At 39.5% G+C, this 72,089-nt stretch overlaps 1 protein-coding gene across 1 annotated transcript; it reads left to right on the forward strand.

Moving 5' to 3' along the window:
- Window positions 1-18,126: 18,126 nt before the first annotated feature.
- LOC131706799 (secreted frizzled-related protein 1-like) lies at window positions 18,127-53,833 on the forward strand. Its single transcript, XM_059008574.1, has 3 exons — window positions 18,127-19,007; window positions 29,820-29,897; window positions 50,684-53,833. The coding sequence occupies exons 1-3, from the start codon at window positions 18,467-18,469 to the stop codon at window positions 51,007-51,009; spliced, it is 945 nt and encodes a 314-aa protein (XP_058864557.1). The 5' UTR covers window positions 18,127-18,466; the 3' UTR covers window positions 51,010-53,833.
- Window positions 53,834-72,089: the final 18,256 nt, after the last annotated feature.

A 72,089-nucleotide genomic window follows, 5' to 3' on the forward strand; every position in this document is an offset into this window, starting at 1 on the left:
AATAAGAATACACTTGCTTTGCAGGAAGGTGCAGTTATATGTTATGTTTACAGTTTAATTTATTTAAAATGTTGCCTTTCTGCCTTTTAAAAATAATTTCAGCTGTAACGTACAGCCCAGAGGTAGAATTTATACGAATGTACAATCTTTAACATAGTAAACTTTCTTCAAAGATTTGTTCAACACTGCTTTTGGTTTCTTGCAATCTGCCTCGTGTTCTACTTTCTGAGTTACCTTGTGCATCGATGCACTTGAATAAACATAACGATGGCTCACACACAGGCTTCAGATGGTGCAAAAGCAAGCGCAATACAAACTTGTTTTCTGAATCATTTGATCAGACCACAACACAGAGGCATGCAAAGAAATGGAAACCCATTCTACAGCATAGACAACCCCCTTGTTATCCAAGCAACATTAACACGAGCATTCATGTGAAGTTTGAAAGGGTCTTTGCTTATACTGCTAGACATAAACTAAATAAAACACCACAGGCAGGGAATACCCACACATTCCTTTATACCGCGTATTGCCCCACAGCTTGAGTATAAGGGAGTTGGTTTCTAAAGGGATGGGGGAAGGTATGGTTAAACTCAAGGCAACATGCCTTAATCATTAACTGCAATGTGCTCCTGATGAAACCACATTTGGTACTACACAAAGCCACAGCCCTGGAGTTTTGCTTAAAGCCTATTGTGCTGCAGGGCTGCGCTTTGCTGTTCACTCATTAAGGCATTTGTTAAACGGTTTATTGCATGGCTATAAACGTGCTGCAAGATATGGCAGCCACAAGCTAAAAAAATAAATGAATACTAATAATTAAAATAAAGAAAGGTTTTCAGCTGAAATGTATCTTGGTGGCTGCATGGGGATCTGATTTCTATAAAGACACTTTGGTTGGCCTAGCCTGGGTTACATATATCTATGGTAGACAATTCAAACTGAAGAGCAGCTAACACCTTCACACAAACTGAAGACAAAATGTAAATAAAAACCCACAGTATCTGAGTAAATGTAAAAAAGAACTTCTCGGAATAATTGCAAACATCTCCCTGTGTCAGGAAATCGGGAGATGGTATAAAATTGTGTTTGAAATATTAAAGAAGGATTTTAACTTTGTGCGCAAGTATACACATATAATTTGGATTTTTCTTAAGCATCTTTGTGAGTTATTCTGGCTAGTAATGTCCCATTGCACTACAGTGTATCCCTACAGGTCAGATATATAGATGGCCCGATCGGACAATTGCTTCAGTATGGAGTTAAACCAGCATGATAGAGCTATTTAAACAGTAACCCTTCCACTCCCTCTAAATGAAAAGAAAGAAACAAGCTAATCATTTGAGAGGAGTGACTATGTGTTAGCGGCGAGCAGGCAGATTACTCACTCAACGAGAATCAGCTGTACTCCAGCGTGCCACCAACAGCCTACAATGAACTCACTATACTCCTTCCCCTCGGGGCTTTGTGGATGGAGCGCCGGAGAAGTCTGTTTAAAGCATGTCTAAACTTTGAAGCCGCCATTCAAGGGAGAGCCACGGACATTGTAAATGTACAGACAGGGGGCCACGTGCGGTTTTTTGGGCACCTCTGTTATGATGGACAACAGATGCAGACACAAACCAGACGCTCACTGACACAAACCTGGTGTTCTGGGACTTATTCTCAAAGCTTGGTTAACTTGCGTTGATCCAGCTCTGTACCTAAAAGCCGTAAAGCACATTTTGTGTATATTTACTTAAACAGCATTACTTAGCTGAGAAAAACAGAACATAGGGTTTTTTTTTATGGGAAATACAAAAATAAATATGATTTATAGTTTTGAAAACTGGAAAGTTGAACAAATGTACTCCAAATGTACTAGCTGTGGGTTTAACCTGAGCTTTATAACTTATATGTAGGTGTATGCTGGTACAAGTTTGGCAATGTACACTGTGCTTTTTATTCTATACCATGTTCATATTACATAGAAGGCTGTGTGGTCCAGTGGTTAAAGAAAGGGGCTTGTAATCAGGAGGTCCCCGGTTCAAATCCCACCTCAGCCACTGACTCATTGTGTGACCCTGAGCAAGTGCATAGCTCACACACCCTAGTCTTGTATCTTGTAAAGCGCTTTGTGATGGTGGTCCACTATGAAAGGTGCTATATAATGATTATTATTACATTAACTGTGCTGAAGTATTATTCATCTATGCCTCATAATAAAGGTAAGAAAGTGGACTGTAAAGCCTTGCTTAGCAGGTGTTTAAACAGCAGCTTGGTAGAGGGATACAATCCTCACCACCTGAGGACTTTTTAACCCTGTCAAAAACACATCAGTGGCCCAAAGAGCTCTCTGAATGATGTCTGTGCAGCTGGCACACCAGAGTGCAACCAGTCCACCTATCCCATCTGCTGATAAGAAATGCATCAGTCAGAAAAACACATCCAACAAATCTGGTATCTATTACATTCTCTAGAGGCAGAGGTTTGCACTGTGGCAGAGGTGTTCAATCCTGGTCCTGGAGGGCCATTCCACTCCAGGTTTAATGAGATAATGAACTTCTTCAGGGTCTGGATGGAGGTTTCATTGGGTGAATTAAACAATTTAGAACAGGGTTGGAATAAAGACTAGTAATGGAAGGCTGAACTTTGACCACCCCTGCCTGCACTGCGGTGTAACACATATACAGCTGGACAAAGAATTTTAGGAGACATTCATTTAAAAAACAAAACAAAAAAAACCCCTAAACTTTACAAACATGATTTGGATATTTCATTTCACATCCTGTAATCAAAGAAACTACAAAATGATATAGCAAAAGTCTACCAGAAGCCATAATAGTACTACAATATTTCATGTTAGATTTTAAAATGTCACATTTTTCAATTTGTGTCAGTTTTTCGTTAAGTAAATGGAAAACTACAAAGCGGTATTATTATTATTATTATTATTTATTTCTTAGCAGATGCCTTATCCAGGGCAACTTACAATTGTTACTAGATATCACATTATTTTTACATACAATTACCCATTTATACAGTTGGGTTTTTACTGGAGCAATCTAGGTAAAGTACCTTGTTCAAGGGTACAGCAGCAGTGTCCCCCACCTGGGATTGAACCCACAACCCTGTGGTCAAGAGTCCAGAGCCCTAACCACTACTCCACGCTGCTGTTATTCAATATGTTAACGTAACATTATTCAGCAGGTTTGACACAAAACCATTGGCCATAGCTGTACTTGGGGGGGGGGGGGGGGGGGGGGGGTTAGCCATGATATTTAGAGCTCTACTCAGGCCACTGTGGTGTTTTAAACCAGGATGTGATGACTGAAACTAAGTGAAGAAGAAAAATACATATAGAGAAATGTTTTGATGAGAAACAAGCGATATCTCTTTTTGATATAAATTGAGGCATCTTGGGCATATTGCAGTTAAAGATTGGAATGATTTTTTTTTAAGTTGAACTGCAATTCCTGACGACTTTCTGGGTTTTGGAATTCTACAGTGATTCCATGTAAAGGTGTTAACGTCACTTTGATGTGGTTAAAATCAGAAGTAATTTTAAAGTGCAGAGGAGTAGCATTTATATTAAACGCCACGTTGCAACCACTGATGCTTTTTATCACACATAGACTTGATAGATAAAGCTTGGCTGTGATTGAACAGACACCTGTGGCAAGTGGTCTACAGCATTGTCTTCCTTGCCACATGAAAAGTCAAATCTTTGCTGTTTCCTCTGGGCATTGGGAACTCAACCAAACCCACATAATTACTGGTATCTGACCCAACATGCTGTTTTCAGATTATACAAAAAGCCATGCTTGAAAGAACAATATGTTTGCAGCCAAAAGAAGAAGAAAAAATAACCAAACTTTCCATATCAACAAAGGCCTGACATGTTTTCCTTTCTCTGAACTGAACTTTTTTTTTCTGTTTTGTATTTTGAAGCGACAGAAAATTGACATTTCTTTTGTTTTTGATTTGGAGCCCTTAGCGGTTGGAGCTAAGAAAATAATTGCATAAATCTTACCAGTTGTGCCTTTCCATTCTCTATATTGGTCTCAAATGTGAAATTTTGAAAGAAACATGATATAGCAAACCACAGATTTTCATTTTAAAACTTGATTCTTATGCTGTACAGACTTAGAGAGATCTTTTTTTTCCTCCAAGAAATCCCTGTATGCATGCAAACATGTAGGGCAGGCTTTTCAAAAAACAGTGTTATTGTATCAAACTTCTGGTGTAGTAACAAGAGCTTAAGTAGTAAGTGATTTTCAAATGAAATGTGTTAATTAAATCAATCCGTTAATGCTTTGAAATTGAGTCGGTTGTTAATGAACGCCTTTCTCATTAAAAAGCTTAATTGTCGTAGGTCACCTACATCACTTCCTGTCTCAATGATTAGATACGGGGAACTCATTAATGAAAATGCATGTTAACGAGATCAAGAAAAATGAATGGAAGCATAATTCGCTGTTCTGGAAACCACTAGCGTACACTCTCCCACCAGTTAGCAGCAGCCAAATGGAAATAAAAATAATGGGAATATCTATGTTGTGTATTTGTAATTTGTGAATTTCATTTAAAATTGTGCATTCTGAATTGTGCATTTTGTAATTCAGAATGTACATTTACAGAATTACAAACTTATTCTGAAACCATCTTCTACTATTACCTGCCAATATAACCACTCTGTAACGGAGTGATGGTCTGAGCTTACCCCCACCCACAATCACATTGTTCAACTCAGGGGGCTTTTAGAATGCAGAAAACAGCAACTTGGTTGGTGCCTATTAACTGTTTTATAACTTATTATTGCATTTTCTCTCTAAGGTCAAATGTAAAACTAGCTTATAACTCCTTACAATGCACATAGGGCTTTGGTTACTATACAGCACATTTAGGAACTATTCAAAAATTACCTTTGACCTCTCCTTAAGGTTAAATGTAAAATGTGCTTATAACTCCTTACAGTGTGTAGATAGGGTCATGGTTACTATGGCGTTTAAAGTTATAAAGCATCGTGAGATAATGAACTAATGCAGTATTTTGAATTGAAACTGCTCCATAAAACTGATCTGTTGATGACACTTGGGCTGCAATGCTACAGCTTGCCAAAATTTCCAACTGGTACTGAGCTTGGAAGCCGTAAAACTGCCTGGCAGTTCTAGTTCTTATTGTTATTGATGTTTTATTTTTTTAAATGCCTGTTTTGTCACGTGTAACTTTAAAAGTTTATACGCCATCCTTAGGGGATGTGTAATGCTTAGTTGTAGTGATTGTGTGAGTAAAATGATTAGAAATGGAACCAGCATAACAGATTTGTGAGCTGGTTTTATCCCCTAGTTTAACTCTGTATTTCAAAAAGGTTTATTTGTACCATTTATTGTTGTTGTGGACTATTTGGCTGCTGTCACTGTAGTTGCTGTTCTGTCTCGATGGCAGCGCGCTGTGTTTGTTCATTTTTAGAAAGGGAAACAGTGATGCTAGTTGATTGCAGTTTTCTAATGGAAAGAACAAAAATGCAGCACTCTGATTGGCTGAAACACTTCACAGCACGGCGACGCAGAGTCGTTATCGGCATGAGAAGGGATGTTGGTGTGGTTCAGTTGTGCGTACCATGTGAAAGATTTCTGGTGCTGCTCCTGTGTGACGGTATATTGCTTTATTTATGGGGTGCTTACCTTAATGAAGCTGCCGTAGCTTTACATGTGGGACAAGTGTTTTGTTCTAGCCATATGTTGGGTAATCTTCCAAGAGAAGGGGTAATACTAATGTTCAGTTTTTACTGGTAAGAGTTAGGGACTAGAAAATAATAATGATAATAATAAGCAGTCAACACAGGATAATGGAACAGTTTATCGATCGCCTGTTTGTAAGCAAAAACGGTATTCATGCAGGTTAAACAAAAATGTGTAAAGGAGACGAAGCATGTTTAATGTAAAATACATGCATGTTTATTATAAAAAGTATGAATGGAATGAATAATAAAGATTATTTGCGTGTAAAATCATTCCAGGTGTAAATGTTTATTCAATAATTCATCGTTTGGAGTAGACAGGGCTGGGGTTTATTTAATGATGTGTCTTTGGTTCATTCGTCATTTTTGTGTTCAATGTTAGCCTGTGAGCATCAGTTGTAATTTGTGTGAAGTATTCTTCCAGTGCCAAAATAAATATTTATACCTGAGAACACTAACAAGTGGCTGTTTCCTGTGTTCCCAAAAACCTCTGTGTCCCTGAGTTCCAAAATGTGATTGTGGGTGGGGGTAAGCTCGGACCATCACTCTGTTACAGAGAAACAACTGTTTTGCAGAACAAGACAAAAAAAAGATAACAAGTGATATAACGAGCGGACCGTTGCCTTGGGAACAGCTTTTTAGTGAAGCTTGGTTGAGTTTATTTGTTTATTTGGTTGATGGGTACTTTGAATCAAGGTGTATGGAAAGGTTAGGAAGCTTCACCGTGAATGTTCTAAATATTTTTCTTGGCTGCCATTTTGTACTGTTCTGTACTATGAGCGCATGGCAGTTTATTTCAAAATGGTGGCCACAAAAACTGTATGTGTTATGGACAGGGTTTTTATTATTAAAATGTACAAGTATCCACCACAGTATGCTTTGTTTTTCAATGCAAGTGTTTGTTACACAAACCATGTTCACACTACTGTCCTCTGGGAGGCCAGTTGGAGACCATCTCTCAATCCATGCTCTCTGGGAATCTCAATTAAAACCAGGCTTCGATTTTGGCGCAGACATTGAATGCCTACATTGCAGGCTGTGGGGTGTGTTTGACAGATTCCTCACAACTAAATCCTGTCGGGCAAGTCTTAAGTGGCTCAGGGCTGTTTTCCATGTATGTAGTGGGTTTGGAGTTTGGCTAATCCACTATATGCTCTGTTGTGTCCATGGGCCATATATTGTAGTCATTAGCATGCTGGTAAATGGAGAGGCAATGCTTTTACAGGACAACTAACATTTTATGAGCATGACCTCCTGATACTCAAAGCTGGAGCCCCAAAACTTATTGAGGGTTGAAAAACAGTGCAGATGATGGTACAACACATTCCAGTTTTCAGGCTACAACCACATTTGTTGCATCTTCCTGATGTTATCTGCTGCCGATATTACGGTGTGTACTATGATCATGAACATTTATGATCTGCTCAATAATTAGGGGAAGGATTCCTTGTTTCTTATTAGAATTATTACATTATATTTTCTGTATCCAGAAAAAAAAATCGATCCAACCTTTTACTACTAAGATCCAATCAGCAAGAAGTTTCAGTCCTAAAACTCCTCCCAAACACCAGGGGAATATGGACGCATTCACCCATAACTACAAAACACTCATTGGTAGAATATGAAATAAAACCACAAACGTCTGACAAACCAGAAGTCTTCAATAGAAGTATTTCGGCTAGAAGTCTTTCTCAATGCTGTCAGTTGATCAAGTCAACTGAAGATCGACGGTTAACCTCAATTCTCACTGCCAATTCAACTGCCTATTTCCCCCCCACTGATCCCAAACAGCATATCTCATGAAGCTACTGACCCTTGTAGACAAGGGTCCGATCTGAGACGTTGCTGCCTCGACACAGAGTGGAACCTGGCCAGTAGGGGTCACTGTAGCATGACGAGCTTAACTAACCCAACTAACCCAAATATATTGCCGGCTAAATCTGTACCTAAACGCCTATGGACACCGGAGGCGAATAAAGTAGCACACCGGGAGCGACACGAATACAGCACAAGTGCATGCAAACAAAACTAAAACTAAAACCTATAGCTAGTCATGAAAACAAAAGACTGTCTCCTTTTGCGCCTATAACCACTGGCACTGGTATCATAAAGAGCATTGTATTTTTTGGCTTTAATAATTAAATTCTCTTTTATTTTTTATTTCTGTGGTAATATTCTGCGTGAGCAGCCACTAGCTTTGACCGTATTACATTTAGGTCCATTGTGCCGCGAACAGCGGGTAGCGCTAATTGAAATAAAACACATTTGTTACTGTATTTGCTCGCTTCATTGGCGCAGCTCGCTTCGCTTGCGGTGTGCATTACTCAATTTGAATCAATAGTTTTAATTATTTGTTTTATTTGCTCGCGTCGTTTGCGTCCGGTGTGCATAATCCTTTACAAGCCCACGCACATTCACACGTTTGATTTGGCATTGTGTGCTGCAGAGCTGCGCTTACACCGACTTTTAAGAATGTGTTTGTTAACATTTATGTATTTAGCAAAATCTGGACTTTTCTTTTGGTAAAATCTAGGAAAGAATATTTACATTAAATCCGGAAATAAAACCACCTGTTTTAATCAGTGCTTCTTTTTTGCCCCATACCTGGAAGCCGCCATTTCGGCTCTATTCGCTGCAGTTTCGCTGACACGCCCGCCACTTCAAACATAATTTATCCGGTTCTACAAGTCCTAGAGTGATCGTTAACGGCTAATTTGAAAGGTAAGAACTTTGACGAACTAGCTGGCATTTATGTATTTATTTAAAATGTTCTATCCTTTAAAAAAAAATACCCCTTTAGTCAATCGTGCCCCCCCCTTACTGACTCCCCCGACCCCCCACTGTGCGCACCACTACACAACTCGGGAGCAAAACCAAATCCGAACCCGAGCGGCTATGTGAAGTCTCATCTCAAGCATAAACAGGCAGCTCAAAAAAACTGTTCATGCACAGCATTCTTGTAAGGCTACAGATTTCTTTTTTTTCTTAGTAACGCATCTATGAGTTATGTGAAAAACATTTCTGTTATATCTCCAGATTAATCTGTAGTCTCCATTATTGTATTAGTTCCTATCACCTTCTCGCTCATAAAATCGAAATCTGCCAGCGTTAGTCACGATGTGTTGCAATGACTGAGGCAAGTTATTACAGGAGTCTATCTCCTACAAACTACACGTCCTTGAGCGCTGAGGAATGCATTGCAGTAATCTGTTTTGCATGTAATCTAGTTAAAAGGAGCTGGTTTTAATAGTGGGATAAAGGGGTAACTTCTGTCCTCCATAAATAGAAACGTGTGTGTCTCTTAGAACTGGACAAGCTGACAAAAAGTCTTATACAGTAAATTGAGGACATCTTCAAAAATCAGCCCAATGTTGTTGTTTTTTTCCCAAAGCCAGGTTGCCCTTTTCAGGCAAGATAATTTTTTTTATATAATTGAAAAAGAATGCATGCAGGTTAAACCAGGATACTTGATCTTTAAAACGTAATATTCAGATTAAGTTTACCCTAACCAGTTTTCTTTCACAGAACTGTAATACATCATAAAATCTAGCTCATCATGCAAAACTATGTCAAACACAAAATTAGAGCATTCTGTTATCAGCCTCTTCTCTGTTTGTTTTGTGCTGTTTGAAAAGCCCTTGTGTATCTGAACTGTGTGAACTGCTGTCCTCCTAGTGTGAATTTGGCTTCTTGATTGTGATCGGTCATATCTTCATTAAAACAATAGCTTAGCTGATCAAGATACTGCGGTTGAAATATTTTGTATATTGGGAGCTGCATTCAGAAGTGACAACATTGTAAGTCAATTCTATCACCTGCCACAACCAGGTTGTGATTCCTTTAATCTCTTCACCCAATTAAACTGTCTAATGGGCACTGTGGTGGCGTGGGGTGTCAGATCTGACCCCCGTAATATACTTTGAACTCACAGCATCATTTTTCTAATCAGATAAGTTTTGAGTCAAGAGTTTCCCAGGCTTTTAATTTAGTTTTTAATCCAATCGTAATATATAAAATAAAAGCCAATTAGAGCTACAATAATTATATAATAATATATTCGACTTCATATAGGGCAGAATCCATTCTAGGTATTTTTATTAATTGCTTCTTTTAATTGCAATTTTTGACTACTAGTCATTATAAATGTGATTTCACATAGAAATTAATAAAGACTATGGGCTATATTTTCAAAGCGTTTACTCCAGCTTCTATTTTTTGGATGGTGAAAAACACGTGTTAACATGACAAAACTAGAAACAAGCAACGAGGCAATATACTACAGTCTCCCAAACACCCTCAGGTTGTTTGCTTCTCATTTGGTAACTTTAAGGTGAATTTTTCTCTGTTAAAAAAAAAAAATAGGAGTTAATTAAAGGTTAGAGTAAACGCTTTGAAAATAAAGCCCTATGTGTCAAAACTTCTCAAATTGATTTAGCAAATTAGTTCCATGAATAGCAAACTAATAAAAAAAAGGATATTTACAGAACCGCTTTTGTCCAAATCAGTACCTGGAGGGGATCAGTTGTCATAGACTTAAATAAACTAAACTAATCTCGAGTATACATACCGTACGATAATGACTACATTGAGAAGGCAGATGAAGTCTGAATTGCATGTTTTGACTAGAAAAAGAAAGGTTTTAACAGAGTTTGTATATACGTACATACATATATATATTTACATGTCAGCGGAGACAAATGGAACTTGGTAAAGCCCTTCATTTTTAAAATGCCCCTGGTTATAAATATTTAATCTTTGTCCATTGTTAAAGTAGAACATTATCTTCTACTGAACTGAACCCCGGCCTTTAAAAGGCTATGTTCTGAATGGCCAGCATAAGCTAGATAGACATATGCTATTGTTATGGTTGTATGTGTTCCTGAGATTTATAAACATTTAAACACAGAACGTCATATGTTAGGGATCTGTGCGCACAGACTGGGATTTCCTTGCTGTGTTCCCTTGGCTTTGGAATATCACAATTGCATACAATTTGCAGAAGACTATTTCAAACACACTTCATTCTGTCCTGCTATTAGTTTGAATTCATCTGCAAAATGTTCGCTTGGCGCCTGCACTGTGGAATTAAAACATTTCTGGGCGCTCGATCTAGCACCAAATATTTGCAAACTTTGTTTTAGTAACCATATTTGACATCCTATCCATGGCACTTGATAACGATCTTGTGAGTGTGTGGGATGAGTTTTCTCATTCTTTTTTCTTTTTTTTTTAACTACCTAACAATGGGAATATAATAATTCTCAATGTGGTTAGATGTTTTTGCCTTCATTATGCAGTTTCTGGAACGTCCATACCAAGTGTCACCCAAAGTGACAGAATCCAATCGTTGAATTGTTTAAATTCTGCCACACTAACTCAGTGGCCTGGTTTGCAACTGGACTCACATACTTGTTAGCAGATTAGAATTTCCACCCAGTAAAGTATACAGACAAGCCTTGGTTTGGTGTCTTTACTGCACTGAAGTATCGCTCACTCAGCTTCAATGCGTCTTAGCATTTAAATTCAGGTTGATTTTCTGCAATCCATGGTACAGAAAACACTGCCCATATTTAGTTCTTTATTCATATACATACAGGACGGCACAATGATTTTATACATTAGACACATTTAAATTATAAACCCTGATCACACTACATGAATCATGCACGGTCGATGCACATTGAAACCACATGATTGCCATTTAGTTAATTGGAAATCACATTTTTAGCATGATATGGTTGTGTAAATATGTACAGGCATACATGTATCCATACATACATACATACATTCCTAAAGGACACTAGCAATGGCAACACAATGGGTTTCAACAAATATTGTAGCAATGCCATTTAAATACCATGTCCTGCTAAGCTTCGAAGGATGGAAATAAGACTCCCATTGCACAGCAGTTTGAGCCATTCCTGGTTTTATTAAGAGTTTAATAAGACACACCCCTGAGCGTGTTACCTATACACTGTGGCTAATAAAGCTGGTAGCAACATCTGGAATGGGTGAAACTGCTTTCCAATAGGAGTCTCATTTCCATCCCTGACTGCATTTGTTTTTCAACCATGGGATTTAAAATACAAAATGCTGTAGGTAAGCCAAGTAACACGTAAAGTGAATAGAAGAGGCCGGAAGTGACAAGCTTTGGCACCCCTTTGGCACTTGCGGATGGGAATGGTCCCTCATAGTGTGAAAACTCAAGCCCATTGGGTGTTAGCTGCCCAAATGGGTGCAGAGCATGCATGCTTGATGGTGAAAGGAGCTTTTGCATTCTGCTACAAACACATCAGAGCTCCTGTGCTAAACTCAGCTTAGAACATAAGAAACGTTTGGGAATGGGAAAAGGCGTTAAGCTATTCCATGCATTTATAATTCTGTGTAAAAAGGTGCTTCTTACTGTACTTTGTGCTCTAAATTTACTTTTACTCAGCCCTTCCCTGTACCTTCTCTAGTGCAATAATGTCTTTTTTGGCAGTGCAGTGTCCACAACAGCACACAGTATTCTAGGTGGGGTCTACCTGGGGTATTGATTTGAATATTTTTTAACAGTGAAGTCCACTTCCAGCTCAGTTGAATGGCACTGACTAGTACTGCTAGTCACATGTGTCACTTCATATATTCCTATTTATACAGTGTCGACATTTAACCTTTAACCCCTGAAGGTACACAAGGAATTGAGCAGGAGTTTTCAAACGGTTTCTTCTTAAAATACATTTGACAGTGACTCAAGCATCACGAGGAGGAAACTGGCGATTTGGATGACCAGATCCAACCTGTCAGTATGTTTTAAACCCTGTTTCGTGCCCCTTGTTGCAAAAATAAGAAAGTTAGCATCATTTTATTTGTGGGACACAGATGTCCCTTCTACCTTAAAGGGTTAAGGCTGCTTTTCGCTAATCTTTCAAATATGTTGCAGCTTTTGAAAGAATCCTACAATTACCCTCTAAAGAACCTAGGAATGCGGTGGGGTGTTTGGTTTGCTAAAGAATTTTGTTGCAGTCAGATTTAGGAGTCTGTTGCCCCAGTGGTGCAAAGCTAACATATATTTTTTATTTCCTGAGAGGAACACTGCTAGGGATTCCAAGCTAGTTAACACTGCAGACGGCATTAGAAGTACATGCTGGCTTGTTTATTTCTAGTTCTGAAACTTTTGTGCTTTAGAAATGTGCATGGGAGACAATAATTCTGTAGTGGCTTCAAATAAACAGGATTTTAAGTGGTGCAAGAAAACTGCTTAATAGATTTAATGGAAGTGCATTTCCTTTGCCATTCAACCAAGAAAAAACCTACTGCTTTACAGAATATAGCAATGGTGAGATATGATCACAGTATTACTGTATTCTAGTTAAGAAAGTCCTGAAAAAAAATGACTATTACACTTGTAGTCTTTCCTCCACGCTTCAGTAGTCTTTCACATTGCTTGAATGTGGTTTTTTATACTTAAAACCACAATACGCTGTCAACTTTTACAACAGAGAACAATACATGGGTGAATACATAAAGCAAATGTTATTGAAAGGGGTTACACAGAAAACTACTGCTCTGGCGACAATAAACAAGAGGGGTCTGTAACCTTTGATAGCAGTGATAGCAGATAGCATACTGTACTTCAAAACTAACCAGTGGTAATACAAAAAGGATATCCACTCATTTAAGCTGTGCCACACATTTTAAAACACTGCAGAGTTAATATTTGAAAAGCCGGATTTAAACTTGACTGTTAATTTGTTTCCACGTGCCAAATCAAACAGACAGCCGGGGTAAAGCAAACAGCTACACAATCAAGTAATTTGATGTCTACAAACGGAGATTCTGGGTTTTTCAACCAGGCTCAAACTACAAAACCCCAATCTGGGCATTGATTCAACTTCAGTGTCTTCTGTTCAATATGTGACACTTAGACCTTTTGACTTCACATTTACCTGTGTTTTTCTGCCCCATTTAAAATTCCTAATTTGGAAGTGGCGAATTATTATAAAGCAACATGGTATGGGTATGAAATATAAGCAATAGCTTGTTCTTCTTGTTGTTTATAATTAATTTGTGTAAGATTTTCTGTTTCATCCTACGGACTCTGTTTAGAGCACCCACGTGGCCTCTATAGAGCTCTCTAACACGTCTTCTTTGTAAGTACAGCTGGTACACCAGAGTGTAATCATTAGCAAACAACAAATGTGGTATTTTTTAAAGCCTTGGGGCATAGTGTTACAGGGGGGCAGGTTACTGCCAGTCGATTTGCTTCTTTTCACCCACTGAACCTAAGCAATGGGTGTTACCAAAGTACTGGAAGCAAGGGCTCAGCTTAGGCAGTTTCCACCCAGCCTGTAGTGGGTACTGAAGCGCATTGAGATGAACTAGCTCAAGCCTACTTTCCTTCCTCACCCTGCGGCAGGGCAGCCTTCCCTGCAGGCCCCCTGCCAACTTGGCACGACTGGGATTCAAAGCAAGCGTGCATGACTGACCCAAAAGGGGCAGTGCTTTTACTACGTGAGCCTCCAGGGATCCAACACTGCCTGACTCTTGTGTACCAAGTTTGTTTTGATGTTTTTATCCAAACCAAAAAAGTATGTGTAAAACATTGATTGAAATCATACATTACTTTCTCAACACAGAGCCAGCAGTTGTACGCACTGGTATGCACTGTGATGGCCCTTCGAAATCCTTCACATGTGCAACAATAAATTGTAGTATCATATAACGGGAAGAGGTTGTGCAAGGCTCCTGGGGCATTGGTCTTGAGTTGCGGTTCTCAGAAATGTTTAAAGCAGTTACACACTTGGAGAGCTATCAACAGCGTTGAAAATTATAGTTATTTTACTTAACTTTTCGCTGTAGGAAAGGAAAGAGCTGGCCTCTCCTTTGATCGATGGTATTATTTCTGACAGGTGGTATGATGTGGTCATTCATTTTGCATTTCTGTGTTTTGCACACAGATTGATGACATATAAAGTGTTCAGTTGGGTATGGTTTTTATACACAGCTGCCTGTGCGATGCAACGGGTATCCTCCACGCACTTGAAGATGAACTCCCCTCAAATACAAACACACAACTAGCTTCCAAAGAACTGTTTTTGTATCGACCATGTCTGTCCATCCATCTGTAACTCAACATTGTAAACATGGTAACTGCCGTGATTATGCACCAAAGTTCCCAAACGCTTATCAATCACTCCTAGTCTCCAGCAGAACAAACGCTCAATTTTTGTACATCTTTATACATTTTCTTTATTCTACACTCGCACGGTTTTATTCCAAAAAACAACATTACACAACAGCATTATATGTTTTTAATTATTTGATCTGCCTTTTCCTATCTGGATAACATAAATTTGCATAAATCCAGTTACTATATTTTACAGAAAAAAAAAGTAGATCATACAATTACACCATTTACAGCCTGCGGAATCAAATGCACGTTGCCAAGGAAACAAATGTGCGCAGGCCCGCTCAATATCGACTAGGCCTTTGTACGACCTTATGGATATTAAGAACCCCCAGAAATAACTAAATGGTTCCGGATTGAAGGTACGGACCTAAAGGCCAAAATGTCTGGCAAAAATGTTAGAAGTCGTAAGAGAAGGCTGAAAACTGTTATAAACAGTCTGGGGAAAAAATAAAAACGCTTATCCACACTTAACGGTCACGCTCTGCAAACTCCAAGGATAGATAGTGTTCATAGTAACAGCTGTATCTGTCAATACAGAGAAACAACGCGGCAAGGCTTTATTTTGGACACTGTGTAGTATTAATAAAGGTTACAGAACACTATATATGTTAATAATCCTTCGTGATAACTATGAAAACCCATATAACATGCATGTACTCATCACATCAGATACAACCCAAGAAATGTACTCCATATAATGAGGGCATCTGGCATTAAGCTATTGTAGCCTACTTCAAATCACCCAAGTGGACCTTCGTTCCGCTGGTCAAATGTTAAAACCCACAGACCTGTGACAGTCATTATACAACCTGCAAAAATAAAACTTATATGTAAGCTCACTATTTGGGTGATGTAAAAAAAACCCTGCAGTTTGTCATTATCAACGTATGATTGTCTATGCACGTGATTGTCTGTACGCAAACGCTATCATTTTAAATGAACCAAATGTTTCTTTTTCTTCTATTGATTTCGAAATGTAATTAACGATTTAGGTCAGATTAATCGTTGCTATTACTAAACAACATCATTTCCAGTAATAACTATTCCCACACAGCCAGGCATTCTTCTGTGTAATTTATTTATTGAGTTAAAGATAAGCACTGCTGCTTTAAAAGTTGTCAGACTGTGGAATGCTTCAATCACCCTGCAAACACATTAAAACACACGCACCCTATTTTCTTCCCTGAACAATTAAATCCCTTCCTTCTTTGACTGAAGAAAGCACTTTACATAATCCCAACCCATTGCCCTCCCGCTGGTAAGGTAATTAGCGCCCCAGAATTAACACAGTATAAAAGAGGGGGGGGTGGTTCTTTAAGTGTATTACATAATATGACTAATTGTGTCAGTTTAATTAGATAACTAGTTTAATTATATAACTAGTTCAGAAAACACAATGGGAACAAATCAATTAAAAAACCTCACCTCTGTTTTGCAACACGCCCGAAAACGAAAGTGTAAAATGACTGATCTCCAGCTATGGGCAAAAGTTTAGCATCACCCCTATAGAATGAACTAATTTCACAGTTGACCAGTTTGTAGTTTTCCCATATACTTAATGAAAAACAGACTACTTTAAAAAATGTGACATTTCAAAATCTAACAAGAAATATACTCTACTACTATTATAGACTTTTGCAATATAATTTTGTAGTTTATTTGATTACATAGCTATATATATATATTCTTTTAAATGATGTCTAAATCTTAAAATTCTAGGTGGTGCTAAACTTTTGGCCATAGCTGTGTAGGCCTGTAGAAAACAAAATCTTTGTTTGTCATTTGATTAAGAAAACTATTCTTAATTAAGGCTGTAAAGCATCCATTCGCACATTCTTAATAAAAGGCTGTTTGTAAGACCTATTGGAAACCCAATTAAAAGAAGATTAAGTAAAACTTTAACAATAGTAAAACATGAAAACAATTGTAAGTCGCCCTGGATAAGGGCGTCTGCTAAGAAATAAATAATAATAATAATAATGAAAATGCAACTCCTGTTTTCTTCCTTCTTTTAGGTAACATGTTCCTCTTTGAGAAAAAAAAAAAAGTTCTGCCTCATTCAAATGAACACACATTATTCTTCATTAACTGCCTCATTAAGGTCTGAGCAGTTGGAATTCAGAAATACATCCATGCATAAACAAGGAAGTGGAGTGGGGAGAAGTGCAGCCTTTATACTGAATCCAGTTTCATTAAACACCCATCAGCTACTGATTATACGAAATTGTGTGTTAAATTTATTTGCTTTAAAAAAAAAACCTGATCTGTGGTTCCCAGCTTTTTCATATGGAGAATACGCTGACAAAAATCCTAATACATAGCTATACCCCCCAGGGTCGTATTTCATAGGGTTTCCTGTGCTAGTTTAGCTTGGTTACAGTAGTGAAAGTATAAGATATCAACTACTCTTTAAATGTTGATTGACATTTTCTTTAACTATATATTAGCAAAAGATAGAGATTAAAGTAGAAAAATACATATTTTCCCTGTCCTGTTTTTCATATTCATACCCATTCATATTGTAGTTACAAATTCTTTGCATCTTTTTTTTTTTTCGGTTTTAAGATGGAAACAATTAGGTGCTCCCTGTTTTTTCAATACCTTCCAAGAAGCGGTGGTAAGTCATTTCCTTTTCATTTTGCCTCTTACCAGCCGAAACCAATCATAAGCCATTCAAAATCTCCAGGAGGTCTTTAAATCAAGGGTTATGAGTTTTAAATGTATAATGTGCAACAGAATGATACAGCTTAACAGAGCTCTTTACCATTGAATTTATAAAGTTTCTTTTAGTATTTCTATATTCAGCACTATTGAGTAATCGTTTTTGGATGTTGTAATAGTAACTAAAAAGTAATTTTGGGAGCTTTAAAGGTAATTCCCTTTAATTTTCCAGGCATTTACTTTCAATTCAGTACAGACCTGGAGAGCAAGCTTGCTGCGAGTTAAGCAGCCTTGAGCCTTTTATGTATTGCTCTTAGAAGGACTTTAGGCTTGGCGCATAAGAGGAGAATGAAACAAAAGCACCTTTTAAAAAACTCAGATCTCCCACAGGAATCAGGTAATTCATTTGGAAAGAAAGTAGTGTGGGTTGGAACATTATGTTGCCATTGTCAAGCCCCAACATGCCGATTGGCTAATTGAGGTTCATGATTGGCATTTGAGTGCCAAAAGGGACAGCTGTTCTCTGATTGGCTGCTCTGCACTTCACATTCTCCACTCAAACTTGAAGAGTGTGCATTCTCAGTAATGCTAGCTGGTGTGGTAGTAGTATGACTCAGTAGCAGCAGCAGCAGCAGCAGTGGTAAAACAACCTTAGCTTGAATGCTATGGATTTTTAGGAAGAGTTAGTGCTAAGTGCAAAGCTGTGTATGGGAGGAAATTAGGCTATTTATATAAATTATATATCTATACATATTCATATGAAAGTACATCAACAGAGTTCAGCAACTGGAGTCTGACCTTTTTGTTTTGGGCAACTGAAATTAATTTTATTGAGCTTTGTAACATTTAAAAAAGATAGAAGACAACTTTTCTTTTTCTAAGTTAGAAGGAAGCTGGACTTTAACCGCAGAATGAGGAGGCTGCTGTGCTTCACCCCCAGGTGCCTCTGGAGTTCCATGCCAGCACTCTTTGCTTTAACCCTCGCCCTGCTTTCTTGCTGTCGGGCCACAGAGTACGAGTACCTCAGCTGGCAGTCTGACCTGTACACCGGCGGGCGCATCTATGGCAAGCAGCCGCAGTGCGTGGACATCCCAGACGACCTGAGGCTGTGCCACAACGTGGGCTACCAGCAGATGCTGCTGCCCAACCTTCTGGAGCACGAGACCATGGCTGAGGTGAGGCAGCAGGCAGGCAGCTGGGTGCCCCTGGTCCACAAGAACTGCCACCCGGGCACCCAGGTGTTCCTGTGCTCCCTGTTTGCGCCAGTCTGCCTGGATCGGCCCATCTACCCGTGCCGCTGGCTGTGCGAGGCAGTGCGAGACGGGTGCACCCCCATTATGGAGGCGTTTGGCTTCCCCTGGCCCGAGATGCTCACCTGCGAGAAGTTCCCACAGGACGACGTCTGCATCGCCATGAGCCCCGCCAATGCCACGGAGACCACCAAGACGCAAGGTATGGGAGAGTTTTTTTAAATTGGAAAAAGTCAGTCAGTTTGTAATTCTGTCTTGTTTAGAGATGCAGTCAATTTCTGAGCAGTGTTTTTTTTTTACCATATTAAAGTTAACCATTTGCACAGTCATTGTGCATGCTTATACCATATTTATATTGTACTGTACATTTATCCTAATATAATTATTACAGTTAACCATTTTGCAATGATTTACCACGCTTCAGTATTTACATTGCTTGCCTGTCCAATTTTTACTATGCTTTACTACTCTTGGCTATGGTATACCTCATAAACTTTGTTATAACATTCCTGCCCTGAGTAAGCTTATAATGAATGATCAGTTCTGTGGTGGATGCGTAGTGCTGTATTGCTAAGTTGTTAGTTTTAGCACCTACATCATGATTTTTTTTAAAGCAGTTTTGAGGTCTGGTTTAGGTCAGGAACAGCATGCCTTTGGTATGTGACCACTTTTTGCCCCCTGACATGGGAGTCATTTAGTTGCCTAAATAAAGTCGTAAACCCATTTTGTAGCCAAGCTCTTGCTTTTTTTCTCTCTCTTTTACACATGCTTGAAACCTAGATACGTCTGCTTTACAGCCCAAGGCAAACAGAGTTTAAAGAGTTACCGGTATTGTTTCCAAAAGACCGTTTAAGTTCTGAGTCCGGCAATAGGTTGTATTAAACAAGTCCTTTCTCAACACTGCCGTTCGGAAATGAAAAGCATGCATTGTCTTTAAAAAATGACTTTAGTGTATACCCATGGAGGCTTTCTGAATCTTCTGATGTTGCATCCCTAATTTTGATCCCATTGATACGCTTTTAGTGTTCCTTGATTAGCCTCCTGGGAGTGGTGAAAGAACCGAAGAACCACAATCCCCTCGTTGCAATCTCTTTTTACATGCTTACCAAAATGCATCACTTCTGGAGTGTTTTTTTTCTGCCTTGGCAGCTTGCTTTTTTATTATCATTTTTTTATTTCTTGTAAAAGTAATTTTCCGTGGGCTAAAAGTCTTTGCCAAGTAAAATGATCCTGTATTGGCAACGCAACACTGCACATCAGTTTTGTATGATAAGCCTGTTCATTAGCATTGCAAACCCGGCAGAGTTTCAGTGTGTGTTTGTTTATCAATCCTAGAATAGTAATTCATTTGATTTCAATGCTGGCAGATGACCCTGTAGCAATAGCATGAATTTGGAAGATCTTTTTTTTTCTTCCAGATTTTAGATGTGCATTTTTTAACAACACATTGTTAAAACGACCCAGTCCAGCTGGGAAACTTCATGTAGAAATACAGTATATTAGCTGGGAGTTAAGACTGAAGCCTAAACTCTCGTTTCAGGTATTTTACTGCATGTGGACTGGTTTAGATTAGGTTGCAATTGTGGTGGTTTAGTGTCTTATTTTTTTAGTAGTTGGCCAGCTTTTTCATTTGACTGTTTACCTGTATACTATAATCGAATTTTTATACATAACAACCACTTATTTGTTTTAACTTGAAATCCTTGCTTGTGAGAACAATAATCTACTGTTTTATTTCCAATACATGTTTGACCCCCTGCTGTAAGTGAGAGTGTACTGTAGTTTAAAATCTAAAAGGGGGTAGAGGGGATGTGGGGGAGTGTAACTGATAGGGTAGGCTGTATGTATCAGTGCAGATTGAAAGAATTAGGTTCAAACATGCATGGGTTGCATTGAATTGGAACTCGGAGATGCCTAAATCAGGGGAAAACTACTGAAGCAGAAAGCTAAACACAAAGCTTCAATTAATGCTTCCACTGTAAAGGATTTGTCACAGGTCAGAAGCTCTTAAACAGTACGTTCCGCTGTTTATCCAGGATACAACAAAAAAAAAAATAGTTGAATACGATGCGATCGAAAATCGCTCAAACAGGATCAAGATCAGGGGAGGTTTTGTTTCAAAATCGTATCTTTTTTTCAGCAACGGTGGAAAAATCCGGTAGATTAGCTGCGGTGGATAAGAATTTCCGTTTCTCAATCCGCGTCTGAAGAGGGTTGTTACAGTAACATTTGATTCATAAAAATATGAACAACATCTTTATCCATTGAAAGGCAGAGGAGTGTATTAACTGCCCTTAAAAAAAAAAAAAAACAACCCAAAAGTTGAATTACTTTAGGAGATTTAAAGATTGTCTTCCAGCTTGACTAGCAGATATTGTTACTGGAGCCAAAGGCATCTAATGAGTGCTGGCACCACACTATGGTTTCAGGTCATACCTAACTTACTTACTCACTGGTTATAAAAGAGGTGAACGAAATAGTGTATTGTAGTAAACGTGTTTGATACGCCCACTGGGGATTAACTTTTCACATGCTATTCCTGGGTTAGATTTTAGTTTGTCCAATAAAAGATGGATTTAATGCAAAATACACTATTGGGGTCTATTTTAATGATCTAAACAGTGGCAAGTCTAAATTATTATTTTATTATTATGATTTATTTCTTAGAAGACGCCCTTATCCAGGGCGACTTACAATTGTTACAAGATATCACATTATTTTTACATACAATTATCCACTTGGGTTTTTACTGGAGCAATCTAGGTAAAGCACTTTGCTCAAGGGTACAGCAGCAGTGTCCCCGACCTGGGATTGAACCCCCAACCCTCTGGTTAAGAGTACAGAGACCTAACCACTACTCCACACTGCTGCCCAATACTGCCAACCCTAATTTGATCCTGCTGATGATTTTGTGACCCACTTATTAACATTACTTGGAAAAAAAAGACACCAGATTTTGTAAATTTCTGGGGGAATTCGGATGGCTGTCTTAATATCTGCCTCTGTTTAGAAAAAAATAGACCCTTTTATCTTTTGACTCAAGTTTAACGTAACTTTAACATAACCATCTCAAACTGTTTAACACAACAAATGAAAGATTAAAAATATATATTTTTGTACTCGATTCCAGTCTAGTCATGTTGCCTTTTCCACTATATCTGACTCTCATTCCCGTTCAATGCCAGGAAGACTATTAAAGAGACTTTGGTACTGACAGCTAGCCTTGTGAATGTGGATGACAGCGACTAACATGCAGCTCTCATATCACAGGGCTTGGAAAAAGTACAAATTGCTGTTTCACTCCCCCTCCCTGACAGTAACAAGATCCTTTGTAAGTGAAAAGGCATACTTTTATAAATCAGGGAAGCTTCCCTTCAAGATAACCGGGGTGAAATATGGTTGACCTTTCTGCACAGACAAACAGGAGCGGTGTCAGTTCCTGACTCAAGTAGTGCTCATTTCCAGAGTCCCTCACAAGATGAGGTCTTTGCAGTTTGCATCTGTAATCCTGCCAGCAGCCACAACTCACAGCTTAATCTGTGCACTGCCATTGTGAGCTGCTGCCTGTCAGGATTGCATTTTCGCCATTTCCCAATAACTGTTATCAGTGATTAGGCAAAGGCTGGGTCTAAGTCTAGAGTTAAATCAATAGAATGAAATTACTTGGTAGCGTTTTATAAGAATCATGTTAATTTGGCCCGGTTCACATAAAGGACTCCCTGTAAACTTAGTTTGGTGCTTAAATGGAAGATTCAATTTTGTGGAAATGTGTAGCGATCTCGGTTAACGCAGGCAGGCGCATCACACAGGGCGAGGCGATCCAGACACAGGCGGAAGGCGGGCGTGAACCCGGGACCTCTCGCACTAAAGAACTGGCTCCTTTGCAAGGAGCATATATCAGGCTTATGTCTTCGTGTGTGATTATGTCACCTACCAGCCCTGCTGCTGCCTTCACCTGCGCATGCTACAAATGCTGTATATTCAGGTTTTATTAAGCTTTAAAGATCTACTCTACCACAATCGCAGTCAGTTTTACTGGCTCTTCCAGGGGTGCCTGTGACATTCTTCCATAGTTTAGCTGTTTCACTGGTAGATTTAGTTCAAGGGCCACAAGGACTGTCTGGCTGCATAGGTAAGATATTAAAAATAAATATTTAAAGCCATATAAATAAATAAGTAAAACATTCCATTGATTTCTATTAATAACATTTACAGGAAAGACCAAAAAACCAACCAAACAAACAAAAAACAAAACAAAACATGGATCTCTTCAAATTTCACTGTGTCACCATCTGTACCATTCTTAAGCTTGTATCCAGTACCAAGTCTGTTGATACAAAGTTCGAAAGGGGGTAGCTCTGAAATATCAATAAGGTTTGGTCCTAAAATTGTGAGAAAGGAAGTGCTGGAACTTGATGCCATTTCATGGATAGGAAAACCCCTTTTACAGGAAGAAAATCTCTCTTCTGTCTCTTAAAGCACTGTAGTAATCATATTCCAGCAGCCTTTTCCCGAGCTTTCCTGAAGATTGCCACACCGGACCGACCACATGCTGTCCCTGCTATCCGTTCAAACCTGTTATTGCATGTTGCTAACCATTAAAGTGAAAAAGTTTTGCCACGAGCAAAGTTCTGTCAACCGTTGAATGATAGCTTGCCCCCTCGGACCGTAAAACCACGAGCCCACCTGTGTCTGTACATCTGGAAGATTTATCCTGAAACAAGATCAGACCCTTTTTAGAACTTCTACAACTGCAGCGATGGCGAAAAGTTTTGCATCACCTAGAATTTTAGGATTGAGACATAATAATAAAATAATAATAATAATTAAATATATATAAACATAATTTAGATATTTTTTTTTAACATCATGTAATCCAAGAAACTGCAAAATGATATCGCAAAAGTCCACCGGAAGGAAGCCATAATAGTAGTACAATATATTTCATGTTAGATTTTGAAATGCCGCATTTTTCAATTTGTGTCAGTTTTTCGTTAAGTAAACGGAAAACTCCAAAGCGGTGTGTAATTCAATATGTTAACGTAACATTATTCAAGCAGGTTCCATTCGACTTTATGAAGCAAAATGAGTTAATTCTATAGGGTGGTGCAAAACGTTTGGCCATCGCTGTATGTATTCAAATGTTACGCTTGTAAAACATGGCTGGATATTATAATAGCTTCAAACACATGTGCTGATTGCTAAGCTGCAGCTGAAGAAAATAATACATTTCGACTCCCCTCAAAACTGAGCGTTATTATTATTATTTATTTCTTCTTCTTATTATTTATTTATTTTCAAAAGCAATTGTAGTCAACACAAGAAAACGAGAAACACACATTCAAGCATTCGGAATTCTAAAAGGTATTGACAATGTCGACCCAGGGGATTTTTTCAACCTGAAAAAAAGAAACAAGGACCAGGGGTCACAAATGGAGATTTTCACTAAAATTAATAGATCTCTTCTGATTTCTTTTTTTTTTCCCTTGCAAATTAAAACCAAATCAAAATCACAATTTGTATAAACCTGTCCGGACACACATAAATCAGTTGTCCAGTGCCACCAAGTCCAGGTGGATTTGTGGATTTCATGATTTCATTCCTCCTTTTCTGGAAAAGATCACACCCACTTTTTGGATTAGTGCAACAAACAAGCCGTTCTCCAGCAAAGGTTTTAAAATAAAACAAAACACAAAATAAACACCTAGCTCTTTACGAGCACTAACTACACACGCAGGAACCTAACTACCACAGGACGGCTAAGCCGTTTCCCTGCCCCAAAACTTAACCACACAGGTTTGCACTATACCTTTTTATCTCCGGACTGCCAGGAAGCAGAGCACTCCCTTCTGCCTCCTTCTCCTTAACAGCCCCGAGCAGACTGCCTGCTCTCCTTTTAAACCCCGCACCTGGGTCTAACTTCACAATAACGCCCAGGTGCGGATGATAATTAATAATAAAACAATTAAACAAAACAATAAGACAATTAACAAAACTGATTAACTGAAAAAGCAGAAACAATCAAACAAAAAGGTGCATTTCTCTCGCAGGGAGGTTTTAACCCCCTCCCTGCTGTCTCTCACAACCCTCTATCTTACAATATATATATATAGAAGCAAACCCTTTATAATGAGTGCTAGTAACTTGACTATTGCATGCTTTTTTTCCTATTAAATTATTATTTATTTCTTAGCAGACGCCCTTATCCAGGGAGACTTACAATTGTTACAAGATATCACATTATTTTTACATACAATTCCCCATTTATACAGTTGGGTTTTTACTGGAGCAATCTAGGTAAAGTACCTTGCTCAAGGGTACAGCAGCAGTGTCCCCCACTGGGGATTGAACCCACGACCCTCTGGTCAGGAATCCAGAGCCCTAACCACTACTCCACACTGCTGCCCTAAATTAATCCGTTCAGTAATTGTGGGTCCCAATTTGTAATTGGATAGTTCAAACATATGACAGTGGTAGCATATGATTATTTGATTGCTTAAGAACCTTGAGCCTTGAGCCAGCTTTATGTTGGGTTATATTCTGCAAGGTTCTTCTTTCCCACAACCATCAGCTATTAATTCCAGAGGAGTCCATATTTCAATAATAACGAGGTGAATGCCACCTAGATGAGCCTCCCTCTCCGTGATCTTCTAAAGGTATCTTGCCTCCTTTGAATTCCTTGTGTGATACCAGTAGGAAACAGTAGCATAGCAAACACATGCTTTTGAGCAACATGTTGTTCTTTGCAATAGTGAAAAAGTTGAAAACGACTGTGCCCTAACAGCGTATACCTATTGGCAGCATGCAACTGTGCAACGTGAGTATGTTTGTCTTTGTTTAAACTAGTCAAGCACATGTTAAACCTATTCATAAAACATTATGCATGTAATTGCTTGCAGCCCATGTTAAATAATAGGCTGAATTCATAATCATTTATGGCAGTGACGCTGTTGGTAGAACACAAATAAAACAGACTGACCAAGTTTTTCATAAGGAGTAATAGAACCTTTACCATCAGACAGAGGAGCCTGTCTTCGACTTGCGAGGCTGACATTGATTAATGAGATCTAGTATCAGGTAATACCAAATGAATTCATGCATTTTAAAATTCTAAGTAAATCATCCTTTATATACAATATAAACACTTATCTGTCTGAGCAGATGCCGTCATGCCAAATCACTTCAAAATGCATCTCCGTTTGATGGAATTCTTTGTTGAAATTGCCTACTAAGAATGTGTGAAGAAAAAGCCTGGGGGGGAGCAGATTAAATAACTCCCATAGAAAATGATTTTGGTTTATCACAGTTTATTGAGCTTTAAAACTCAGGCTTGAATTGCATGCTGCATACACAACGCACTATAATACATGTTTTGTTTTTGTTTTTAAAAACACAGATTGCCAGTACTACCAAGTAATTCTTTGTCATTAACTGACGTTGTATCTATTACATTGGAGGTACCAGATGAGTTAGTAAGTAATTCTCTTCTGCTGTGGTTGATCAACAGTGGTACTTCGATAACCCCGATGCCACTGTGTGGCAGCATGGGGTATAGGGCCAGCTGGGGAAATTTGGTGCTATGAACATTAATTAGCAGATTTGAGATAATTGCGAGGAAGATTGTTTTCCCGAATTATTATTATTTTTTGTACCCAAGGCATTATTTGTTTATTTTTATTTTTTGTTTTATTGATGCCTTCAATAATTATTTGTTCGTATGAACCCGTTTTAGTGCACCTGGGAGATTTTTTAACCTAAAAAAAAAACAAACGCACAGTCAAAACTCTGTGTCAGTGTAAACCCGTTTCTTCAGAACCCAAGCTGACTTTGGGGGACGCTGGTAGCTGTATTTTGGTAGCTGTATTTTGGTATCTCCAGACTGCAACAGGTTACTATAGAAACTTTTGTTTGGAGTTGATGGGGGGAGGGTACAACCTTTGGCAAAAAAAAAAAAAAAAACATGTTGGTTTTGTATTTTCGTGGGGGAAAGTATCAAATTTCCTTTTTCCAAAAACAGACATGGAATGAAAGCCTTAAGTTTTAACCCTTACTTACATTTCTTGTAGACAGCCGAATTGTATCTCAAGGCTACTTGGCTGAGCTGGGATTTAAAAACTGGCATCTCTTCTCTGCTTAATCCCCGGACTACAAGGACAATGTGCTCTTGCTAATGATCGTGATTGTGCCTAAATAGTTCAATTCTTTCCCTTAAAGCTTCTGATTGTTAGTTACCCACATCACAATGCAACCAGAATCCGTGACAATTACAGCCCCTAATAACCCGTTTAACAAACTCACACTGCTTGCTAAGCCCTCCATTGAACTGTAGCTCATCTCGGTATTTTACATTGTGTTTCTTTGTAAACCCTGATTGTAGGAGCTGGAGGGGGGCTAAAGGGAGGCCTCCTTTCTTTAGTCGAGTGAATCAGCTGTATCTCAGCAAGACTGGTCTGGCAATTCTCTGCAGACAGCTGTTCAGGCAAACGCCAGCATTGTAGATCCTAACCGGTTCCTCTTGGTTATATCAAAAGCATTGAAACGCAGTCACCTGCAGGGACTCAGTAAAGCATTCGCATTAAAAACTGATGCATTGCTTTCCAGCTGAATTTTTCTCTTTGTTTTTGAAAGATGCATTTATTTATTGGATCCTTTGCCAGAATTTATTTTTTAGATGAAGTTTGCCAAATAGTAGGCCTGAACTTGATAGAAGACAGATCTTAGGCAATGGTGCCAAATTTTCTTTTTCTCTTTTTTTTAATGTTCGACATTTATTTATTTTTGATTTATTGCATTAGAGAATAATGAAACTTTATGAAACCCATTTCGGCTCTACAAAATTCTTTATCTCCCATGTTTACAGTTTAAAGTATATTTTGTGGAAACCTTGTTTACTTGTTAGGAACACAATCATCAATAGATATGTCTCTGCCTTGGACAGTGCAACTCTCTTACAGAACATTAAGCTGCAAATTGAGAGATCAGACTTTGAAACTCCTCTCTGTACTTACTTTCTAATATTTTATTAATTTGAGGTTTGTGAGTGAAAATACCCAAACTAAATTATTTAAAAGAAACAGCTATTTTTGTTTGTACACTTGCAAAACGAGTTTGCAGGCTCAGTGGGGAGGCAACATTAAGAACTATAAAAACAGCATATTAGTTGGTTTTAAAAGTTATTTTAAAAAAAAAAGAGAGAACCTGCAAAAAATGCCACACACAAAAAAAAATGGAGCCACATCCACAGACAATGATGGCTTGTCAAACCACCCCTCTAATCCTTTTGACAAGGGGCTTTTTTGGAGAGAAGTGTCAGGGTTATTGCAGGAGTGCGGTTCATCCCGCGAGATAAACAGAGTGCGCAGACCAATGGCTAACCAGCTAGACAGCATACAGCACTGTTTTATTTATTTATCGTTTTGTTTACTGTGGGCAGGAATTATAGTTAATTATAATGAACGATCAAGAAAGGCACCTTCCAGAGCAAGGTCAGGTCACAGGATCTTTGACCGTTCACACATTTATTAACGTGCATCTATGGCAATATGATTGAAAGTTCCTCTGTTTGTACAGGGAGATTTGTAAGAGCACAGGCGTGCATGGGAGGTTTGTTAACTTCATTAGGATCATTTTAAAACTGTTTTCACCTTTTTGTTTGGCTAATATGGAGTTGCTGCTTTAGCTAATTGGCAGAGTAAGGTTGGCCTGAAAACTGAGTAATGTTCCAGAACGTTGCAGTATAATATTAAAATGATCACAGTATTCATTTATTGTAATCCAAAACTGCAGCAGCAATAATAAGAACTACAAATCACATACTGCAGTGTTGTGTAATGCTTAGATGTCACTGATAATAAAAACTGAAGCGACTTGCAGTACAAAACAGTTACAGTTCTCTTTGGGGGGGTCAAGGGAAAGTAATAGCAGTAAAAGTAATTTTCTTGTCGAAATTCAAACCACCATATGCTTCCACAGAAAACCTTATTAGTTTTTTTTTTTTTTTTTTTAAGAGTGAAGTGCTACAGTTTTGCTAGCGTTAAGCACAGCACAACCCTTTCTTAAGTGCAAGTTGACCAGGTGGCAGTGTGTCTTGTATTCGAATCTTGTTTTGGTGAGGGATGTAATTTTATTGTCAAGTTCGTAAATTATGAAACATCATGTTCCCATTTCCTTTTTTTTTCAGATTGCTTTTGATGTTAATGTGATATTGGCAACTCTGGGCAAAAAAACAAACAAAAATAAACAGTTCAAATTACTTAGGGGTTTAAGGCATTTTTGTGCATGCAGATTTAACACTTCAGCACTAGTTTGTAAACTGAATATTGAATCCTTAACTGAAAACTCAAAGAGCAAAGAAACATCTGAATAAATATGTTCCTAAAGTAGGACCCTCCTTGACAACAGTTGGTATAGCAAACGTTTAGAGGTTTATGTAACGGGCAGTGTTGTGCCAATACAGATTATGTCCAGTCCCCTGTTGGTGAGATGAGATTATTATTATTATTATTATTTATTTCTTAGCAGACGCCCTTATCCAGGGCGACTTACAATTGTTACAAGATAACACATTATTTTTACATACAATTACCCATTTATACAGTTGGGTTTTTTACTGGAGCAATCTAGGTAAAGTACCTTGCTCAAGGGTACAACAGCAGTGTCCCCGACCGGGGATTGAACCCATGACCCTCCGGTCAAGAGTCCAGAGCCCTAACCACTACTCCACACTGCTGAGATGAGGTTAAAAGCTCAAAAACTATGGCTGCAGATGAGCCCTGCTCGTTTGCATTGCAGTTTAGACACACATTGTGGGTCGCTGGTTCACGCCCAGCCTCTGCCTTGTTACATTTAGATACACCAAAATACAACTTCCAGGATTGCTGACCCTGGAGGGGTTGAATTGTACCGTGTTGGGTTTCATCCAGGGATCCAGTCCCAGTGGTGTTGCACAGACCTGGGGTGGGATAACACCTGCTTCTGGTCTTTATTTTCCTAACTCTCCTCTTTCTGTTTGCAGACTCTGGCATCTGCCCGCCATGTGACAACGAAATGCAAACAGACGTCATCCTGGAGCACATGTGTGCCAGCGAGTTCGGTAAGGCAATCTCGATAAATCTTCTCATTTACTCCACTTGCATTCCACTCAGTTCTTTATTTTCAGAAGGATCCCTGGCCAGCAGTGAAATGACCTTCATATGCTGTAAGATACTTGGTCACTTTTTGGCCCATATTTAAAATAACAAAATATTATATACTGTGTATATATATATATATATATATAAATTCCTGTCTAGGGCAGAGGTAAATACCCTAAGTTAAGCAACTACATCAAACTAATTCTTTTTTTTTTTTACACAAGAAATGTTTGTTGAAGCTTTTGGAAACCATACAAGCTATAATGGTGTACGGTTATGACTTCCATTTTTCCCTCAATGCATACTTTTATTCTGCATAACTACTTGAAACAAAAAAGGCCCCAGTTTAAAACCGAAGGGATTTAATACAATTCAAACTTTTAATGAACCTTACTTTGGCAAGAACACGATGAATTCCAGTCACATGGTCCCCATATCTGACAGCTTTGAAAAATATTGATCTGATTCGGACGAAGGAAAAATATGACTTTAAGCTGGATTTTTCTGCCTGGCACACACAACTGTGTAAAAATATTTATTTGAATTGATTTGACCGTGATTTAAACCCTTAGTGTTGCAACAGGAGAGGGGTGAACCTTGAAACACTGGGAGGATTCTGTACCGAGCTGTGATTTTTAACAGCCGGATCAAACAGAGCTTTGTTCTGAACTCCCAACACTCTCTCTTTCTCCCTCTCTTTCCCACACTTTCGTTAACCCCTGTACCTCTGGAATCGCCTATTTCCGATTCCCCCGGTATGTCCCTCCTGGATATAAAACGTACCGTTTCCGGCAACTCTTCTAAAACTTCGTTAAGAATGCAAAACTATCATTAATCTGTACGGTAAATGGTGAAGGCTTTGTAGATTGATGACATTTTGCTGTTGAGGTTTTTTTTTTTTGTTTTTTTTTCACTGCTGGGTTCTGGGACGGACAGCGCTGCAGGGGTTAAGGGGTTAATTCCTTGTAACAGATTAATTCCAAACAGCACTTGCGGCTTTTTCCGCTTTTGAAACAGGCTGGCGATTGTTATCTGTGCACTGGATGGCTCACGGTGGAAATGTCATTGCTCAGGTCACCAGTCTTCTCCACAGTGATTTGGTCTAAGCCCAGCTCTGGCTCTCCATTGCAACAAAAAAAGAATCATCCCAAACTAGTCCTGAAATCCAAACAGGCTAGACAGTTGCACTTGTTGACAGCTGTGTGAACGGAGAGTGTTGCTATGTGCACGGTTGGCCTACTGTAGTCTCAGCACCTTTTGACTTCTTTACTCCTTCTGTCATTTCCCAAGGCTGATAAAGCACTTTGATATGTGCTGTATTAATATGACTTTAGATTAAGTGGGAGTGTGCTTTGGTAACCCTCAGCTACAGCATGTTTTAATAATTTTTATTTTTACTTTTTAACCAAATTTTTAAATTGCATTCCCTGCCTCAAGATGGCTTCACATGTACCCGCATGGACCTCTCAGAACTACATTTCCCATCATCCTCCTGCACACATATGTAACCGAGAAGGATTTACCAGTGAGCAGGAGGATGATAGGAAATGTAGTTCTGAGAGGTCCATGCAGGTACATGTGAAGCCATCTTGAGGCAGGGAATTCAATTAATTTTTTTTTTTTTTTAAAGTGGTCAAAATGTAAAAAAAATAAAATAAAACAATACACACATCTTACTTAAACAGTTGTAGCAGCACATGGGAACATGTAACACAATAAAATAAAAAGGACCTTATCTACCCTTTAATCTCAGAGAGTTGGGGAATCCACTTGCTGTGACCCGAGGCCCTGTTGTTCTTGTCACCGTCCTGAGATGTATAGCTTACAGTCCTTCCGAGAATTGAATTCTGTTTTGTGTAAATGTACTGAACAAATGTGTCCTAACTGGTTATAAATTAAGTTCTAAGGAGACATCAGTTCAGCAAAGCGGTGGTTCAGATAAGGGAATTCACTTTTAAAGACGTAAACATCAAGCATATTAGGCGCCTCCGTTACCAGACATCGTTAGTCATGTGGCTTGTATCTCATTCGATTAGCAACACATCCAATGATCAGCTAGAACAGAGTTTATTTCTTACCTCCATCCATTCATCCCTGCTGTGTGTCTCCTCCTCCCCAGCCTCCACCTGTTTTTTGGCTTCGTCTAAGGGGGAGGGCAGGTCTCCTGCCCCCCTGCCCATGGCTTGCCTACAGTCAGCCTCTCCACTATCAGCAAAATAAATTATGGGTGAAGGGCGAGGCCAAAGATGTAATGAAAATATGTATAACGTAGTATTATCTTGTCTATGCTTTAATAAATATCGTTCGTTCTATTGGATTAATTTTTCTGACTGAAAATCTGTCCCTTATGCGCTCCTAGACTAAACTAACTTCTAATTTTGGAACACATTGGCAGCATCCTGTTTATCTTTTCAAACCCAGCGGTATATCCTGGCCTCAAACAAGAATTTATCTTCCCTGTGCTATACTGGCGGTCTGCAGTGCTATTACAGAGATTGAAATAAGATCCCAATTGCATAGCAGTTTGATCCATTCCTGGTTTTTACTAGAAGTTTAGTAAGACACATCTGAGCTTGTTTTTTTTATCCATTTTCCATTAAAATGCCTTTAAAAACACGTCTCTCATTTGTTGTTTTAATTTATATATTGTTGTAACAGCACACTTGTTTAATTAAGACTTGTGTTCTGTCTTGATTTTCTGTCATTAACACCCAGGAGCCTAAACAAATCCAGGCAGGTTTAGCTTTCTGATTCGGGTGTCCAATTCGGAGAAGCAGTCCGCGGTTATTCAGGAATCATTTTCATTATTTTTGTGATACTTAGCTGTCTTCTTTTTGCTAATGATTTTGACAAATAAAGCTCGGTTATCAGAGGCTTTTTTATTTTTTGCTTTTTTGGAAAGCGTTTCTGACCCACTTCTTAAGGATTCCGATTCGATAAGCCTTTGGCACCAGAAAGATGGTTGGCGCTTGATGCCAACAAAACCAGCTTTTGCAAAACCACTGAGATTGTGGTGTACCATTTTCCAGATTCTTTCTGACAGTTTCATTGGCATCGGGCCAGAGTATCCAGCCAGCACAAGATTTAGCTCAGTGCGTACGGGTTGAAGGAACGTAGGTCTGGTACGTTTTCTTACTAAAAGGGTAAAGGGTAGAAGCAGGGTCCAAGCAGCTGTATATTCAAGGACGGGTAAACGCACAGGTCCAGAGGGGACGTGAATCTCAGACATGGCATTTCTGTTCTCCTTGCTTTCATTTTTGTTTTATACAGTATATCTTTTTTTTTTTAGATTCTATTAAACTTTCTTGACATCTGTGTACTCATGTTTTGATATTATTTTCCTGTTAGTGCACAGCATGCAGCAATACATTTACACAGTTGCAAACGCTTTTCTGCACCACAGCTGAACCCTTCATGCAAATACGAAAACCGAGAGTTTACATATTTCACATTTTTTGATGAGGTTTTAACAGCCCTTATGCAAACTGTTTCCAGAAACTTTCCAGCTTTTATTCATTTATTTCAAATGGATTTGAAGCTTGGTTGCCCAAATGTTTAAAAATGTTTCATGCAAATTTGTCAAGTGATAAGAGTAAGTAGCATAAACAGATCATTGCACTGGAAGTTACCATTTTGTGAAGAAGAAAATAAAAATGTTGTTGGGATTCAGTCTGTTTTCATGGTTTTGGATGAGGAATCGCTAAAAACAAGTTTAACTTGCGAGGGTTTAGGACAGAATCTAATGGGGGTCAATCTGGATTTGTCACCTGAATAGTCTTCTTGAACCACACTTAGTTACCAGTCTCTAATTTGTGATCATGAAAGACACCATCATTACAATATATATATATATATATATATATATATAGAGAGAGAGAGAGAGAGAGAGAGAGAGAGAGAGAGAGAGAGAGAGCATACATTTTGAATGTTCATGGGGCACTGTAGTTATTCCACAGGTGAGCATGGCAAAACCAATATACACTTGTATATTTTATTAATATTTGTTTATTTAGCAGACGCCTTTCTCTAAGGCGACTTACAGAGTCTAGGGTGTGTGAACTATGCATCAGCTGCAGAGTCACGTAGAACTACGTCTCACCCGAAAGGCAGAGCACAAGTGACTTTTACAACGGGAAGCCCTTGCGTTATAACTTGCATTTCACAATCTTCATAACTTATCAAGCATCTGGCGTCCGACACGGCCTATTGACATTATCCTCTATAAAAACCATTTCAGCAGCTTTAATGCTTTAACATGTTTATATTTCTCTTGTCTAAGCTGAAATAATTTGAATGCCAGGGAAAATCTTTTGCTTTCAATTAACTTGTGGAAGCTGCAGGGTAACACATCTTGCACAGATTTAAGCTGGAAATTAATTTATTTTTCTTAAAATAACCAGCCATTTGCAGTTCAGTATAGTATCCAGTGATTTTATTTTGTTGTTGTTGTCGTTGATTAAAATGTATTTGGAGCATTCCCCTTGACCTTCTGTTAATGCCAGTTGATTTAACTGGAATTTATTTAGTGTTGTGTCTTGAAGCAGCCGTTTCTGGTGCATCTTTCTTTTGTTATAGGGATGTGGAAGCTGCTGCTCCAGTGTTGAGAGGAAATCGGAATTAAAGACACCCCACACTGAGTTAAACCATTACGTGCTTTGCACCAGCAACATGAAATGGGGTTACTTCAAAGAAAATGTCATATGCTTGTTAAAACACAATGGAGAGCTTGATTTATCAAGCTTATGTAACAGCCGCATGTCTGAAGTTACAAAAACATTTGAAACAACTTGCAGCAAGTGCAGTGGGCGCCCTGCACTCAAGGGGAAACCTGTATTCATTTCTGAAATTCATATTATTTCATGATGTGTTTACATCTTAGATCATTAGCAAAACGTGCATTCGTTTTTGTAAATTGAGACCATAGGCTAGGCACTGACAAGGCATCGCATTAGCTTATAGCTACCCCCACATTGTCCTGATTGTCCTAGAAATTAAAGCAGCTGGGAAGTAGACCAGCAGCAATGTCCAGCATATTGCTGCTAGATGGTCAGTGTCCACAAATATTTAACCCTTTAAGGTACCAGGGACATAGGTGATGTGTCCCCACAAATAAAAATGATGCAAACTTTCTTATTTTTGCAACAAGGTGTACGGAACAGGGTTTAAAATGTACTGACGGGTTAGATCTGGTCGTCCAGATTGTCCGTTTTCCTCATGTTACTTCAGCCACTCAAGTGCTAAGAAGAAACAGTTTGAACAGCTACTCAATTCCTTGTCTACCTTGAGGGGTTAAATAAAACACACGTTGCTGTCTGGAATCTGCTCAGCTGAATAATGTGTTTGGGATTTTGATCCCTACATTTTCTTTGTTTTATTCGTGAGCGTCTTTTCTTTTGCTGAATTGTGTGAGGGCTCTCTGACACGTTGTCCTCACAGGCCGCAGAGACCACCGGGCTTGTTTTTCTCAGTCCGGAGCCAGGTTCGATGCTTAGGCAACGTGGGAGACAACAAGCGTGTAGAAATGAACAGGCAAGCTAACACGGTGTGGGGCGAGCGCGTGTTGACAGCTGCTTTACGTTGTTTTCATTTCTAGATACTGTTCCCACTCCTGTGCCTTTGGATACGTTGCAGAAACTGTCATACGTAACGGCAATATTCCTGAAGTGTTTACACTTTCGGACTGTCCGTGTCTCAGAGCAAGAGCCCAGGATGTTAGAATGACATGTTATGGAAATACACTTAAGGGTCTTTACAAATGGCTGCCATACCAGTGGATTACAAGACTGTGGTTTGTTCTCTGGTTATAATACTGAACCCCCCCCCCCAACACAAGCGCAGTAACATTGAGTGATGGAGATGTGACCCTATTTAGGTAGGGAGTCCATTTGGAGAAACTCGTGGCTGCCTTCTGATTGGTTTTCAAGTTCAATGATCCTTTTATTTCAGTATTTTTGTTTTTTTGTTAATGGCAACTTGATCATTTACTATTAATACCAATCTGGTACAAACACAACAGGTGTCGTTTCTATTTTTTTTTTTTAAGGGTAACGTCTGTCCCAAAAACTTTTGCGTTAAATCATTGACCACGTCTGCTTAAGAAAATGCTCTTGAAGCAAGGCTGTAAAGAGGTGCAGGTTTTTATGTCCCTGCGTACTTGTTCCAAAGAAAGAGATTTAGCTGGTCTCCCTACCGTTGACCTATGTGATCTCACAGTTGAGAGATTTGTTGATACTTGTCAGTCAGACACAAGGTATTATTTTAGGCCATTTCACACACGAGATAGAGAGGTTTTCAGACAAGTGACCTTTAGGAGTTTGAGTTTAAAACCAAACGTTATAAAAAATGTAACACAAGACCTTTTAAGACGGCAAAATGCTGCATATTGGTGCACTAACTGCTGCAAAATTAAAGTTGCAAATTGCTTGAGTGCTCGCTTCCACCTTTTTACATTTCTAAACTAGATAACTCACTGTGGGTGAACCCTCGGTTTTATCAGCTTTACAAGCACTTTGGATTCCCCACTCTCTTTAAACCACTAAAGCTGGGGTGGCTGTCTAAAGTAAATAAACAGCTAGGAGGAGAAAGTTTGTCTGGCTGGAGACTGTAGGAGTTGAAACATTTCCTCCCACCTCCATCCACAGTGGTCACTGTTTTGACAGCTTCTCCATGTTTAATCTATTTTATCAGCGGGTCGTTATTCTGGACGGTTGGGGGTCTGGCCATTTGGCTCACAGGAGGCCCAGGGCATCAAGGTCTAAAGGACAGTGGTCCTGTCACTTTTAAACATTGGGGGGGGGGGCTTCTGTGGTTAAGTCAGATTAATAACATCTAACGACACCCCCCTAGCTGTCCACGAATTGCCCTCCTACTGGTAAAAGCAGCAGGGGTTGAGGAGAAAATGACAGCTGGCTGTTTTTCTTGTATAAATATGCAAAAGCAGTTTGGGACGAGTTCCCAATGGGTGGTTTAAGGAAGCAAAAATCTCCTGTGTGGCATTAAAAATGTGCTTTCTACAGGTTCTGACACTGACTGTAAATGCTTATTATTGTCATTGCAGTGTGGTCCAGTGGTTAAAGGCCAGGGGTTGTAGCCAGAAAGTCACTGGTTCAAATCCCACCTCTGCCACTGACTGCCACTGTGTGACCCTGAGCATTATTATTATTATTGTTATTATTGCAGTAAATATCGGATCTGTAAAGTGACTTACAGGAGGAGCTGTACTTTATTAGCTCCCCTAAGCCTAAATCTACAACAGAGAGTATTAATGGTACAGTAATTCAAATTGATCCCCATTTGAAATGGCATGAGTATAATTGCCAATTATTCTTATCTTAAATATCTGTATTATTATTATTATTATTATTTATTTCTTAGCAGACGCCCTTATCCAGTGCGACTTACAATCGTAAGCAAATACATTTCAAGTGTTACAATACAAGTAATACAATAAGAGCAAGAAATACAATAACTTTTGTTCAAGCAAAGTACAAGTGTGACAAACCAAAATTCAATAATGCAGCATACAGTTTTTGCAATGTATGTACATTGCAAAAACAAAGCTGTAAAAGTGAATAAGATAGCCACCCAGCCAGCACTGCAATTAATCCTCAGCATAACCACGTTTGCATAAATATCTTTTGGCAAGAACAGGCTGTATCTCTTCTCCTTTTTTATGTTGCTTACATGCTCAGTACTCCCTGCATGCTGACATAGGAAATGATCTGTGTCGAGTTTGTATGAGTCAATGTGTACGAATATACAGCTATGGCAATGCAAGGATTAATTGTAAATTGATACCAAAAATAGCAGAGTGTACTTAAACTGCAGAGGAACATCATTACAGCGTGAGATATAAAGTTACTGCTGTGCCATCAAACTGCAGTGGCAGTAATGTTTTAAATCTAAATTAAATCCCTCAGAAATCTAATATTTGTCCCAGTTTGTTACAGTGTGTGTGTAGACAGCCAGATCTTGATTCCATGATACAGTTCTGTGTGTTAAGAGGCCATGAGTGTGCTACCTGGTTCTGTATTAAGTAAGCTGTCGAGGTGTGGTAAATTTGTGGCAGTGGTTTTCAACTTTTTCATCTCAAGTACCAGTGTTTCCAGCTGGGACCACCAGGTGTACCAGTAACCCTGTGCAATCTTAAACGGCTGCTGTAAAACAGAGACCTACCCCGTTACAAACCGGTTTTCTCACTGAAAATGTGACGGCATCATCTAATAATTTGACAAGAGTTGACCAGAATCAGCAACACAGAGTGCTTTGGTTCCCCATCAGTAAATTTGAAAGTTCATATCTCTCATCGTAATTTCTCATTTCTCTGTGATTCAGTGGTACAGATTGATACATTACGATTAAGGGAGTATAGGGTTGATCATATCTTCATAAAGATCTGCCAGTGTGTACCAGTTGCAAGCATGTCACTTACCAGTACTGGTACAGGTACCACAGGTTCAAATCCACTGGACTAGAGGATCTAAAACTAATATCTCTTGGCACACAGTCCTTGGCTATAACCCCTGGGACACAGTATATGCCTGCTTTGACAGAAACAAGCTTGGCTTGAAATGCCCAACATGTCTAACTTTGAATTAATTTTATGAACGTTAAATGCTTTTGGTAGTGGGTGTGTGTGTTTAACTTGACTGTATATTTAAAAACAAAAATGAGAGAAGTACTTTTCAGAGCTTTCACGCCACACCCTTCTAATTTCTTAACTTCGGCTTCAGTGGAAGTGTCGGGAGGCAATCGGCAGCCCTTTCAGTGGCCTTGCCAGCTCTTAACGAGAGACGCCAGCGGCCTGCTGACAGAAATATGACATGCACTTCAGCTGCAGCCCATATAAACGCCAACTCAAGCCTGGGGAATAGAGAATAGGTTTTACAGCAGGTGGAGAGCGTGGGCTTGGATTGGCAGACTCTGCAAGGGTGTTCACTGGGAGCCTCCAGCCAGGCCAGCACATTCCACAGGCTGTATTGGAACACTGTGGCTCTCCAGGAGGGTGATCGTGAATGCGTCGCCTGCAGTAACACAGCGCTTCTCATAAACCCATTGCTGCTTATTTGCCAGCAGCACAATTATTTTATAATAACTGCCATGGCCCTAGATGAACTCTCTATTCAGACTGTATGTGCAGAAGCAATGTTTGTTGTTGTTGTTGTTTTTTAATTATAATATCAGGGAAATTAATAATATGTGGACTGAATGATGCGTGTGTGTGTGTGTGTGTGTGTGTGAAGAAAAAAGATCATGGTAGCTGAGACTTCTTCCCATATTCTTTAGCTTTGATGCTAGTGGCCATCTATTGTAATTGTACTATTTAAAATAGAAATTGACCATGGAAACTTTCTATTACGATTATAAAAAAAAAAAAGTAAAATAATAATAATAATAATAATAATAATAATAATAATAATATATGCCTAGTAAAATGCATTAATCAGACAGGGGTATCGGTTGTCTAATTCCACAAGCACAGAGGGACTTACCTTCAACATTTCCTAATGAAATGTGGGGCAGGTGACCCTTTTTTTGGTATAAATGAATTCCCCCATTGCTCTTTTATTCTCCCAAATTAGCAGTAACGGAAGACTGATTTAATTGGCTGTGTCACTGTTCGGTGAACCCAGGGAGTTTCAGGTTACCCAGCATGCTGGCTTTCCACTAGCTTGTGGAAGTAATAAAGCCACAGCCAGCAGCAATACCAGCCGCCTTTTCCAGGCTGGGGTCGCTAATGCTTCAGTGTGCACCCTGAGGTGAAACTTGAACTGTCAGCTATCAGGGGCCTCTTCTTTCTCCAGCACTTTTCAGAACCTTCCCTAAGGGGCATGCATATGGCCAGCAGGTAAGCAAGATCAAAGACCCCCTTCTTTCACTCTTTTTTCCCCCTGTCTTTGATTCCTCCTTTTCAGCAAACTTGAAACGTTTTTAGAACTTGTATTACATCATGTCACGAATCTGTGAAACTTGGTTGCGTTGTGGAATTATACTGCACTTTGGAAGAAATTCAAAACAGGAGGTAACGCTTTGAAAGCATTCTCCTGCATGTTTATATACAACACAGATGCTGACACACAACTAGCATTGTCATCCACAGGAACATTTAGTAACAGTCTGAAGTGATAAAGACAATGGCAAACCGCACAAGTCACATTCACGTTAACATGTGCTGACAGTAAGATGCACAAAATCGAAACAAAAGTGGACCTTGTTACTTAAGATATTACATACCATTGTAATGTGGCGGGGGAGCAGAAGGCATCATATTTAGTTTTCTGTTGTCTTGGCTTCCTTTGCAGTTTTTTTGGGTTTTTTTTTACATTTATTTGTTTGTTTGACACATGCGTTTTTTCTTTTATTTTCCTTTTTTTTTTTAGAGAGAGTAAGAACCACATCATTATAATTAGATCATGTTACTCCAGTACCATCTGTTTTCTTTTTTTTGGTCTATTGTGCGGTGTAACTCCACGGCTGTGGTAATATTGTATTGGAATACATACTGATCCCTGTCTGTCAGATTTTTTTTCTTTTTTGGGGGTTGTTTTAGAAGCTTTCAGGCATTGTATTGCACCAAGTATTTCATTCCTGCATATAATTACAGTTGTTCTATTCCACAAACCGCAATGTTAATACCATTTGAAAAAGTCCCAAATGCTGTGCATGAATCTACTTATTTAGTAAATCAGAAGAGTTTAGTGGCGGTGGCACCCACTTTTAAGCTGCAAGAAGCTGGACAAAGAAAGTTCAAGATAAAGCGTCTTGAGTTTTTTTTAACCCTCTTTTACGACATCTTAATTATAAAAGCTGCTCATCCCGATTTCATTTACTGCTAATCCAGCTCCAAACCTCTACTGAGAAAACAGAAGTCTGAGAATAACTCTTTAATCCCAGCCATGTGTGCGTTTTAATACTTGAGAAACGTCGGTGTCGTTCTGCCTGCTTAATTAACAAGTATGAACAGAGAGAACAAAGCAAGCAGGGAAGTGCTTGGGTGGTTTTACTTTGCCCTTTGTCAGCTTTTTTTTATTATTCTTTTAAGAATAATTGTCATCCCAGGCAGGTCTGTGTCGTAGTCTTTCGTGGTAGTTCATTGAAAGCAGAAGTGAGCTTATCTTTGTGTCAGTCAAAGCACATCATTGCAATTGTTTAAACACTATATATTAAATGTATAGTGACCCTTAAAGATATTAATATATTTAAGAAGCTTATTGCCTTATAAGTTGATGTTGAAAATATCAACTAGATGCGATCCTTCTGTGGTCCTTATAACGGCTTGGAGATTTCTATTATAACCTCCTACTGTTGCACTAGTTGCAGGAGCATGCCTGCTTGGCTTGCATAGTAACATAGTGTCAAGCAGGTTTCAAGGGGGGTTGGCTAAAACTACCTTTGGGGAATGCAAACAAACTGTCAGCAATGAAGAATGAAGTAAACAGACACAAAGGAATTATGTTTTAGTGTAAAATTCAACAGGATTGAGGTACGCGGCTGCTTTTAAAATGAAAATCTTTCAACTGAGCTGTCAATGAAGAGTTTCTAACTCAATGCAGCAGCCAATCTGTGATAGCTGTACTTCATGTAGCTAGCTAATCATTCTTTCTTGACATCTGGAGTTGCAAATAATAACAGCAAGTGCCACATGAAGAATTTTGCACTGATGAATTCTGGGAAATCCAAAGCGTTGTCTGCTGTTTGGGTTCTTATGTAACATATTTGTGGAATTCTAAAAAATACACTTGACAGATCACCGGCGACATGGGTACAAAATTACAATTGATTCTTCTAAATGAAACCTGTGATAACTGCTATTCATGGTGCCTGGGATTATTTAACCTAGCATGTTTTACAAAGGTCCCTGGTAAAATTTCTTAAATACGTTAAGCCCTCTGTTCTATGGAAAGTAAAATGGATGTACAGTTAGCCAACGTACATTTTCCTGCTTTCTGTAGCCCTAACATGATTTGAGGTGCGAAACACTGGCAAGACTGCTTTAGCAGATAAAATTTAATAAGCGTAAACCACACTTAATCGCATTTCAAATGCTTCAAATCTGTTGTCAGTCCTTCGTTAGGAGGGTTAATTAGACAAAATTCCTAGGAGCTGAGGGGTCAACGAAGGGTTCAATTCACAGTCAAAAGCAGTAATGAACAGAGATTAATATTCAGGGAAAAAAAAAAAAAAGATTGCAGCTGAAGGTTAAATTTGGCTTGAAAGCCTGGCTTTGTAGTGAACTTTTCATCTGACGCTTGGGTGAGCCACATAGTTTTATTCAAATGAGAGCTGGTATTTCAGGACAAATAAATAAACCTAGATGTTATTATTCGGATTAAGCTGTCCACAGAATTCAGGCGCTGACAATAAGGTGAGGGTCCCTGGTACTGATTGGGCTGATATACCATTCAAAGTAAAACAAGTGCAGCAACAGTTGCTTGGGTTCCTAATGATTGCTGCTCTGGAGAACAGCAGTCCACACAAACCCAAGCAGCTGTTTCTTCAGCAAACGATCCTCACCTGTGGATAGCGTGATCCAAATAATGGAAATATTGGTTTGTACAGCGCTACTAAATGTACAACTTTTAAACAAATCTGGTGTAATATAAATAAACCATAGATAGAAATGGACCCGAGGTTTTGCAACTTGCCCATTCATGGGATTTTTCTGGTTCTGGACTCTCTGATGGTAACCATTTTACCAGGTTTCTAACATTGTATATTAAAATGAAGAATAAACTTTCTATACAGTGAAAATCCACACTTTACCCCAGACATGCTTAACAGCAAAATTGTACAGAGACATCCACAATACGTTTGGCAAAGTAATGTGAACAGCTGTGCTGTTTTCAGAGCTAGGTAGTTGTTTTTTTTTTGTTTGTTTGTTTTTGTCAGTAACCAATTTTGGTGAAAATCCATGCAGACTACTGAGTTATCATTTAAAAAAAAAAAAAAAAAACTTTTGACAAGGTTCAGCAAAGCATGGAGAATGAAAGTAAACCAAAAGGCACTCAGGGAAATAAAAAGCAATTTAAAGAAAAAAAAGAAGGAAAAGCAGACAGAAAGCAATTTGAAACATTCCAAAGGAGAGAAATACCAAAGTGGGAGACAGAGGACAGATCACTTACATGTTAGTTTTGGGCTGGTTTACCTGCCTTCACCTTGATGCTTGTGTCGTCAGACATCTACACACAGAACCGGGAGGGAGGAAACCAGACACCCTCCTAATGTAATCTCAACTCTCCTTAAACAGCCTGTCTTAGCTCTTGTTACTGATACCCTACAAGCCTGCCACTTAAGGACTGACAGCCTTGTGTCCTGCTTCGGTCTGACAGATGTGGGCTTCTCCAGTCAAGATCCTGTAACTAATCATGTTATTAGCCACCCAGGGAACATGCTTGACTGACAAGCAGAACAAATAGCTTTCATAATCATCCTGGGCTTGACAGCCAAGACTTTGCCGGATAGCCTTGTAATAAAAGTGTTGCCATTCAGAAATCACCATGGTTATTAACCCAAAGCGGTATGTAATTCAATATGTTAACGTCAAGTTATTCAGCAGGTTTCATTCGACTTTATGAAGCAAAACGAGTTCATTCTATAGGGTGATGCAAACCTTTTGGCAATAGCTGTTTGTCACAGCTACATGTTTAGAGAAATCGATAGAAAATGGTGTATGTATCCTTATCCTACATCCTAAAGCTCTTCAGAGAAGTGATCTAAAGACAACCAATAAAACCAGTATTTTTTTTAATTTAGTAGTCGCCAATTTAGTTTTTTTGTTATTTTCTCCCCAATTTAGTAGTGTCCAATTATTTTTTTTATCTCAGCTCACCGCTACCACCCCCGCGCTGACTCGGGAGCGGTGAAGACGAACACATGCTGTCCTCCGAAGCGTGTGCCTTTAGCCGCCTGCTTTTTTCACATGCTGCAGACTCACCATGCAGCCACCCAGAGCTACAGTGTCGGAGGACAATGCAGCCCTGGGCAGCTTACAGGCAAGCCTGCACGGTGAGCCGAGGACACCCTGGCCGACCTAACCCTCCCTCCCCCCGGGCGGCGCTCGGCCCATTGTGCACTGCCCCCTGGGAGCTCCCGTCCTCAGTTGGCAAAGGAATAGCCTGGACTCGAACCGATGACGTCCAGACTATAGGACGCATCCTGCACTCTATGCGAGTGCTTTTACTGGATGCGCCACTCAGGGGCCCCATAAAACCAATATTTGTATGTTTTGGGGTTTATATACTTGGATATCTGGAAACCAAAACATCTCTGACATATTCAAATACTGTTAAATAAAACCCTTAGTCTGCCTAGTATGATTCAGTGATTATCTATAGTCTATCTATAGTCTTCTAGAAATTAATTAAGATAATCTTCATTACTGCTGGGAAAGCAATGACTGTAGCAAAAATGCGTATTGGAATGTAACTCTTTTAAGAGGTCGCCCCCTGGTGGTGGGGGTTATGCTATCCCATTTTGGGGTTCCACTTCCTACAGGGAACAAAATGTCTTAGAACCCTGGATCTGCTAAGCGTTAGCCTGCAAAAACAAGGCCATGTTCATAAACCATGCCGATTTAAATCCATAAAACCGATCACATTGTTGCTTATCTAGTGAAGCTACTGATATATTTGCGTTTGTTTTCCACAATACGCTTGTGTTATATTTACTGCAAGCTTTATTTATTTATTTTTTTTCTTGCTTAATGTTTCCCGAAACTGTCAGAATTTCTACGGCACCAGGATTGAGAAATCGCTGCATTACATCGCCTCCAGTGAGACAGTCAATCCCTTGTCTGTTGCTGACTCCTCTTACTTACCTAATGTGTCCTCTGGCAGGATTTCTGGTCTCCAGAGTGCTCTTGAAGAGGAAAGAACAGCATGCTTTCAGAAGGATTCTTTTTCAGTCGCAGGCTCTTGTTTTTAGCAGAGAATGCGGAGTGCCAGGGTTAGAAACAGAATAGTTTGAAATCCACTGGGAGCCCATAAGCTTTTCACCCAGGGACCTCATGAAGGCAACCGTATGCTAAAAGTCATTAGTGGTGTCTAAAATCGGAGCAGTGAAACTTGCTTTGGTTACAAGAATTTTACCAGCAACTACAGCCACGTTTGATATACAGCGTGACACACTTTAGATTTTCAGTCCTTTGTATAGCAGAGTTCTTTTTTTAATAAATTTACCTCATAAAAGTAACTCTATTGTATCTTTCTAAGCCACCTGGTTATCTAAAAGTGGCCAGTAAACCATACAGGAGAGATCAGCATTTACTGTGCATACTATATTATTATTAAATTTTTAGCAGATGCCCTTATCCAGGACGACTTACAATTGTTACAAGATATCACATTATTTTTACATACAATTACATTATTTTTTTACACTTTTTTTTTTTTTTTTTTTTTACATACAATTACCCATTTATACAGTTGGGTTTTTACTGGAGCAATCTAGGCAAAGTACCTTGCTCAAGGGTACAGCAGCAGTGTCACCCCCACCTGGGATTGAACCCACAACCCTCCGGTCAAGAGTCCAGAGCCCTAACCACTACTCCACACTGCTGCCCCTATTAAAAGCATTGTGCCTCTGAATATGTAGGACTAGCAACAACATCTGGAAAAGAGCCTCTAGGAGGTGGGGGTGGGGGAAGAAATACTGGCTTAACTTAAAAAGTGTACTCATTTTTTTGAACCTGATTAAAATAAGCATGCGGGTAGGGTAGGCAGTATTCTGATTAGTAGGCTCGGGCTGTTATGTGGACAGCTGCACTGCAGACTGGGACATGCTTGGCTCAATGTTGCGGTTACTGGAACAGTGCTGGGTGGTTGTTCTCATCTACTGTATGTGTTTGCATGTTGCCATGAAGAACATGTATGGAAGAACTTTAGACAGAGCAGTCCCTGGAGCATTGCAGCTTGTCTGACAAGACTTACTGGAAATCTGAAACTACTGGCGTGCAAACTTTTAGTATTCATAGACTGCAATGTGATTCATTCCGTACCAGCAGGTTTTAATTTCACTTAGAAAAAAAAAAAAAAAAAAATGCATGCTTTGTACTGGAGCAAACGATTCGTGAATCTGGCTGACATCTGCGTACACAGCTATGGCCAAATAGAATGAACTCATTTTGCTCCATAAAATCGAATGGAACTTGCTGAAAAATGTTACCTTGACATTAAATTACATACCGCTTTGTAGCTTTCCATATCATTGAAAAATGTAACAAACTATGTCTCAATCTTAAAATGCTAGGTGATGCAAAACTTTTTGGCCATAGCTGTACATCATTTATTATGTCTGTAACTTAACACAAGAGTAGTGCTTCTGAGCGCTAAAACAAACTTCCATGTGCTGGACCTCCGTGTCAGCATCAATGAGCATTAACATCTCAATAAAATCACATGATAAATCCACAAACAAAATGATTTGAACTGCCCCCGATTAAGGAGAAGGTTTTGAAGCATGTTCTCCAATAACACTGCTGGTGTTTCAGAGCATTGACAGAGAGCTGGACTGAGTACAAGTCAGTCTAAAGCAATAAAGCTAAAAAGAGCAGCCAGCTAGTTAATGGGTATCAATAGATTTTGCTGGGTAGGACAGGGACTGTGTTACAATGGATTTCTTGTGGCTCGGTTGTGTGTTTTATTTTGATGAAAAAGAATAGCCCAACCCCACTACAAGCAGGACTGTGTTGTACAAATAGCCCCCACCCCCCTAATTGGGTGTCTGGGTCTCTCTCTCTCTCTCTCTCTCTCTCTCTCTCTCTCTCTCTCTCTCTCTCTCTCTCTCTCTCTCTCTCTCTCTCTCTCTCTCTCTCTCTCTCTCTCTCTCTCTCTCTCTCTCTCTCTCTCTCTCTCTCTCTGGGAGTGACTCTCAGCCTGGGTTTCTCATCCTACACCTTCATTAAAAGTGCAGTTTATTTTTATTTATCTTTATTGATTTGATTTATTGATGTTTCACTGCAAATGAAATTGAAATGTACTCAAGGCTGTTTTTGCCAGGACCTATCTGCAGTGCCTCAGTTCCCACGTGCTCTTGGGGTTGTATTTTATTTTAATTGAGCAAAGGCATGACGACAAGCAGGGTAGAAGGGCATAATAAAAAATAAAATGAAAACGTACATACGGATCACATGGGCAACGGGGAATTCTTGTGGTCGGACATCCGGGACCTCTTGCACTGTTCCCATAGCAACCAGCGTCTGGGTTGAAAACAGTTGAGTTACCCCCGTATAATCACTGTGTGAAGTTCTGCTGCTGTCAGTGTTTTTTTTTTTTTGTAAAACAAAATGTGAAGCAGTTGGGTGAAGCAATCATATGTTGATGAAGGGCAGCAAGCCTTCATTCCACCGTTTTCCAAAGGACAAAGTTCAAAAGGAAAGGTGGATAAATGCTTTGAAAAAGCTGAGGAGAGATGGGTCCCAATGGGACGTTATATGATTTGTGGTTGAATCGGTTATTTTCTTTATATTAGTGGGTGTGTCTGCCTCTTCTCTGATCCAGCACACTGGGAGGTTATATTTCATTGACTACTTAATCTACTATCTGGTTTTGAGAGCGCTAATTATCCTGTTTAATAAACAATGAGCCTTGACTGGTGTTTTTTTTAATATGATTTTATAGTAAATGTATATGAATTGATTCTGGACCCACCGGTTACAAAGGTGGTGGCCGCTGCATGCTATCGATTAATTAATCCAGTAGCCAATAAACATGATTACAGTATTCAAGACATTTCAGCTTCCAAAAAATCTCCCTTCTTTTGGAAGCTCAGTCTATTATAACTAACACACCTGGTGTCTCAATGAGGTAGATGTAGATACCTGGAAACTGCACCTCGGCCCATTTTGTTGGGTCATTTACCCAAACATCGACTGGGAGCTTGTAGGGACAGTTTTTGAGATTTGCAGCCAATAACTTCCCTGCATCTCTTTCCTTAGCTGTCCACGTAATTGTACATGTCTCAAGTGGATTTTTAAATTATAATAATAATAATTGATTCATTAATAATAGTTGTATATATATATTGACCAGAGGGAAGACTATTGTTACCGACAGGGGGCTATAATGCCCGAAGCCGCACCCTGGAGGTAACAACAGCCTTCCCAAGAGGCATTTAATTTTCCACTATTAGCTGAGTCTGCAGTGCATATTTAATATATGAGTCAGTCAAAATAATGAGCGAGGCAAGGTTGGATAGTAAATATGATTTTATACACTGTAAAGCCATAAACATTTGCAAGACTTTTATTATACGTTTTTTGCATGTGAAAAAAAAAGAACGTAAACATTTTTGCCACAAATATCTTAGTGCTGTTCATATAATGAGGTAATATACTACCAGTGCAACAGGGCGCCAACATTTCTGGAGCAAAACAGGTTTTATGAGTGTGATTCGCCAAATATGGTCGTAAATATGTATGGCTTTACAGTATTTAAATATAGCTGATACAGTATAAATAAGTACTTAAATAACAGAAAAGGTTTTTTTTCTTTCTTTTGTAGTTTTGCAATTCATTTTCTGTCACAGAATCGCCGTTCAGCAGTTTTTTTTTCATTTAGACATTTTTATCTTGCACACAAGGCAGCCCTGAAGAGCTCTTCTCTTTACAAACCAGAGCAGTCATTAACCCAGAACTGTAATGCAAACATGTATAAACACTGGGAACTGTAGGAGCTTATTTAAAAGAAAGAAAGAAATAGACCCATCAGCTAGGTGCCATGCACAAGGTTATAGTTCTTACTCATGCTGTTTGCTGAGCATTTCAGAATTCCAATTGAGACTGAAAGACACTTGGGTAGACAAATGTGGATTTGAAATGCGTCATAACTGGGGTTTGGGATTTGAACAGGGGTGCAACACGTGAAACCCAAACCAAAAAAAAAAAAGAGATTTAAAATAAATAAATAAATAAGCACAGGAAAGGGAAATATAATTCTGTTTGGTCTTATATAAGATTATATTTTAAAAAGAAATCCTAATAAATTGAAGCATAGTAATTAAGAGCTGAAGGATCATATACAGCTGAAAGCAAGAAGGGAAACGATTCCAACTGCACTCCCCTGCAGGTAGTATAATTACTGGTATAATTACTGGTATAATTTATCAGTTATTATTTTGATTATAGAGTATAGTATATACACACCCTTCTGTGATAAAGCCAAGAACAAGCAAGCATAATTGTCTAAACATTCATAAAAATATATATACATGACTTCCAGACAACCCGAGCCTGATTGCCTTGATATGTGATATAGAAAGAAGGGTCTGATGCATGCATGTTAAAGCATTATTTATTGATTTATGTATTGCTGCGTGTCATTTTAAAGGTTAGTGTCTTGTGATTTAGTACACTTTTACAATGCTGCTTACAGCATCTGCCTTAACACAGTCGGGAGCATTTATACAGTTGATGCTGTCAAGAAAGGATTGGTTTATATTGACAGGGCGCATTAATTAAATGGATCATGTTGATTGGAGGTTAAGTGACTTGCTCAGGGTCACATAGAGTGAGTCAGTGGCTGAGCCGGGATTTGGACCTGGAATCTCCTGGTAGCAAGCCCTTTTCTTTACTGGACCACCAAGCCTACATTCTCTATGAGTTATCCACTGATGTTACACAGTAGTCTGAGAATATTTACCCAGTCTTTTTAAAGGTTTAGGCCACTCTGTTATTCGCAATATTACCGGTATTTTAAATGAGCGTGCAGGCTTGATTGAAACACATTATTGGCGGATTCCTGCTCTGTGTCACAAGCACTGCCCTGCTAATAAAAACACAAGAGCCCTTGCAAGTTTGCACAACGTGTTTGCAATTTTGTGCCATGTGCTTTTACTGAGTGGTTCTTGAACCCCCGCCAGCTTGAAATGAAGCTATATTTCTAATAAATAACACATTCTTCATCTTATATGTAAACACAATTCAGTCGCTGCACCGTGACCACAGTAGATTAATTTCTGTTGTCCGTCACAAGTAAATAAATGCCTCTGCAGATTAAAAACAAGGCATGCATTTAAAATGTGAACATGCCTATTTTATATTATTATTTATTTCTTAGCAGACGCCCTTATCCAGGGCGACATACAATTGTTACAAGATATCACATTATACATTATTTCACATACAATTACCCATTTATACAGTTGGGTTTTTACTGGAGCAATCTAGGTAAAGTACCTTGCTCAAGGGTACAGCAGCAGTGTCCCCCCACCAGGGATTGAACCCACAACCCTCCGGTCAAGAGTCCAGAGCCCTAACCACTACTCCACACTGCTGCCCATTGTAACAATTACTATATTCACACAATTATTGTTTTGAGATTCAGCTTTTATTAGGGAGCTCCCCTAAATCCCTATAACAGTATAGTAAAGTACAAATCCCCTTTTATAGCTGCTGGACTGGCACTAATTTCCATTCAGAAAGGGAATGCTAGTTTCTAAAGTTTTTATATGTTTCCACAGCCAAAACGTTGTCAAATGTCTACCAGGTACATGTGCAAGCATTTTATTTATAACTAAATGCATGTTGGCCTCCATGTTTGAGACCTGCTTTGATTCTAGCAGGGGTTAAAATAAGTTCAGTTTTTTTTTGCCTCTTTGATCACTTTAAAAAAAAATAAAAGGCTTAAAAATTACTACAGAAAAAAATTTGTTTCTGAGTGTGAGATGTAACAGGGGTGCACAAATTCTGTTATGATTCTGCTTTTGAAGTGTTTTCTGTGCACAGATATTAAAATCCCTCCTTCTGTTTCAGCCATCAAGACGAAAATCAAGGAGGTGAAGAGGGAAAACTCGGACCGTAAAGTGATCCTGCAGAAGAAGAAGAAAGCCTTGAAGCTGGGAAGCCTCAAGAAGAAGGACCTGAAGAAGCTGGTGCTGTACCTGAAGAACGGAGCAGACTGCCCCTGCCAGCAGCTGGACAACCTGGGCAACATGTACCTCATCATGGGCCGCAAAGTGGACAAGCAGTACCTGCTAACAGGCATCCACAAGTGGGACAAGTCCAGCAAGGAGTTCAAAAAGGCCATGAAGAAAGTCAAGAGCCATAAGTGCCCAGCCTTTGAGACTGTCTTCAAATGATCAGCAATGCATTTGCATCTCATGAACTTGCACAAAAACCAGCTGATTTTACGATAGTAGAGCATCGCTGTATCTATAAAACAAACAAACAAGCTAAATCTAAAACCTCTTAATTGTTTCTTTCCCCGCATACTTTCCCTGGAGGTTTCTCATTCTTTTGTTGTATACTGTATCTTTCCCCTAAATGTATTTTAAATCATTGCCTGAACAAGTTTTGGTTTTTGTTCACAATATGGATCTGAGAAGTGAATTCTTTTGAGCTGAAATACAATTACCATTCTGATATATCATGGTAAATATTTACAAGTGCCAATTTTAATAAGGCTCTGCATGGCTGCATTGGGTTTTAATAGTAATACAGTAATATTTGAACCTCTTGCCTTGCATTAAACAAGTGAAATGGGGGAATCGTTATCAAGCAACAATCATTTTAATTAATGTATAACAAAGAGAAAACAAAAACGGTCAAAGCCACAGGCTAGTCTGCTCAGGTCCAAGGTATATATTTTTTAAATCCATGAAATAACACGCAATAAAAAAGGGTGTACTATGGTACAAACCAAATAGCTTTTGCAATTTGCTGACATATCGGCTTGCATGCTGTCTGATTGAGCTGCGTTTCAGGGTCTTCTTGTTGTCCAGCTCTCAATACAAAAACACTAAACACTTCACATAGTCTACAGCAGGGTTTCCCAATCCTGGTCCTGGGGACCCCCTGTGTCTGCTGGTTTTCATTCCAGTTGAGCTCTGAATGACTTAATTGAACCCTTAAAAGAACTGATAATTTGCTTAATTTGACCCTTTTACTTGTTTTCAGCTCTTAAACAGTTGCAGATTTCAAGTTAGCTAGAACATGTTATAAATAACTTGAACTATGCAACTGTTTAAGAGTTGAAAACAAGTAAAAGGGTCTAATTAGCAAATTATCATTTCAATTAAGGGTCTAGTTAAGTAATTGAGAGGTCGGTTGGAATGAAAACCAGCAGACACAGGGGGTCCCAGGGACTACAGCACAGAGCCCTGATCCACAAAACTGTCTTCATCATCTTCTTCTTCATTTTCTTCTTCTTCTGAATTGCTAGGTAATACTGGGAAACACTGTTAACAAACCTTGTATTGATGAAAACCAAAAAACTAATCTTAGATCCTCCATATATGTACGTTTTACAGTGATTACATTTCTAAATTACAGATATTTTTGGGGGGATATTTACTGGCTTTTTTATTTTTTTATTTCCATGTATATAAAGGCCTCCACTCGTATATTTTTGGGATGAACAGCACAATCATTAGGCTATCCTGGCTATAGAGCTGCTTCAGCTATAGAGACGCTTTTTGACCGTGAAAATAATCGCACACGCTGTAATCCAGGACACAAAGAAAGCACTGTAGGCTTCAAGCCTGATTTGGCACATGATATTTGACCCCCAACAGTCTGAATTCGGCTAGTCAGACTGACTGATGCATATTTATGACCTGACAGCATTTTGTTCAGTCATTTTACATCACAGTTCATAAAGGATGTAGGAACTAGGAGTAGAAAACAGACTTCAACTATAATGACTACCAAAGAGTCTATACTGTACTCTGGCCCTCGAGATCTATTCTAGTCCTGGTCTTTATTCCAAGCAGGTCCTGAATTAGTTAACAGCTTCAATTAACTACATTAGAACCTGCTTGGAGTAAAAACCTGGACTGGACTTGATCTCCAGGGCCAGAGCTGAGTACCACTGCTGTACAGCTATGGCCAAAGGTTTTGCATCACCCTATAGAATTAATACATTTTTCTTCATTAAGTCGAATGAAACCTGAATAATGTAAAGTTACCATATTGAATTACATACCGCTTTGTAGTTTCCCATATACTTAACAGAAATTGAAATCTAACATGAAATACTGTACTGCTATTATGGCTTCCGGTAGACTTTTGCAATAGCATTTTGTAGTTTTTTTTTTAATTTTTTTATTACATGATGTTAAATAAAATATCTAAATTATGTTCATATCGTTTTTTTTTTTCCTCAATCTGAAAATTCTAGGTGATGCAAAACTTTAGGCCATAGCTGTATACTGTACTGATGGCTTTGCTGATAACATGCATAAACGCTCCCTATTACAATATGTTCAGCCATCTTTTCCGTACTAAGTGACTGTCTGTCATGTTCCAGAGGGACAGCTAGTACAATGGGAACTGAAAAGAAGGAAGAGGCAGTGCCAGTCTTGGTGTGTCTATTGTCGCCCTGTGCTTTATATCCATTGAGCTGCATAGTACAGAACTGTTTAAAACCATCATGTTATCCAAAATCATGTGATCAGTGTCATGTGTTTGCCCCTGGATATCACTGTAGTTGAAACTGGTATTTTATGAATGTATAATTTCTGCTTTAAGGAAAAACGAGTTGTGTTAAAGGTAGATAACTCCATACCAACTGTAAGGGTAATCAGAGGAAAAGTAAACCTGTTTTCACTCATTTGAATTAAATCAAAGAAAGAAAGACCAGACTGCTGCCTGGGGGGGGGGGGGAGAAAATAGTTTCTGTAACTTGTGTGATCTTATGGAGACGGTGGAACAACTGACTGCTATATACATGAAGCAATTGTAATGCATTAAGGTACACAGAAACACATTCGAACCACCCAGTGTGGCCATGTATTTATTACTGTGTATTTTATTGCAGTTCCCATTGGATTACCATGTTTAAAAATATGTTTTTTTAATATTGCATCCGCTGTTCAAATCATTTGAAAACATTGTTGCATTGCTACCAGCTATTATGTACATAACAAATTTAACACAAATATAAAACAAAATACAGTGAAACCATTTCCCCCAATGTCCTTGTGTTTTTTTTTTGTTTTGGTTTTTTTCTCTCTTAAGAAATGCATTAAGTTATTTACAAAATGATGATGGTCTAATGATATTGACTTCTTGCATACAAGTCTATTATTTTCCAAGCAGGGGAATGCGCACAAGTGAAAATACAGATCAAGATTCAAATGCTGTTAAATGACTTCATACAGCACATATGCTAGCAATAAATAATATACTATATATATATATATATATATATATATATATTGTGACACACCGGGGTAAGTCTGTCACTTGCAGGACCGTCTTCACTGTCTCCTTTGGTGTAAGACAGAATCCCAGGACCACAGAAATGAAATAAAACAGTACGGTGCCTGTATATTTATTTACAGCAAACAAAACAAAACAAAACAAAACTAAACAATATCTAACTCAGTTTGGAGATCTGACTTCCCCCCCCCCCCTTTATCTATCCTATTCACTGGGTAGCTAAGCTACTTACCAGTTTTAAACTTGTTGCACTGTATTTCTTTTTGTCTTTTCCTTAATTTTTCCTTTCTCCACACAGTCTAACCGCAACCACCATAAGCCTCCCCCAGCTCGACCCTGAACAAAGGAGATAATTTCCCTTTTATTGTAAACCAGTCCAGCCACTTACAAAACTAACACATCTTAACCACCTGCAGCTGTGCTGGTTTACATTTCAATTAAACCCTTGTACCCCTGGTCCTTGTAGTTTCTTTGGTGGCTGCCATTTTTGTAGGCCCTATTAACTACAACTCCCGCATTGTCTCTTGGGAGATGTAGTCTTTCCCTGCTCAATCTGGCACTTTCCAGTGCCCCGGTCCTGTATACCCTAATATGCTAGGACCCACATATTTACCATTCGTGACCAGCCCACGTCTATGGTCACATATCCTCCTCCCCAGCTTCGATCCATCGGATCGAGCGTCTGTGGATACCATGCAATGTACCCTCGAGAGTCCGTCAGCATTCCCTTGTTTGCTACCGGCTCGATGTTCAATCTGGTAATTAAATGGTTGCAATTCTAAAAACCACCTGGTGACACGCGCATTGCGCTCTTTATTTTGATGCATCCATGTCAGAGGTGCATGGTCTGTCACCAGTGTGAATTTCCTGCCCAATAAGTAATATTTTAATGCACTCAAGGCCCATTTTATTGCTAGACATTCCTTCTCTACGATAGCATAGTTCTTTTCAGATGGTGACAATTTACGGCTAAGGAATATAATGGGGTGTTCCTCCCCCTGTATCTGCTGGGAGAGGACTGCTCCCAACCCCACATCAGATGCATCTGTTTGGACAAGGAATTCAGCGGAAAAATCAGGCGTTACCAATACCGGGTATGCACACAGTGCATTCTTTAAACTCTGAAATGCCGCCTCAGCCTCGTTTGACCATTTGATCATCACGGGCCCCTTGGCTTTAGTGAGCTCTGTCAGGGGAGCAGCCATCGTGGCAAAGTTAGAAATAAATCTCCTATAATAGCTGGTCAGACCAATAAACGCTTTCACCTGTTTTTTTATTTATTGGTTGTGGCCATCGTTTGATTGCTTCCACTTTGTCTATTTGGGGTTTCACTACCCCCCGACCTATCACATATCCCAAGTATCTGGCTTCTTCCAGCCCAATCGTGCATTTCTCTGGGTTTGCCACCAGCCCCGCCTGTCTAATTGCGGTTAATACTGCCTGTACTTTTTTTAAGTGAGACCCCCAGTCTTCACTATGTATGACCACGTCGTCAATATATGCCGCCGCATATTCCTTATGTGGTCTAAGGATCCGATCCATCATTCGCTGGAATGTTGCGGGGGCCCCATGTAATCCAAACGGTAGTACTGTGTACTGAAACAATCCGTCTGGGGTTGCAAACGCAGTTTTTTCTTTGGCTTTCTGAGTTAGGGGGACCTGCCAATACCCTTTAGTTAGGTCCAGAGTTGTCAGGTAACGGGCGCTGCCCAGTCGATCAATTAATTCGTCTACCCGTGGCATTGGGTAGGCGTCAAATTTAGAAATATTATTTAGCTTGCGATAATCGTTACAGAACCGTAAAGTACCATTTGGTTTTGGTACCAAAACTATGGGGCTTGACCATTCACTTTGCGACTCTTCAATGACTCCCATTTTTAGCATTTTTTCTACTTCCTCCTGTATAGCCTTCCTTCTGGCCTCTGGTACCCGATAGGGCTTTAAATTAACTCGTTTTCCCGGCTCTGTGATGATGTCATGGAATATCACGTTAGTGCGCCCGGGAGACTCTGCAAACACCTGTCTGTTTCTATTCAGGAACTCTCTAACTTCCTGCTGCTGGTGGACAGACAGGGTGTCAGATATCTTTACCTGGGCTCCGCCTGGCTGAGTTTGCACTGGCTTGGCTGTCTCCAGGGAAACCAAGACCTCTCTGTCTTTCCATAGTTTCAGCAAGTTTACGTGGTAAATCTGAACCGGTTTTCGTCTCCCTGGCTGGCTAACCTTGTAATTTACCTCCCCGACTTTTTCGAGGATTTCATAAGGTCCATGCCATTTTGCCAGGAATTTACATTCGACCGTCGGTACTAAAACCAGTACCCGGTCTCCGGGTTGAAACACCCTTATTCTCGCTCCCTTATTATACGATCGTTTCTGGGCCTCTTGAGCTAGTCTCATGTGCTCTCTTACCATCGGCATCACTTTTGCGATGCGATCCTGCATCAGAGTAATGTGTTCAATTACACTCCTATAGGGGGTGTTTTCTTGTTCCCATGTTTCTCTGGCTATATCTAGCAACCCTCTGGGATGTCTCCCATACAACAGCTCGAAGGGTGAAAATCCTGTTGATGCCTGGGGAACCTCTCGAATAGCAAACATAAGGTACGGTAATAGACAATCCCAGTTCTTTCCATCTGTTTCAATGGTTTTTTTTAACATAGATTTTAAAGTCTTATTAAATCTTTCCACAAGCCCGTCCGTTTGTGGGTGGTAAACTGAGGTCCGCAATTGTTTAATGTTCAGGAGGTCACACAATGCTCTGGTTACTTTAGACATAAATGGGGTTCCCTGATCTGTAAGAATTTCTTTGGGGATTCCTACCCGGGTGATTAACAACATCAGCTCTTTAGCAATACCCCTAGCCGACGTATTTCTCAGTGGCACAGCTTCGGGATATCGGGTGGCATAATCCACTATCACCAAAATGTGTTGGTGCCCTCTAGCGGATTTTGGGAGTGGACCAACCAAGTCCATTCCAATCCTTTCAAATGGAGTTTCTATAATAGGCAGGGGAATTAATGGACTCCGAAAAGTTTTACACGGAGCTGTTTTTTGACACTCAGGGCAGGATGCACAATGCTTAGTTACTGCTGTTACTACCCCAGGCCAATAAAATGTGCGTGTCACTCGTTCCTGGGTTTTTTCCGCTCCCAGGTGTCCCCCCAGTATATGACCATGTGCTAAATCCAGCACTGTCCTCCTATATGGTTGGGGCACTAACAGCTGCTCTGTAACCCCCTCCCCTGTCTTCGCTACCCGATATAACAATTCGTTGCGGCTTATAAAATGGGGAAAATATACTGGTCTAGCAGGATTAACCAATACACCATTTATCATTTCTATTTTTTCCCTCGCGTTTGCTAACGTAGGGTCCCGTAATTGTGCTGTGCCAAAATTATCAGGGTTTACACCATGTACTGGAAACTCCTCCCCTCTGCTGCCATCCCCTGTACCTGAGGGACCAGGAACTTCCGGTCCCGGTTCATTTCCCACCATAACTACTGGTGGCTTCGTTCCAGTACTGGCCCGGTCGGGCTCAAAATTAGGTAATAACATTGCCAATTCTTCGCTCAGAGGTTCAATGTCAGCCTCCTGTGAATTATTGGGCGAAGCCAATAGGCCCTTTTTGTTCCAAAGTTGTTCAAACAATGGAAAGTCTCGCCCCAGGATTACCTCATATGGCATTACAGGTACCACAGCTGCTCGCCATTGCACAGATCCTACGGCCGTCTCGAACGGTACCATGGCGCTGGGGTATGACTGGGTGTCACCATGTATACAGGTAATCCCAAGGTCCCTAGACTTAATCAATTGTGTGGGCCTGACTAAACCTGTCGAGACCAATGTAACCATACTTCCCGAATCAAGCAAAGCTACAACATTATTACCTCCTATGTTTATTCTACAACAGGGGTTTTCCTCCGACCTGACCCCTGTCAGCACAGACACCACAGTGCATGTATACAGTCCCTCGTAACCGTCTCCCTCCCCCATATTACATTGCATGGGTTCAACATTTAATGGACAATTTACAGCAATATGACCTGGACCTTGACATTTAAAACAAATTTATATGTGGTTGTATCAGTCCCGATTTTGGTCTAGCTCCCCCTTCTGACTTTGACGGCCAGAATGTTTTTTCATTATTACTTTCCAGTCCCTTCGCAGCATGCCGCTGCCCTTCTGCCCCCCTTTTACTTGAAACAGTCTTACCGGTATAGGCGGTGTCTCTCTTCTGGGGGCCCTGGTCCGCTCCGATCGGTTTCACAAGGTCCCCTGCTGCGAGGTATCACTCCACCAACGCAACGAGCTGGTTTGCATCGGTCGGATCTCCCTGTCCGACCCATCTTCTGATGTTGGAGGGTAATCCACGAAGAAAGTGGTCCATGACCACTCGTTCCACAATAGCAGACGGGCTACACTCCTCGGGCTGTAGCCATTTCCTGGCAAGATGTATGAGGTCATACATTTGTGACCGTGGTGCTCTGTTGAACTGGTAAGCCCACCCATGAAACCTCTGGGCTCGTACCGCTGAGGTCACTCCAAACCGGGCCAAGATCTCTGCTTTTAACAAGGTGAAATCATCCGCTTGTTCGGGTTCCATATCGTAGTATGCCTTCTGTGCATCTCCCACTAAGAACGGAGCTATAATCCCGGCCCACTGGTCCTGTGGCCACTTTTCCCGTTCTGCAATGCGTTCAAAAGTTTTGATAAACGCCTCCACATCATCCTGTTCTGTCATTTTCTGGATGAACTTGTTAGCCCTGATAGGTAGGGAGTGGGGGTGTTCTCTGGTACTGAGAGCTAGGATTTTTTGATCCAACTCATGTACCTCCTGTCGCAGTGCTTGGGAAGTGTTTCTTTGCTCCTCCAAAAATATGCGGTTGGTCTCCTGCTGCACCCGGGTCGCTTCTTGCTGAGCTCGGGTTGCCTCTTGCTGAGACATCACCGCTTGTAGGAGGCTTTGTACCACCTCTTCCATGTTGCTGTGTTTGCGCTATCTTTTATCAGTGGAGATGAAATGCCCGCATTCTCCACCATATGTGACACACCGGGGTAAGTCTGTCACTTGCAGGACCGTCTTCACTGTCTCCTTTGGTGTAAGACAGAATCCCAGGACCACAGAAATGAAATAAAACAGTACGGTGCCTGTATATTTATTTACAGCAAACAAAACAAAACAAAACAAAACTAAACAATATCTAACTCAGTTTGGAGATCTGACTTCCCCCCCCCCCCCTTTATCTATCCTATTCACTGGGTAGCTAAGCTACTTACCAGTTTTAAACTTGTTGCACTGTATTTCTTTTTGTCTTTTCCTTAATTTTTCCTTTCTCCACACAGTCTAACCGCAACCACCATAAGCCTCCCCCAGCTCGACCCTGAACAAAGGAGATAATTTCCCTTTTATTGTAAACCAGTCCAGCCACTTACAAAACTAACACATCTTAACCACCTGCAGCTGTGCTGGTTTACATTTCAATTAAACCCTTGTACCCCTGGTCCTTGTAGTTTCTTTGGTGGCTGCCATTTTTGTAGGCCCTATTAACTACAACTCCCGCATTGTCTCTTGGGAGATGTAGTCTTTCCCTGCTCAATCTGGCACTTTCCAGTGCCCCGGTCCTGTATACCCTAATATGCTAGGACCCACATATTTACCATTCGTGACCAGCCCACGTCTATGGTCACAATATATATATATATATATATATGCTGAACATGAGCTCTGAACAGCAGGGACATCAATAAAGTTCTTGTAGTAACAAATAATAGGTTCCGGTTCTGTGCAAACACAAATCTCTGATAGCAGTGTATGCAAACGCTCCACATTCCACTGCACCTTACCAGATAACCTGCCCCGAAGCATCCAGAATAATTACTTGGACTGTACGGTACCATAAAATAAGTTACAGCCCAACAGGGCAGGTGTTACTGGTTGTCTTCTATTACCACGTTATGGCAAATAATTACTGGAATAAACCTTGGCTAAAGGCAAAGACCCATGCTATCATTCAGCAGGAGCAGATACTCCCAAGGGACAGCATTAAGCTTTCTATGCAAAAAAGATTGGAACTCAGTATTCTGCAATTTACAGCTATGGCCAAAGGTTTTGCATCACCTAGAATTTTAGGATCGAGAATTTATATTAAAAAAAAAACTATATGAACATAATTGAGATCTTTTATTTAACATCATGTAATCAAAGAAACTGCAAAATGTTGCAAAAGTCAACCGGACTAATAGTAGTTATCATGTTAGATTTCTAAATGTCACATTTTTCAATGTTTGACAGTTTTTCTTTAAGTATATGGGAAACTTCAAATCAATTGTATTGAAACATTATTCAGCAGGTCTCAACCGACTTTATGAAGCAAAATGTGTTAATTCTATAGAGTGATGCAAAACTTCCTAAAATTCTAGGTGATGCAAACGTTTGGGCCATAGCTGTAAGCAACCATACTTATCAAGGATTTGACAGACTTTCCTGGACACAAACAAACAGCGTTCCAAATAGGTCATTGAGTAATTTATTCTCCAATTTAGACACTAAGGGCTTGATTTTTCAAAAGGCGCATTATTAGAGGTCGCAATGAGAGTTGCTAAATTTAATATACGAAGGATATAACCGAAGAAAAATAAACGGCACCTCTTCCATAAAAAGGTCAAATAAAGAATAATAATAATAATAATAATAATAATAATAATAATAATAATAATAATAATAATAATAATAATAATACAGCGTGCCGATAGAAAAAAACGATTCTTAATTTATTTAAATATAAAAATGTATTCTCTGATGCAATATTAACATTCATGTTCTTTACATGCAATATCTAAATGTTTCTGTATGCTTGTGAAAAATCATAATACAAATGATAAACATTAATATGCGTTTTTGTTACATATGTGTTGGGATGGTCATATTAAGTATTTAATATATTCTAAAATTAGCCAGCCTCCACTTAGAAGCCCCCGTTTGAATTTTCCTAACAAGGCGCTGTTCTCCACGATAAATGAGTCGTGGCATGAGCCAGGATACTTGGCAACTACATCCTTTAAAGAATGATGATGTTTTAATTCCTTCAGTCTGGGGATATCGCAACATGTGTGCAATCTATTACACCTACGGGAAGCCAGACAACCAATACAATTTGTGTTCGGTTCTATTTTGTTCCACATCCCCAATAGGAAATAAGATATACTCCCTTGCCCTACGGAAAGTGCCTCTGTGACATCAGTCAGTATCTTTGACATAGACGATGCTGACCCGTTGCATGACAATGAAGGGCTGCTGTAACCTTTCCAGGTACAGGTATGGCGTGACTGCGGGCTGTTTGTAAATCAGACAAGCAGATCACACAGCTCTGTTATAGTGCCTATAAATCCAATCTGTATCTACGTATAACCTACGTATTGTAGTTAGACCTCGAAATGTCTGACGGGGACGAGCTATTGTGGGTTTAGTGTAGGGTCGTTTTTCCTCCGTTCCCTCCCGTGATGCAGTCGAAGAATTGGAAGCGCTTCGATATTCTCTATTGCCAGCCAAGTAGTCCTGTCACGTGTCAGCGGTCGCAGTTCAAATAAGACACGAGTGGGGTCGTGTCTTAATTAGGGAGTGTATTTTGGTGTACTAAGTGGGCACATCAGTGTTTTGCACCTTTTGAAACTAAGACGTTATCAGGCTGTGAGTAAAATGCAACATTTCCTTGAAGTCATATACTTTCAATGAGTACTGTACATGGTTTAATGCTAGCTTATGGGGTACTAACTGTAATGTTACTTTGAACGACTGCACAAAAACTTGGTCTTTCAATAAAAACCAAAACAATTATTCATACTTGCTTTGCTGACCATAAACAATACGGCTGTGAAGCAAATAAACACAGAAACACAACTCAAGCTGTGCAGCAAAATTGCTATGAGCATTCGTTACTAATAATAATAAATTACATTTAAATATCATAAGTAATTCATATTTTATCAATGTGATTATGCAGCTTATCTGGAGCGCTACTATAAGTAAAACTGTATACACTTCCGCCCTGTATTGGATTTTGAACACATTTTGAACACGTCACTCAATATAACTAGCCAGTCTGACTCTTGGAAATCTGTGCTGCTAAATCGAGGTTGCAAATGATCAATTTACTGGACTTGGACCACGTCGGACCCCATAGTAGACCTGGCTCTTACAGTAACATCTGCATGTTATCTAGACAGAAACGAACTTGTGCCATAAACAAGGAGGAAACAATTTCAAGTCATCAGCCCTGTCTATTCATTTTAATGGCGGAGTGATAAAAAAAAAGGGCTGCCTCCTATGACAGCAGTGATAAAGGAAAGTTAGTTTCTCGTTTGTTTTAATCACACTCTGTTAACTGTCTTGTCTGCCCTGGCTACTGCTCCCGAACTGTGTCAGGGATTACTGAGCTGTGCACAAGGACCTCCCGTGGGGAGCCTGTAGGGTTTAACATGAACAAGAACATTGAAAAGGAACTCAAAAGGAAGATCTTATGTTTATGCATCCATGATGACGTTTGCACGACTCACAGTTATTAAAAAGTGTTAATCAAAGCAGCTGCTGTGGTCTAGGAAAGGGTCAGGATGTTATTTCTTTGATTGAACGACTACCCCATTACCCAGCCAATTGCCGAACTCTGTCTGGCGACCTCTACTGCTTATGGATCACTGACTCCCCTTCAGCAAGGCTGATCCACTGTGTAGAACAAGCAGGGATCCTGTGCCATGCAAAACTCGTGACTCCGATCAACGCCACTAATCTAGCTGCTAACTGGAGTTCAGGGTACACAGACTGTGTTTAGCAATTTGGTTTTAAATTAGAGGCACGTTCATATTCATTGTAGTGGGAGAGGGCTGTTATTCTTGTGTTCCACTTTGATTTGCTGTGAAGCTTTGTTTAATCTTCAGAACTAGAAAATGCATTTTAAAAATAACTGCAAAATGCCAGCTCTATGAAATCCCAGGGATGGAACTAAGACTCCTATTGTATTGCTGTTTCACCCATTACAGGTTTTAATACAAGCGTGATTAGCCCCAGTATAAGTATATGGAAAACTACAAAGTGGTACAATAAGCTAACCTAACCTTATTACATAGGTTTCATTCAACTTTATGAATTAGTTAATTCTATAGGGTGATGCAAAACTTTTGGCCAGAGCTGTACGTGCTGCTATTGTGTGGCTGCTATGCTTACAGCTATTGCTGAACTGAATGCTGAGTGATAAATTGTCCTGCCGATGACAGAGGTTCAAGTGGCTCGCACCTGGCAGATAATGCAAGCGTTGCTCGACAGTGAAGATCTTTTAAGAACCTACAGTGTGGTAAAGAATTACAGAAGTTGCCTCGACCAGACTTCAACACGGGCACCGTGCCCACTTCAACATATCAGACACACGCTGTCTATTTGTGTGTTGTCAGGAACATCAGCTATAACTCAAGGGCTTTTTATTTGTATTGTGCTTGTCTGCTGTCGTTATTTGTGTGTTAACTGACAGCTGGAGCAATTTGTTCCCAATACTTGATTGATCGTCAAATATCAACCTTTTTTTTTTTTTAATCAAATGTTTATCCATTTTTTATTTATTTATTTTAATGCCATTTAAAAAAATTAAAAATGAAATAGGCTAATAACCATTATTAGAGAGGTATAGTGGTACACTTTGTATAATACCCATATCCGCATTATATTATCAAATAGCATCAATTTACAGTGCAGACTGGGTGTGACATAAGGTCTTTATTTTGGCCCCCATTATGTTTTTCTGCAATGGCAATTGCCAAGGTTTTGTCACAGGAGTTAACTAATTATTTTTAAAACAAGGGCTTTATTTGATCAGCTTGATCTGATATCCGAGACACAGCTCGGTTCTTTGAGAATTTTACAGCACAAGGAAATCCAGTTATTTTGAATCGCCTGGTAATGTAAAATGCTCTAACAATTCTGTAAAATGCTCTAAGAATCCATCTAGGCATCATAAAACACTACTACCTGGATGTATTTTCAAAGCTTAGGGTTTCTAAGCCACTTACTTCCAAGACAAGCTAACATGAGATTTGTACTAATGCTTTAAATGTTTTTGTCTTAAAGGAAAAACTATAATTTTTTTTTTTTTTTTTTACAAAATTGTTAAGGTTGGCAACAAGCAGGGTTATGATTCAAATCTTTAAAAAAAAAATATGCAGGAACCAAAAAAAATTTGAATAGTAAGATTAATGCATAATACCATCGAAAGTTAAAGCTGTCTAATCCCTTGCTGGTAAAATCCCAGATATTATTTTGTGTGAACCTCTACGAACCAGCTTTCTTTTTTCCTTCTGGTTTGCAACCAGAGAAGCTGGTGTTGAAAGTGGGGGGCCATCAGTCTTCAGCTGAAATGACCTAGGAACTGCAGTACTACATGAAAATACATGATTGCTGTGAGCTTGTTTCCAAGCTGCTCACAGCTATGTACCTAATGGAAGTGCAAAGGAGGTCGGATGGAATATTTGGTTACTGATCTCTTTAATGGCAGAAGGTGAATTGACCTCATCCCTCTGAGCGGATCTGCCATTCCTTCATCACATGTTGGCAGTGACCCCGCTGGAAACGATCTTTCTCTAACGGATCTGTTACATTCCGCGGAATGCCAGTAATCAGTTCCTGCCCCCCCCCCCCCCCCCCCCCCGTTAAAATGAGACAGTCAAACAGAAACAGCAAGCATTGACACAAATGGTTGTCCAAATCTCTCCTCTTGGCAGATCCTTCTCAGGCCCTTTTCTTCCGTCAGGCACGTTGGCTATTTTAAATGTTCCAGACAGGACTTTTATTTCCACTCAGTCTGTGGTCGTGACTTCCCAGTAGGTGATGGTGTAATGAAAACCCTTTCACCACCCGCTTTTTTTTTTAATGTATTTGCGGTTCTCCTTTGAATTTTCTGTTTTTACAGGTACCGCGATTCCTGTTGACGGCTTATTATGAAGAGCCTTATAAAAGTGGTGTATGACCTAAGTGTAGTAAAGCACAGGCAAGGCATAGATAAACATGTTCCAGGAGTGCTAACTAAGATTACAAATCCATTTTCTTACCTAATCATAGCTCTAGCAAAATGATCACTGCTCCTCCATTAAAGGAGTGCGAACCACTTGTATTTCTTACCTTAGACAACCCCTATATACATGGTATCTGCAAAATGACCATGTTAAACTTTTATAAGGGAAGAACAGTGAACGCAGCCTCATTGTGAAGCCCAACAGGAACTGTAAAGTAGATTCCTGCTACATGAGTCAACTCACAGCTTGCCACATGTGGCGTGCCCTTCTCTGTGTCATACATCTGTACACACGCCTCAGCTAATTGAAAGCAGCTGGGCCAAACATAAGACGGGATCGTAATACACCTTTACTGGGCTGCTGTTTAACAACACTGTCCAGCACTGCTTGTCATTTTGCCCTCGTGTGATAGTCCTTGGGAGAGGAATTTCTCTCCCCCCCAAAAAAAAAACCATCCACTAGCCCTACTGATCTGTCATCCCTGCTTTAGTCGTGTACTCCATCTTGATTACTGTCCGCTGCTAACTCGGATCAGATGCCGCGGTTCCTGGGGTATGCTTCTCATGCATTCCATTCGGCTGTTATGCATCCATTGTCCAGCAGGGGGCGATGACATGCAGGGTGCAGAATTTGAAACACCTACCATAACACTATCAATAAGGATTGGGGCCTCCATTGGCAGCCGGGACGGCGCTGGTTCAAATTGATAAGCCTGTGTATGCGAGGGCGATGAAAGATAACTCCACTCAACGCTGCAGACCACTGTCTCTAGTAACTGTGTATTTACATAGTAGTTACTTAGTAAATGCATGTGTGTCTACACATCATTACAATGTTATTATGCATAGTTACAATTATATGAACCTAACCCTTTTCAGATACAATTGTGTACTTACATATATCGTGCAAAAAGATTTACACATTAAATACATTGTAACTATGCATAATAACATTGGTGTTTACTAAGTAACTACCATGTAAATAAACATGTAAGTAGAGACACGCCTGATTTTTAAAAGGGGCAGAGGGAAAAACAGGTCGCAAAACACCTTTGCGACTCCAGATAAGTTGCAAAATGTATTTTCAAAAGTCGTGGAAGTCAGTGGCGCAATGCAATTTTAGGCTTTGCACTTTTTTGAAAATACACTCGCATTACAGCTTGTAATAATTGGCTCTATTTTGCAAATAACTCCTTATTTTCAAAAGGTGCAAAACACCAGAAATACACTTGCTAATTAAGACATGCGCCCCCTCTCGTGTCTTATTGAAACTGCGACCACTGACAGAGCTACTGCAGTGTATAATCTATACAACGGAGGATATCAAATCGATTCCATTTCTTCAACTGCAGCACAAGAGGGAAGGGAGGAGGAAAGAACAAACCCTACACTAAACCCAGAATATTTCATCCCCGTCAGACATTACCAGACCTAAGTGTAAAACAAGTTATGTGTAGATACAGATTGCATATATACACTGTAACAAAGCTGTGTGATCCGCTTAAGTTTGATTTAGAATCACAAACAGCCCGCAGCAACTCTATACAGTAGCCATTCATTTTCATGCAACGGGTGCCAGCCAGACAACAGCTGGGCACAGATCAGGCATCTGTCAGTCTTTTATGTCAAAGATACTGACTGATGTCACAGATGCACTTTTCCGTAGGGTAAGGATGTATACTATTTCCAATTGGGGATGTAGAACCTAACACAAATATTATCAGTTGTCTGGCTTCCCAAACGTAGGTGTAATATATTGCACACATGTTTCAATATTCCCAGATTCAAGGACTGAAAACATCATCATTCTTCAACTGCTCAGTGTATTATCACGGATGTAGTTGCTAAGTACCCTGGCTCATGCCACGACTCATTTATCATGGAGAACAGTGCCTTGTTCAGAAAATTCAAACAGGGGCTTATAAGTGGAGGCTATATATTAAAAACATAATTAACATATGGCCATTCGAAAACATATGTAACACACGCATATTAATGTTTAACAATTTTATTATGATTTTACACAAACATACAGAAACATTCAGATAGTGCATGCAAGAGAATACATTGTTATATTTAAATAAATTAAGGATTTTTTTCTATAGGCACGGTGTATTATTATTATTATTATTATTATTATTATTATTATTATTATTATTATTAATAGTATTATTATCATTATTATTATTATTATTATTATTATTATTATTGTTATTATTATTATTATTAATATTATTAATATTAATATTAATATTAATATTATTATTAATATTATTATCATTATTATTATTATTATTTAGTCATTTAGCAGATGCTTTTATACAGTGTGACTTACAGAGACTAAGGGCTGCATCACAACTTTAGGTCGTAGAATCTTTTTTTGACTTCTTTATTTGACCTTTTTATGGAAGAGGTTGCGTTTATTTTTTCCGTTATATCCTTCCTTATTTTAAATTTAGCAGTGGCTCTGGACCTTTTGCCAAAAATAACAGTTTTATGTGCTAAAATATCAAATAGCAGTTTTATGTGCTAAAATATCATTGAGCAAAAGCTCAGCTTGGGTTCCTTTCTTTTTTCCAATTGTTGCGACGACATGTGTGCTGCCTCTTTGTTTTCCAGTTAAATGGAAGTCCAGACTATTGAAATGTAACTAATTGGTTTGTTAATGAACCTGAAAATCAATTGTTGTTTCAATTAAATCAGTCATAAGCAGGAGTCGCAAAGGGCGAGTAGGAGAAATTAACCTGCCCCTGTTTAAAATCAAGACGTATAATTAGTGACCAAAAAAAACAAACCTCACAGTGCAGATGCATTGCCACCTCTGTTTTCTCTCTAAAAATGCGTCTTCTGAAAATCAGGCTGTTTATGTAAAGTTACCATAACTACATGCATTTTTCAGAATCACTTTGCATGTAAGAATTCATAGCATGCTGTCGTAGCATTCATTAAAAAAACATCTTTGACAACTCAAATGAATTAAGCATGTAATTGGGCTTTGTGATGCAGCCTCAGGTGCTGACTTTAACACCCATGTACATCCTTAGTTATCCTTAATTATTAGGTATGTGATGCCACTGGCTATATTTCAGCCATACAAAAGCCGAATTCAGCAAGTAAATCCACACCCACGAAAAACACACAATTACCTGGCACAGTGCGCATTATCACAGGTGGGCTTTGTTAAAGAACCTGTTTCTAATAAACATTGTATATGTTTTTGCCACTCAATTACATTTGGACAATGACACACAGCATCCAGCATATCAACCCGCGGTAGTGGCACCATTATAATTATGAAGCTGTGTAAATGGAGTGAACTCCGCTCAGCTCAGTTTAGCCCATGGTAGACACGAGTTCATATCACATGATTTCCATTACACGAGAGTAGATGTTAAAACTTCATGCTGATTTGAACTCGGCTCTCGCCAAGATAAGCACCAACTAAGATGTAGCTTTACAGTAAACTAATGTGATCCATCTGTGTCTCCATCCATTTGCACTACCTTCCATATGATGATGTAGATATCCTTCTGTCTGGTGTTGATGGCTGAAGTGTAATGCTGGCTCCAGGGATCAGCTTATTGCCTCCCTGGTGCATCAGCACACACAACGGCTGCGGTGCTGGCTCCGGGGATCAACCACAGTGCGGTCTCCCCAGCGCATCAGCATGACAACCGTCTGGATTGAGCTAAGTAGGGTACATCTCTGGGGTCTTCAAGTGGGCACCTTTCATCCTCAGTGTTTCGTCGACTAGCCCACGACACCTCAAGAGGGCTCGACGGTGATTCTGGCGTCCCAGCATCACCCCCTCCGTCCCCCACTCAACTCAGCCCAGCTTACTTACCCATACATCAGCGTTTCTTTCTTTCTATTGTGCTTGAGATCCCCAACCTGAATCTTTCCGTCTCAACCACAGCTAATTGCTGCTCCTCTCTGCTGCTTTACCACACTGTCCTGCCTTACTGTTAGAGAGACCCAGGACTGAACGGCAAGCAGGGTTATCTACTTCTGATATGTAGGAAAGCTCTCAGGATATCTTCCAAAAAAGCACAACATTCACATTAGAAAATATATACAAAATCAGGTAACACTTTACATTAAGTCTCTCTAATTACTGTGTATTTACATAGTAGTTACATAGTAAATACATGTGTACATACACATAATTACAATTTATTGTGCATAGTTTACAATGCTTAAAGTGTAAATCTATAACCCTAAACCTAACCCTTTTCTGATACAATTGTGTACTTACATATATCTTAGCTACAGTCCGAATAGGAAGCAATGGGTTCTAAAGCTTTAAGATTAAGCAGTGCATTGAAAATTGAGAATAAACTACTAAAGTATCTCTTAAACAGTTGAAAAGGGAAGTCCAGGTACAGGACCTTGGTTTCTTGGTGTAACTTCTCAACCGATGGACAGAACCTCCTGCAGCACAGTGCCCCCAATAGGACAACTGGTTGAGTGCTTCTTGAGCAGCACTTCTCACCCTCGGGAATTTCTTCAGTTAGTTTATTATAAAACAGAAAGGGATTCCTGTGCCTGTGGAACAGCTTCTACCGACCAGTCCCAGGACTAGCGCAGGAATAACAAATCCGTCGGCAAGAGCATTCTTGATCTCGAACTACTGTGAGGATAGAGGTGTGGTGAGCAGCCTACTAAGAACCTACAAATCAATTCATATATTAATGAACCTTAGTGGAAATGTATACACACCCCTAAACTATGCCCTCCCCGCCCCAAAATAAAATAATTTCCTGTACATATTTTTACGCATTATTTACTTCCTCATAGAATTTTTCTTTCTTTCTTTCTTTCTTTCTTTCTTTCTGCAAACCCTAAATCCAGATTTACAGTACTTTCATGTAAAAAAAGAAAATAATAATAATAGTTTAATTCCAGTTGAGTAAACAACTGGGGATATGCATAATTTTCAGATTTAGGAGCCAATTTAAAATCCAGATGTCTACCTGAATAGATTGTGTTCAGAGATTCCCAGCAGCCGCTACAGTGGCTGTCCCTTTTAAGGTACTGTATAGCTTTGTGGATTGCAAAACAGAGCTGAGCATCATTTGTCTATCTGGGGTACGAGAATGGGGGCCAAACACCACATCCCTTGACACCTAAACCACAGCCTTTAAATACCTTGGCAAGGGTTGTAAAGTGCACAAGAATCCGCTCAGAAATAACATTGGAAGGTGATGTTATTGTAGTGAGATGTTTTATGACAAGTTATATAAATGGTCAATATCAATGATACGTGTCTAAAGAGGATTGTAGCTCTCTTGATTTGGCATCTTTTAGGAATATTTTCCATCTTATTTAGTTATTTAAGGAACAGTAGGGTCCTAGCTGTGGTTCTTGCAGGGACTACAAAGTGAACCTTAGCCAATGAAAAATCTCTGCTTCCTGTCTGATTTTACAACTATTATAAGATTATAATAGTTGTAAAATCAGACAGGATTTCATCATAGTACAAAACTGACATGTATGTAGTCTGTAGCAGTTTTATTTGTGTACTTTATGAAAGCTATAAAACACCAAAATAATAATAATAATAATAATAATAATAATAATAATAATAATAATAATGTACCCAACTGTACATAATTAGGCCGTTGATTTTCCACTTTGGTTTCACTATTCTGAGGTCGTTGTCAGGTGAAATGGTAGTCGTATCAGTCCAGCATTATGTGATGAATTGCTTTTCTCTGCTTTCACCTGAGGTCTTGAAAGCTTGTGATTAATTATTGTTTAGTTAGTCCAATAAAAAGGTATCACCTCTCCTTTGACTATTCTGAGGCAAGGACATGTGTGTTCATTAAGTAGAGATAGCTTGTGCAGTCTTATTATCTTCCTGGAGTTTGTACAACACATGTTTTAAAAAGAAACTGGATGGGAAACCTGAACCAAAATCAACAAAAGTACAATTAAACTGAAAGGGAAAAGGAATTGGTCTGATTAGCAGGACTGTAGAGAATGGCAAAATCAAGCAGAATTCACAACACAGGCATTGCAGATGCACTGCATTGCACACAGATACGCTGCAGTGCACAGAGGTACACTGCATTGCACTGTGTGGTCCAGTGGTTAAAGAAAAGGGCTTGTAACCAGGAGGTCCCTGGTTCAAATCCCACCTCAGCCACTGACTCATTGTGTGACCCTGAGCAAGTCACTTAACCTCCTTGTGCTCCGTCTTTCGGGTGAGACGTAATTGTAAGTGGCTCTGCAGCTGATGCATAGTTCACACACCCTAGTCTCTGTAAGTCGCCTTGGATAAAGGCGTCTGCTAAATAAACAAATAATAATAATACGCTGCAGTGCACACAGATACACTGCAGTGTACAAAGATACGCTGCATTGCACACAGATACGCTGCAGTGCACACAGATACGCTGCAGTGCACACAGATACACTGCAGTGTACACAGATACGCTGCATTGCACACAGATACGCTGCAGTGCACACAGATACGCTGCATTGCACACAGATACGCTGCAGTGCACACAGATACGCTGCAGTGCACACAGATACGCTGCAGTGCACACAGATACACTGCAGTGCACACAGATACACTGCAGTGCACACAGATACACTGCAGTGCACACAGATACGCTGCATTGCACACAGATACGCTGCAGTGCACACAGATACGCTGCAGTGCACACAGATACACTGCAGTGTACACAGATACGCTGCATTGCACACAGATACGCTGCAGTGCACACAGATACGCTGCAGTGCACACAGATACGCTGCAGTGCACACAGATACACTGCAGTGCACACAGATACACTGCAGTGCACACAGATAAATAAGGTAAGGGTGGCTTGCTTGTCAGTTGTAGAGTAGAGCGCATCTATGACTGCTTCACAGTGTTTCTGTTTGCTCTTCAGTGTGCTGTTCGCCATCCTCCTTGGGTGGAGTCTGAAGCTCTACACTGA

The sequence above is a fragment of the Acipenser ruthenus genome, chromosome 37 (assembly GCF_902713425.1).
Source record: "Acipenser ruthenus chromosome 37, fAciRut3.2 maternal haplotype, whole genome shotgun sequence".
NCBI lineage: Eukaryota > Metazoa > Chordata > Actinopteri > Acipenseriformes > Acipenseridae > Acipenser > Acipenser ruthenus.

What these genes read in the sequence shown, in the direction of transcription:
- LOC131706799 (XM_059008574.1), top strand. Translation starts at nt 18,467, where the DNA reads ATGAGGAGGCTGCTGTGCTTCACCCCCAGGTGCCTCTGGAGTTCCATG. An exon ending in GGAGACCACCAAGACGCAAG is followed by an intron (nt 19,008 to 29,819) that starts GTATGGGAGAGT and finishes TTCTGTTTGCAG; the next exon opens with ACTCTGGCATCTGCCCGCCA. An exon ending in CATGTGTGCCAGCGAGTTCG is followed by an intron (nt 29,898 to 50,683) that starts GTAAGGCAATCT and finishes CTTCTGTTTCAG; the next exon opens with CCATCAAGACGAAAATCAAG.